The 72,089-nt window shown below is 33.1% G+C and overlaps 1 protein-coding gene across 1 annotated transcript; it reads left to right on the plus strand.

The window, feature by feature from the left end:
* Positions 1-51,563: 51,563 nt before the first annotated feature.
* On the plus strand, positions 51,564-52,250 carry LOC128041705 (uncharacterized). The gene is made up of 2 exons (XM_052632002.1): positions 51,564-51,778; positions 51,827-52,250. The coding sequence occupies exons 1-2, from the start codon at positions 51,564-51,566 to the stop codon at positions 52,248-52,250; spliced, it is 639 nt and encodes a 212-aa protein (XP_052487962.1).
* The last annotated feature ends 19,839 nt before the right edge of the window (positions 52,251-72,089 follow it).

The raw sequence follows: 72,089 nt of genomic DNA on the forward strand, positions 1-72,089 counted from the left end.
TATTTTATGTTTGAAATAGCAAATAAACTTTCGTAATCTCGATTGAGTCTCAGAAAAGTTTATATAGCATGTGATAATTGTGATTATGGAATGTTTGAATGTTTAAATGATTTTTTTATTTTTTTTACAATAGTTACTCTAGCAATGAATGTGACATCCTATAACTTGGACTCGACAATCAAGTCGGGCGAAGGGTGTTACAATCTCGAGTACTAGGGAAGAAGTAAAAAAGCTACTAGTTACAAGTTTGATCCGAGAAGCTACCTATCCAGATTGAGTCCCCAACGTAGTCATGGTGCCCAAGTCTAGAAACAGATGGCGAACATGTGTAAACTTCACCAAACAAAACAAAACATGCCCCAAAGATAACTTTACACTCGTATCTATAGATTGATTGGTAGACAGTTCACAGGACACTAGTATATGAGCTTTATAAATGTCTTTTCGACCTATAATCAGATATTCATGATAAATGAAGACTAAAATAAGACAACCTTCATCACTAAAGACAAATTATTTTGTTACAAGATGATGCCTTTTAGTCTGAAGAACACAAGAGCTACATACCAATGATTGGTGAACAAGCAATTTTAGAACCAGATAGGGAGATGTATGGAAATGTATGTTGATAATATGTTGGCCAAAAGTGCTACCATGGAGCAATATATAAATGACCTTCGGGAGGTATTCACAGTATCGCGCAGTTATAATGTGAAGCTCAATTGAGTAAGTGCACTTTTGGAGCCAACGCTAAGAAGTTCTTGGGTTTTATGATATCCAACAGAGTAATTAAGGCTAACCTAGAGAAAATCAAGGCAATTTTGGAAATGAGTCCTCCCAGAAGCCCAAGGAAATTCAACAGCAAATGGGCAGCTAATGGCACTGAATAGATTTGACTTAAAGATGGTTGACCGGTGCCTTCAGTTTATCAAAGCTTTAAAGGGTTTCTTCCAGTGGACAGAAAAATGTCATCAATATTTTGAGGAGTTAAAACAATAGTTGAGCACCTCTCTACTATTAGAAACTCATTTACTTAGAGATTTATTGTATATCTACCTCGTCACTTCTGATGAAACAGTTGTAGCATTATTGGTCAAAGAAGTTGAAAGACAACAACATTCAATCTACTATGTCAGAAGGGTTCTACAAGATGGAGAACTGAATTACTTATAGGTTGAGAAAATTTCTTTTCTTTGATCGTGGCTACAGGAAAGATCTATCATTATTTCTAAGCTCACTTTATTATGATGTTGTCAGATCAATCGCTTAAAGATATCTTGGGAAAAGTAAACATCTTCAAACGAATGAGCAAATGGAGTGTTGATTTGAGTGAATTTGGGTTGGAATATTCATCATGGAAAGCAGTCAAAGCTCAAGCCCTAGTAGAATTTGTAGTTGAATACTCATTTTCCCAACCATCCAAAGCTTCTTAAGAAAACAATCTCATCAGCAGTCTAACAGAAACATTAGAAAAAGGTCCTTCAACAACCCTCTGGTCGACTATAAAAGTGTTATCGTTTATAGTATAAATAGCTCACCAAAAATATATAAAATTAAATCAACGGTTTCTGCAAGCGTACAGGTCAAATTGTAATATAATATGTGTTACAACGGAACACCGATAAGTATTTTGAGGATCGTACCCAAAGGATTGTAGATTAGAGAAATTAATATTAAATTAATTACAGAAAATAATTAATAATCTAGTAGAGTCACACATTAGTAGTGTGAATCCAAATTAATATTTTAATTAAACTAATTAAATTAACTATCCTAAATTAATCTAATGGACTTTCCTATTTCTAGTGTCGACAATGTAAGCCTCTAGCCAATGATCGATTAAATCTCTAATTATCTAATTACATAATTAATTATCATAAATTGAGTTATTTATCATCCTTAGCTAAGACTGCCCTCCCGGTTCATCTTCACTAAAGATTACCACCAAGGTCACCTTTCCGGTCTCTTCCTAGGCACACAGATACCCTTCCGGTCTCACCACTCAACACAAGTTATACATGAAAGGATACTCTTCCAGTCTCATCTGTCTTGATATTCTATTAGGGGCGTCACTACCTAATATACTAAGTACTATTGAATAAAAAACCAGTTTAAGATAAATAATCTCTTAACAAATTAATTAGGTTATTAATTAAAATATGAAGATATGAAATAAGCGTAATAAGTTATTTAATTATCATATAAATGTTAATTAATAAAGTTAATGAAAATATAAATAAAGGAATGAGAGATGGGAGAAAGCTCATGAATATATTGAAGTGCGGTGCCGAAGCAATCTTCGCTCACGATTATCTTCACATCAGAATAGAAATGTTCTGACTACACGAACATGAAAAGAAAAGAAAATTAAAAATTGAATAGTAAAACTATCTGTCTAGAATTGCTTACAATTCCGATGACCTTAAAGTCTCCTTTATAGACAATGAGCTACTTGGTAACCACTTAATTCCTAGATACACTTACATACTAATAAATGCAATATTCAGATAAATGTTAGGTTTCAAATAAAGAAATTTCCCCAAAAATACCGTCCAAGGAAACTAGCTTCATTTTGGCTTGCCATCGTCGCGTCGTTGTGACGTGGGAAGACTCATCGTCACAATGTCACCATTGTGAATTCACTTTTTTATTTATGACGTCGTCATGATGATGACGAAAGGAAGCTCCCCGTCACAATGTCAAGTGTATTTTCGGCCTTGGCAGCTTGGTTGTGCTATCGGGCTATCTTGTCTCGTAGCTCGATCATCATCCCTTGTATTCTTGGACTTGAACTGGCATCCTACACACTTAAATAACCCATTAGTCACTCATTAGGCCCGAGTCGGCCTTAAGAGTCATCAAAATGGAAAAAAAATACATAAAAATGCTTATTTTATTAATATTTTATTTCTAACCTCCTAATACTAAAAATGTAATACTGAATTATAAAATGCCTAGAAAACAAGCTCGTTAAGTGTGGAAATGACCTAAAATAACTACTACATTTGACATCAGGTCAAATAACTCCACACTTAAGTCTTTATTTATCTTAAAGCAAACAAAAGAAAATAAATCAAATTTATAGCTAAACAATGTACTTGAGCTGGCTTGATACACGACATTAGTTTGGAGCATCGACATTAGGAAAATTTTCTTAAATATATAACTTTAGCTATAAATTTAAACAATTTATAATTATTTACACCTAAATGCATTAGTTCAATAAATTATAAAGTAAATAAGTTAAAGAAAATTAATTATATAGCCCCATAAAAATGTATATACTGAATGTAGTATTTATTTTTGCAAAATATAGTCATTTCGAATATCTTTTTCCTACTTAGATTTTTTTTTGTGTCCATGCTTTGAACATTAATGCATAATATTTCCCGTATAACCCTTATCATTTTTTTTATTTGTGCAAAACGATTGAGATTTTTCTCAAAAAAAAATTTTCAAGGGTTATACTAGTCATACTGCACTGTTTCAATAACCTTGAATGTTACTAAGTATTTTATTTTTAATTCAAACACCCTATACTTCTACATATATAATTACCCATCCGTATCTATCTTTATCACTTGGTATATTTAATCTCTTTTCCTATTTACATTTTAATAAATTGAACTAATTAGTCTACATATAAACAACCTAAATTATTTAATTTCAAGCTAAATTTACAATTTAAACAAATAACTTAGGTATATGCTCATAACCAATTAGGTATATGCTCATAACCAATCACTTGTATTTCTACAAGTTCGAGCACAAACAAAACACAAAATAAAATTTAAAAATGACTAAAAACAAAACAAGAAAATAGGAAAATTTTTATTAGGCACATTGTCCCTAATGTGCTATAAAAAAAAAAGAAAGAGGTTACCCGATTAGCGTTAAAGGTATATCACAAATGGTGGGACTAACTCTTCCTTGCGGTTTTGGCTCGAATTTGTAGTGCCTCATAACTTGTGGAGTTCCTACACAGAAAAATAAAGCATGCAAAAATACAATAATATTTTTTTAAAAATAAAATAACAAGAACGAGAAAATAAAAGGAAACTCCCTCATAAATCGATGAAGATGTCATCATCAAACTCGTCCATGCCATCATCGTGCTTTTCGAAACGACCTGCCACATCCTCTCTCGATGTGGATGGATCTGCTGGCGTGGGTCGAAAGGTGTCAAAGGGTGGAATGGGTGGAGTGACGCCTGTCGGGGAGACCCAGTACGGGGACCATCTAAAGTCGGGTTTGCTTACTTTCGTGTCACGTTGGGCCATCCATTATGTCTGGTGCTCAACTTGGGCAGCTATATGATGGAACCACTCCTTAATTGTCAAATCTTTTGGAACATTCTAAGATTGGCGTATCCGTGGTGGCACAGGTTGGGGTACCTCTATCGGTTCTGAGAGCCCATGGTCTCTCGAGTACTCATGGTGTGCGGCCACCTGCTCGTTTCGCCTCTCCACTTGACTAGCTTGGCTGTTGCAGAACTGCTCATAGATAAGGTTGTTTAGTACCCCTTTTGATGGACAAGTTGGTTCTTTGAGATCAATCGCCACATAGGCCCTCTAACACATCTTCATGATCAGGTGTGGGTATAGGAGTCCTCATAGGTGCCCTAAGGCACATTGTTGCATGTTCGCAAAGATCTGATCTCCCACGTTAATCTGCTAACCCTGTAAAATAGCGTATAGGAAAATAGCATGATCACAGGTAACTTCCGTGACGTGCTAAGTTGGCAGTAATTTTGCTCTTATAAAGTACATCCACATCTTGACCTTCGAGGTCATAATTAATTGTTAGAATCACAATGGCTCTCGGGTCACCTGCTTTTGTACCTAATGGCCTCGACCCTTAGTTAAGAAATTAATAATTTCATCATAGTCCACCTCGTCCTCATATAAGTTTTTGTAAAAATCTGAGGCATAGCAAGGTGTCCTATTTATGGCCTCGACTGCAATTGGAGACACGTCTACGTACATGCCTCTCTTAAAGACTTAGTTTTCTTGCGCTTCAAGAAAATTAGCGTAAAATTCCTAAACACTCAATATTACAGTCGATTTAAGTAATTGTAGGCAGAATGTATTCCACCATAACCGATCGATCCTTGTGATTATTGGATCATGAAATTATTGAGTGGTGAAATCAAAGCCATGTTTCAGGATCATCAGTTTATCGAGATTGGCCATTGGGCTATGACATTATCAGAGACAAATCGTCTCATTGATTCATCAGGAACATCGCGTTCCTTGATTCACCGTGATGTCGCTCGATTCCACGGAGCCATTTCGACCAGTAACCAATCAAAAAATTTTGAAATTCTAAAGTTATTTTAATCTATAGTTCTAAATTCAATAAAATATAAATATTAGAGAAGGGGTGTCACTAAGCTTTTGCCACTGTTTAAACATCTATTCACTATGTCTTGTCACCGGCTGCCGTATGTCTTCACCGGAGACTTGATTTTCACCTTTAGAAAGGAGATTTCAAGAGAGATACTACTTAAAATTGAGAAGTTAACCACTAAATCTAAAACTTATAGTGGATTGAAGCTTTGAAAGGGAGGAGAGCGGTGGAGAAGGGGAATCGAAACACTAGAGGAGCTGGTGGTTTTTGGCACATTGTGACAAGGACCATTTATAATCGTCGCCTCGTCACGATGATATGTTCTGGCTTATCAAGACGAGGACTCTTTGGTTCAACTTCCTATGTCAATATGTCATGGCTTCTTACTATGTCACTTTTCTCTTTTCACTGCGAGGGGCCTCACATCTCGACAACGCGATATTTCTCATCACAATGTCTCCATATGTTTGTTTGTTCGTTGTAAAGGCTTGTTCCAACGTCACAAAGCCTCATTCGAATGTGGCTTACTTATCGAGATAACATGATGTTCTCGTCAAGACGAGGTAATCTCATCATGATGATGTGAAAATGCTCATCACAACGTTAATATTGCTTTGGCCTCCCCTTTACATGATACTTTGACTCCTCGACTCGTATGATTTCCCCCGGTTCTGAGCTAAGCAACCATTGTAAAACTAAATAAAAATACACTAATTAAACGTGAAATTAAATAATTAAAATAATTAACTAGAATTTAAACTTAAAATAATTTTAAACAAAAAGTCCTTCTTTGGGATCGAGATGATCCATATCACCCATTAAAAGAACTTCCAGTTGGTCCTCGAAACTTTGATCTGTCGTTTGTTCTTCCGTTGAGCGATATAAACCAGTATGCTCAATTGATTCCAATGATATCGTCTTATCTTCAACCGATGCGACACCCACAACACGAGCTATTTGGTGCCAAATTCGAGCCAACCCCAAACTTTTTTTCCATGTATTATTAGCTTGAGCTTCCTTCCCTCCATGTCGCGAGATGCTTTGGTTGCCCGAGCTTTGTCTTCCCCATTGAACAAGATTGAGATAAACTCATCGATTTCTTCGGCTGACACCTCATCGGTTATGGCTAGAAAGTGTATCGACTCGTCTATACTTTCATTTAGAATCGGTTGAAGCTCCTCTACCTCTAATTTTACCGCTACATTTACTAGTATGTCTACGTCTATGTTAATTGGATCAGGGACATATTCAGTTGAATTCAATTCATCCCTATTTCTGAATCCAAACTCTTGTTGACTTTCAAGATTTAATTTTGAATGGTTGTCAGTAATTAATTTCTCCTTATAATCGAATTGAATACATCATGTACGACCTCTTCCACTGGAGTACTTGCTTGGGATTTTTTGCCGAAAAAATTCCTCAAATTGATTCAACTGTTGTTAGATTCTCTTTGATTTGGCTTGGAATTCTTGCTCACGACTTTCTTATTTCAACATATAGTAATATGAATCATAAGGAGTTTCATCTAAATATTCAGATGTCCCTAATTGTCGCTTATATATCTCTTCTAACGAAGTAATTGTTTCATATTTTTTGGTAAAGCTCTAACATAAGTGATCTTTGGTTCTCCTTAATCTCCCATTGTTCATATACTCCCTCCTCGTATACGTCATTATCAACCCATAGGTTTTTCGAATCTCCATCCCTTTCGTAGGTATATTTGCTCGACACTTGGGAGTTTGTTCGAACACTTAAGCTGCTCGTCCTTGTAATCCCAACTCCATTGGTTTGTCGAAGCTCTGTACAACCAACTCAATTTGGATTGTTCATATACCGACCTATAAAAATCAATTTTTATAATTAAATCTGATAATCGACAAGGTATCTAAAAATATTTAATTAACCACAACAAGCTAAAAATAAAAATATTTAATTATATTAAAAAATTAAAACACTATCTAGCTTGTTCGTCTTTCGATTAATATTATTTTACAGTAATCAATCAAATAAAAATTTCACCATCGCAATCCCTGGCAACGACGCCAACAACTTGACCACCTATAAATATGTTATCGTTTATAGTATAAATGCACACAAAAAATATATAAAATTAAATCGGCAGTGTCCACAAGCGTACAGATCAAATTGTAATATAATATTATGTTACAACAGAACACTGGTTGGTAAGTATTCTGAGGATCGTACCCAAGGGATTACAGATTAGAGAAATTGATATTAAATTAATTACAGAAAATAATTACTAATCTAATCAAGCCACAAGTTAGCAGTGTGAATCCAATTTAATATTTTAATTAAACTAATTAAATTAACTATCCCAAATTAAACTAATGAACTTTCCTATTCCTAGTGTCAACAACGCGAGCCTCTAGCCTATGATTGATTAAATCACTAATTATCTAATTAAATAATTAATTATCCTAAATTGAGTTATTTATCACCCTTAACTAAGACTACCCTTTCGATTCATCTTCACTAAGGATTACCACCAAAGTCACACTTTCGATCTCTTCCTAGGCATACGGATACCCTTCTGGTCTCACCACTCGACACAAGTTATATAGGATAGGATACCTTTCCGGTCTCACCTGTCTCAATATTCTATCAGGGGCGTCACTAACTAATATACTGAGTACTCTTGAATAAACAACCAGTTTCAGATAAATAATCACTTTACAAATTAGTTAGGTTATTAATTGAAACATGCAAGATATGAAATAAGTATAATAAGGTATTCAATTATTCATACAAATGCTAATTAATAAAGTTAATGAAAATATAAATAAAGCTCATGAACATATTGAATTGCGGTGTTGGAGCAATCTTCGCTCGCAATTGTCTTCACATCAGAATAGAAATGTTCCGACTACACGAACATGAAAAGAAAAGAAAACTAAAATCTAAATAGTAAAACTATATATCTAGAATTGCTTACAATTTTGGTGACCCTAAGGTTGCTTTTATAGACAACGGGCTACATGGTGACCACTCATTTCCTAGATACACTTAGATACCAATAAATGCAAATTGTGATAATGCTAGGGTACAAATAAAGAAATTTCCCCAAAAGTACCATTCAAGGAAATCAGCTTCATTTTGGCCTACCATCACCACGTTGTCATGAGGTGGAAAGACTCCTCGTCATAGTGTCGCCATTGTGAATTCACTCCTTTATTTATCACGTCGTCGTGACAATAATAAGATGAAGCTCCTCATCACGATGTCAAGTGTATTTTTAACCTTGGCAGCTTCGTTGTGCTATCGGGCTCTCTTGCCTTGCAGCCCGATCATCATCCCTTATATTCTTGGTCTTGAATTGGCATCCTACACACTTAAATAACCTATTAATCACTCACGAGGCCCGAGTCAACCTTACGAGTCATCAAAATTGTAGAAAATGTGTAAAAACGCTTATTTTATTAATATTTTATTTTTAACCTACTAAAATTGAAAATGCAATACTTAATTATAAAATGTTAAGAAAACAAGCTCGTTAAGTACAAAAATAACCTAAAATAATTACTACATTTGACATCAGGTCACCATTTACCTGCCACAAGAAAGACCTTGGGTGCTTCATGTTGACAGTTCTATAGAAAATGGAGGAACCAGGGCTGGAGTTTTATTGTTTGGCCCCGAAGAAGAAGAATGGAAATATATTTTCTGTTTTGCTTTCCACACCTCCAACAGTATCGCTGACCGCCGCCAGACTTGCGAACGTCTAGACTGAAAATACTACAACAAAATAGATAATTAACTAAACAACTGTGCCTACAAGTATTGGGTAAAATTGTAATATAGAAGAATGTTATAATAAAATATTCTGTAAAGTATTCTGAGGATCATACACAAGGGAGGTTGAATGAAATTGAAATTAATTCTCTACACTAATAAGTCTAAATAGCATCGATCTAAAATTGTATAATAAAAAATCAAATTAACATCAATTAATCTAATTAACCTAAAAATCAATTAAACTAAAAATCAACCAATTAAACAATAAAAAATAATCCAATAAAATAGGCAGGAGCTTAACTCACTTCAATGATCCTAATTAACTTCAAAACTCGGGTTTTATCGAATTACCTATTAATTAACTAGTTATTACCTCTTGGCCTCTAACTAATTAACTAATTGACTAATAAATGCTTACTTCTCGGCCTCACTTTCTTGACCAGGATAAATTATGAAGTACTCGATAAAATTATCTCTCAATCTCGTTTATCCTAAATTAATTCCTAGAGGCATCACTTCCTATGGTTTAATCACACATAATTTAATCCAACTAACCCAGATTTCAACCCTCTTTCATTCATTAATTATTCAAACATCCGTTCATTAAACTACCTAAGGAAATTAGTTAATCATGAATCCAAATACAATAATCCTTGAACTCATATTTAACATGTAAAACAACAAATTAAATAAAAGTAAAGAGTAGAGAAACAAATAGGTAGCTGAGACGTGGCGATGCAAATTGGGTTGTGCAAAGAGTAAAGAGTAGAGAAATAGATAAATTAGTTCTTTAGGGTTGTGCATCAAAATTTGGAGGAGAAGTGGTGATGCAAATTAGGTAGCTGAGACGAGTAAATGCAACAAGTGAGGTATATATCAAACACTTTGGAAGTGTTTTTAGTTCTAACTTGTTGGCTTGGCAATGACATAGAGGCCTTTCTAGAGTTTTTGAACGGGTAAGCCAAGGAGATTACAAACCTGAGTTAGTGAGAATACTCAAGGTTAACCCAATGTTCAACATGGGCGCGCCGAAGCCTATTTGTGCGAATCAAGAGGATTCAGACCAAGACAAGTCACAATGTGGACCAATGAGAGCAACGGGTATTTACGAGCAAGATATACCAAAAAAGAGCGAAACAGTTCGAGTTAGGAGACGATGAAAGTCGAGGCAATGGTTCCAAGAAGAGGGACTACCTAATAGAAAGGCTAGTTAAGGATCGACTGAGGCATGGAGAGAGTTCTGAGATGATTCCAACCAGTGTCATTCCGAAGACGCAACGATGGTGTTACGAGAATGAGTGGGGGAAAACATCACAAGTCGTGAATCGAAACCCGTGACCATTCCACACAAAACACCTCATAAAGGTCAACTTATTAAATGAGGCTCATTTGACCTACATGAACTGACGCGATTCGTGGAACTCGTGGAGAAGCTCATCTACTTGAAGCCTTAGTGGCCTAGTGAAACACTCTAGTAAAACTAGAGTTACCAAGGTAAATAGTGTAAATCCTAAAGGGATAATATTGTATAGAGTTTAAATCCCTTAGGATTCTCAATTGTAGATAGGCTTTAATATAAATCGTCGATATAACTCAATCTCTATTGTTGGTTCTAGGGGAGCTCAACTATAAATAGTGGTGTCCCCTTTAATTTGTAATCACTCCATTTGATTCCGTTCATAGTCTTAAATATATTTAAGAGCATTTATTCAAACACTTTGTGTGCTATTTTCCTTTGGCTTTTTTGTTCTTCGTTACTCTTTCATTTCGAGTGTGTTTTCCCAAAACGGTAACTCTATCAGATCACCTAGAAATACAAACCCTTGAATCTCTAGCGGACATCTCCTATACACTTTACTAATTTTCACTAACTAACCCAACAGTCTAATCACAAAAATCCCACTAGAAGTACTCTCAACAGATATCCCCAAATTATCATAAACTATACTAGCTATATATGAATGTGTGGAACCAACATCAATCAATGTAAAATAGGTTTGAAAGTAAACAGTAAATGTACCGACTATTACGTTGGCTGCATCTCTGTCCTCGCGGTGCCTCGTTGCATACACTAACGTAGGTTGTCTCATCTTAGTTTGATTAGCACTTCTGCTCGATGCCCTCTGTCCACAACCCAAATCATTACCACCCCTAGCCTGACCACGACCGTTAGGTGGCTATCATACTACTATTTACGGCTTAACTAAACCCTAAACTAAAGCTTGCATCTAATTAACCCTAAATGGTTAGTCCTTAATATGGTGTTCCAAAGACTCACACCGCATACATGTTCTTATCCTTCTCTAGCACTCATCTAAATGGCGTCTACCAAAATCCATACAAATGTGAATCCCCACAGTACTAATCGGTATCTCAACCTACTGAGGCCTATCAAATCTGGCACATTTTTTGGGCCATTAAGTCGAACTAGAAGGACTCGAATCCCTCTTATTCTTATTCTAACCTCTATCGTATTTCCTTATCTCCCGCTCAACGCTTTTGATTTCCTCAGTAATCTTAGTCTTCTCTACTAACGTTTCGAAGACTCTCTCCTATTGTGGAGCTACTAACACCTTCAGATCATATCGTAATCCATCCTCAAAACGAACACTCTTATTGTAGTTAACAGCCACAAAACTCTGAGCGTGCCTACTCAGCCTTAGAAACTCAGCGTCATACTCGACCATAGATCTATCACCCTATTTTAGCCCAATGAACTCCAACCTACGGGCTTCAAGAAACTTCGTCCCCATGTACTTTTTTTGGAACGTGCTCTGAATGAAAGCCCAAGTCACACGCTAAGGCTGAGTACCCTGCTCAACTCACTACCATCATTGATATGCTTTATCGTGAAGCAAAGATATCGCACCCTTCAGTTTTTTGCTCCGAGGTGCAATCCAGTACTTAGCCACTTTCGGGGTAATCCCAACGGCACCCCTAAATAGTTTCGCCCTATTAGACCAAAATCATTCAATTACCAACCCACAGCTTCCAGATCCAGTTTATGTCCTAGCGACCCTCTGTAATACCCTAAATATATCTTGGAACAATGTGTCATCCCTTCCATTCTGAGTCTAGGTCCCAGTCTCTGCAGTAGGTACCGGTAGGTGCCTCTACTGACTCACTTATCTCTATATTGGGCATGCTGCCTATAGAAGATGGCTAAGCTTGAGCCCCTCTATAGCGTCTGCCATGCCCTCGGGTACTACGTCCACGAGTTCCTCACATGCTCATTATGATTAATTATCTACAATTTAAACTAGATTATTTTATATCTATTATAGATCCTTTGATAGAAGAATGTTTATGTCTTAGAATTTAGACAAAAAATTCTAAAATTAATGATTTAGCTGAAGATCTAGCAATCAGTTGGACTTTTATTAATGAATATACTATACAATGAGTAGCAATCAAAGAAATTAATAACAAAATTATTGAATTCTTTTAACCTAATAAAATTACTACTGAAATACAATCAAAATTGTTACATTTAAGATATCTATCAATTCCAAGAAACTGGATGATAGAAAATTAATAGTCCAAGTACATCTAAACCAGTTAGTATAATAGAATATGTGTCGTTTGGAGATAAATTATATTTTAAAAGTACGGCAATAACAAATATTAATAATAATATGGTTTTACTCTCTAATAGTCAAATAGATGAAAAGTGGAAACTCCAAATACTTGACACCAATAGGAATGAAAATAGTTCATATTCGTATTTTTCCAATAGAGCCAAGTAGAAGTTCTATATCTTCTAGAAACACTAGAATGGAAGACATACAAAATTCAATAATACTCCAACAAATGAAATTTGGAGCAAGAGATGTAATTACATTTTCAAATTTCCAATCCAGAAATATTATACATATATTGAAATTACATTTGAATTAGAGAATATAAAACATATTATTTACATGTTTTACTAGATATTAGAGCCACCAAAAATAGTTGTAGCAAAATGCTATTTCTTTAGAGAAATGGAAATCTATAAAGCATCCAATAAGAGCCATAGGAATAAATGGTAATGAAACCATTATTCAATATAAAGCTAGAAATGTATCGATTTATATAAATAATGTAAGGTTTGTAATACCTAAATTATTGTGCTTTCGAAATGCATGGAGACATATTATTAAGTAATAATCTTATATATCAACACTTGTCATTTTCTATTGATAAAATTTTAATTATGTTATATGTAGAAAAAACTTTTATAGAAATATCATTAGTAGGAAACTATAAATTTATATGTGACAAAAATTTACACCACCAAGAAAGGAACAAAACAACTAGAAACAAGTCATTGGTTATTTAATATATTAGATAATAATTTTAGTGAAGAACCATTAAAATTATGGCAAAATAATCCTAAATATTGTAGTATTAAATTGGAAAATCCCAATAAAATTATTAGAGTAAAACTTATTATCTATACTAAACAAGATATAGAAGAATTTGATCTACAAATTAAGGAGTTGTTAGATAAAGGATCGATAGAAAAACTAATAGTCCACATTCTAGTCCAAATTTTGTGATTAGAAATCGTGTAGAAATAAAAAGAGGTAAAACTTGGATGATCATTAATTATAAAAGATTAAATCAAAATATTTTTTATGGTTATTTCATTCCAAGAAAAGATGTTTTAATTAAACATGCTAAACAAGCAAAATACTTTAGTAAGTTTGACTATAAATCAAGATTCTAGCAAATCATTCTAATAGAATAATCTAAAGACGACTTTTAGTGCATCCAATGAACATTACCAATGAAAAGTGATGCAATTTTGATTATGTAATGCACCACAAATATTCCAAAGATGGATGAATTCTATTTTAATAAATATAACAAATTTTGTGTAGTTTATATAGATGATATTTTATATTTTCAGATACTCTAGAGTTACATAGAAAACGTTTACATATTATTTCTCAAGAAGTCATAAAACATGGAATCATATTAAGCCCTAAGAAAATAGAGTTAGAAAAAAGAAATAAAATTCTTAGGATTAAAATTATCTGCAGATGGTCTTAAACTATAAGATCATATTACAAAAAAATAAAACAATTTCTGAAAAGATTGAAGATAAAAAGCAACTTCAACAATTTCTAGGAATTATAAATTATGGAAGAAATTTATTTCCAAACCTATTAGAAAAAATTAGGTACATTATATGACAAAAAGGATAAACTGCTTACACGATCTAAAAAAGATGAAACTATAAAAGTTTAAAATCAAATAATTCATATTACAAAATTTTATTTACGTAAATAAAGAGATAAATTAATTTTAGAAACAGATGTCTCACAAAATTATTGGGGATGTATTTTAAAAGCAAGAACAATATATAATGAAGAATTAACATGTGGATATAGTTTAGGAAAATTTAAACTAAATGAAATTAATAATGCCATATTTGAAAAATAATTATAAGTTATAAAAAAGTAATAAAACAATTTCTTGTATATTTAGCACATGAAAAATTTATCATAAAACTAATAATCGGTAATTAAACATTTCCATACTAATAAAAGTTTTGAAACTATACCAAGAAGAATTAGATGGTATAATGAATTATGCACTTTTATTTTTGAGGTTTTATATGTCAAAGGCATTGACAATATTATTGCTGATTATCTTAGCAGGTCTTATGGATAGAGGTAAACAACCTCTAGAAAAAGTTGGTGAATGGACTATAGTTAATAAAAAGCCCAACAAAGGGAACACCTTCAAATCAATATATCCTAATCAAAGATTTGTGTCAATATCTTCTCAAGTACCATTTTATCCTAATCAAGGTATCCAATGGCAAGACAACCAGTTGGAATTTCAACTCAATTATCATTTACACCATAATCAGTAGTTCAACTACCTTTGTCCCAAGATCCAAATTCAATATACGAAGCTAGTTATTGTAACGCCCTAAATTATTAAACTTTGTTTTTATGAATTCTGTCATAAATGAGTATTTGCTTCAGTGGTTAAGTGTTGTGGGTGTGTGTGGGAGGTCTTGGGTTCAAGTCCTACTTTTGGAAATTTTGCTATCTTTTTTGTTCCTAAGCTTATCCCTGGTGGTTGGCCTTATGTTATATTTTTGATCAACTTATATCAGAATAAGCTTGCTGGTTCAAGTGGTACGGTGTTAGCTTGTCGTAGGGTCTTGTGTTTGAACCTCGTGTGAGCGAAGGATGTTAATTTTTGCTTTTGAGTGTGTACTGGTTGTGTAGTAGAAGTTGGATGGAATTGATACTCTGTGGTAGTGGATGAGTGTTAGTGCATCAATTTTGGGGGATTTGTTAGTTGATGGGGAGTAGGAGTTGGGATATTATTTTATTTTTATTTTTATTTCCCCAAAAATCTCTTCCCTTTTTGACGTTCTTCTCTCTTCATTTCTCTGCCTTTTCTTTTTCTACTTTCATCAATTTTGGTCACAAATTCTTGTTCTTCACTGCGTTTTGAATATTCAATTTCTTTGTGCGGCTTCGTAGGTAAGGGTTCGCTGTGGTTTTGGAAGGAATCTTTGTTGATGTCTTAGTATTCGGTTTAATGTATAAGTTGAATTTGTGTATCATTTTGCTAGGTGATATTTAAGAAATCCAAGGCTCTCCGGTTGTATAGTAAAGTTTACGGGCTACCGTGGACGTGGTAAGCATTTGAAACATTTATGAGTGCAAGCTTTCAGTTGAAATTGTTTATGGTTGCATTCTAGTCGAGTGGTTACTCGATTGAAATTAAGGAATTAAGATTGATTTTGGGCGTTTTATTGATAAAGTTTAGGTTCCGGTTATCTCGTAGGAGCATTCACATCAAATTCGAGCCAGGTGTGTAATGAGAAATTCGAAAAATGACGATCGATGAAAGCCACAAATAGGGCCTGTCAATGCCACACGGCCGTGTGCCTGGCCGTGTGGTAGGCTGTGTGGGACACACGGCCATGCGATGGGTCATGTGTGAGGCCTTGTGTGACACACGACCTAGGTCATTTTAGGCTGTGGGGACCACACAGGCGTGTGGGCTGTGTCCAGGCTGTGTGGGCCACACGGGCAAGGCCATTTTGGGCGTGTAGGCCATACGGGCATGTGAGCCCAAATTTTAGAATTTTTCTTTATGGTCGCCCATGTCGTCTCGATCGACTGTGGGCCTTCCGTAGGGTCGATGTGTGTGGTATAAGCCTTAAAGCATGAAATCTGCTACTCTGCTAGATTGGAATAAAAGTAAATAAAATTAATATAAGTATTATGAAATATGATATGTATGATATGTTTTGTTATGTATAAGCATGTGTAAAATTTGTTAAAAGAGCATGCATGTTATGTTAATTCTGATATCTGCTAGTCTGTTTTATTTGATAATTTGTCTGTATCTAGCTATGCGGCGGGATTTGTATTATGAGGAGGAAGTGTTTTGTGTGAGGCGATATCTCGCCATTGTACTGGCAACATTGTTGTGATTATTCTGAAAAGTGTTGTATAGACACTATACGGTATGTAGGGTTGGGTGGGTATTTTATACCCCACGTGGTGTGATGGGATGGCTAAAGTTGGTGTGTAGAGGATGGGGGTAAGATTCTGCATATTTTTATCTGTATAAATTTGATTTTGTAAAAGGTTTACATCAATATCTATTCTGCATGAGATTGAATTTGAATTTCTTTTTATATACGCATTAAACACTAAGTTTCAAAACTCATTCTCTGTTTGTTTGTTCTGTTCAGGTAACCTTTAAATTTAGGCGAGTCGGTGCGACGGAAGCTCAGTGGTGACAACATTTCTATAAAAATTACATTATTTTAAAATAAGTTTAAACTTTTCTATTTTTAAGAGTTTTGTAATTTTGGGACTCTACGGACTTTTTGGAACTATTTTTTGTTTTGGATTTTGTTTTTGTTTTCTAAGTGTAACAACTGATAAAACGGTTTTTTGAAAACGACAACTTTTCTGAAATAACGATTTTCAAGAAACAATTTGATTTGCCAAAATATGACATTTTAAAGAAACTCTGCTGCAAACATTCGGTTTAATAGAAAGGCATAAACGATTTTAAATCAAAAAAGTATATCAATCAGTTTTCCAAAAAAATTGAACATACTAAGTAACAAAGGTTACAATGATTTGCGAATAATGAAGAAGTTATTTTTAAAATTTTCTTTGTACCACTTCCAGATTCGGCCATTAAGTATAGGTCGAGTTTGGGGTGTTACAGTTATGTTGAAATTATTCAAGGTGTAAAAAAATTGTGTGATAGAAAATTTGTTGAAACCACAACAAATACAAGAAATAAGATATTTTTATAATCCAGGTTTACCCTTAGAATTATATGATTTTATTAATGAAATATGGAAAACCCATATTACTAAGCAAAGTGCAAACTTTAAAAGAGTTCTTACTAAGCTTTCGCAATTCTTAGTTGAAAAAACAACTAAAAAAACAAGCTTATGATTTTTGTTAAAATATATTTTATATCGTGATTGGGAAGAAAAGAAATTAGGTTTTTAGATATTAAGGAGATAAACAATTTTTTGATATATCCCAAGATTTTATTAACAAGGAGCATTTAATCCTATTATAAATAAAATATTTAGATTATGTTTATATAATAAGGTTAGAATTATCCTACCTATAGAAATATTTTCTAAAATTGGTAGAGCTATTTGCAACTTGACAAGTGAGTTTCAAGAAGCCTTTTCGAATATTTTTACAGTCTAATTTTTTTTCAAATTATTTAGATGAAAAATTTCCTACTATAAAATTTAGGCTTGATCATGAACCATTTGATATAAGTTATATTGAATGAGGTTTTGTTAAAGAAATAACAGTTCAAAATTTTACTTTTCATTTATTAAAAGATATTTCAGATTTATTAAATCTATGTTATTACGTATGGTATCCGAAAATGACTTCTTTTACTATTTTCATCTTGAAATTTGTAGTCTTATTGGTATAGCTGAATGCAAAAAAAATTATCAGCCATATCAAAGTTGGATTATTTAAAAAATGATTACAAGAAGAAACCTATCTTCAACTTTAGAAGAGAAAGAGCACTTGACAAAATATCTTGACAAGTGCTATAATAATCCTGTTTATTATTAAATCCAAGCAGGAATAGATCTAATCGCCAAAGCCCAGAATCTACTTCAACAAAAAACATATAGATTTTAGACTGATGGTCGAAGAATAATGGCATATGATATGTAACACCTCGAACCCGTGTCCGTCGTTGGATTAGGGTTACGAGGCATTACCGATCAAAACACAACTCAGAACAGTCTTTCATTATAAATTATGCACAAATTAGACTAACTCAATCACGGAATTTTTTTTTTAAAAGAAACTCAAATAGTAATTAGCAGCCCAATCATATAAATCACAATAGCATCTGTAGATTACTTAATCAATTAAAACTAATCATGCTTTACAAGCCCATAGTTCGAACCTATTCACTATTATATTCATACCATTCGAATATTCACTATATATATTCAAGCTTATATCATTACATCATATTCACTAAGCTTATGTCAAATCATCCATTGTATATATTTATTTAAGTAGCAAACTTCTAGCCATGCCATTATAAAATAAAAATAAAAACTATGCACATATGCATACTAAGTAAGAACAATCCATATCTTTAACTAATTATCAAGCATATCATTTTATAACATATATACATGTGCATAACATTCTAAAACAAAGCCAATTCTAAATTCAAATACCAAATCATGGCTAACCCAATTCATTAATAGTTTATAAAAATAGTAATTTATATCTTATGCATATCGGTAATTTAAGACAAAACATAGGTAACCTACCCTATTTTGGACAATTTTCATTTGTACGAAAATTAAACAGCATATAAGCATTAATTCGGACAGCATTAATATGCTCAAAAACGGATAGCAATTATCCAACATTCAGACAGCATTTAATCAACAATTGGATAGCATTAAATCAACATTTGGACAACATTTAATCAACAATTGGACAGCATTCAATCAATATTTGGACAGCATTTAATCAACATCTGGACAACATTAAATCAACATTTGGACAGCATTTAATCAACAATTGGACATCATTCAATCAATATTTGGACAGCATTTAATCAACAATTGGACAGCAATCAATATTTGGACAACATTTAATCAACAATTGGACAGCATTAAATCAACATTTGGACAACATTTTAATCAACAATTGGACAGCATTCAATCAATATTTGGACAGCATTTAATCAACAATTTTTACTTCAATTAAGCCAAATTATATAATCAATCATCACATAAATATGCTACAAATCATACCTCCAAAATGAGCTATTTCATGGCCGATTATACATTATCGTAGCATCATTAACAAAACACAACCAAAATAAATCATTCATCCTTACAACAAGCTTACCAACATGAACTAATCATACCATATATATATCTTTGCATCATACCAAATTCAGATACTAAGTATACCACACAAATATTCCATGTTCCAAATTTTCTTAAACATTAGCATATTAGCATTAAACCAAGCCATTTTCGCATGGCTAAATATCTACAATTTTCAAGACCAACCAAAACAAATGCTAGCCTATACATGTCATATGTTCAAAATTTCGAGCTTTTAAAATACCGAGATAGAGGTTGATAGTGTGACAGACTTCCTTGAAGATCCCTGAGCTCGTTACTAGCTTCCAAAAATCTATAAAAGAAATGAATGAGCAGACACGCAATAAGCTTAAATAGCTTAGTAAGTTTTAATTATATAATTTTCAAAGAACTCATAAAAATTACATCAGTAGGCCGAAATTAACTAATCATGTACACATACATATATAATCATATTTTTACGATTAATTCAACTTTCATATTATACATATTACTTACCTTTACTTCTAATTTCATGTAACTTAAACGTACCTAAATTACTTAATTCAAACTCACATTTAGGTTTACCATATGATTTCCCATTATACCTTGCGGATTCAAAGAAAGGATACTCGATCAGCTTAAAAAGCTCGTACAATGCCAACGTCCCAAACGTGGTCTTTCATGTAATCAAACAACGATGCCACTGTCCCAGACAGGGTCTTACACGTAATCATATACGATGCCAATGTCCTAGACATGGTCTTACACGTAAATCTCAAATCAAGGCCAACGTCCCAGACGTGGTCTTACACGACATCACATTTTAGCATTTCTGTAGTTCGTATGACTTTCGGATGTCGTAAATCAACCAATTAAAACTCATAATTAATCATCATTTGTCAAATACAATTCAGTATAATAGGGTACACATACACATTTAGATTTGACTATACATAAAATAAATATAGTAAATTTAACTTCAATAATTTACTTACGAACTTACCTCGAATGAAGACAAGCGGATGGAATTGACTACTCGACCACTTTCAACTTCCTCCGTTCTAATTCTGTTTTCTTTTGTTTTTGATCTAAATAAATTCAAATTTAGCTATTTAATAACACATTTCATTCAAATTTATTCCAAAAACACATAAATGGGAAATTTGCATTTGAGCCCCTAACATTTCACATTTTTTTCAATTTAGTCCCTATTTCAAAACAACTCAAAATATTCAAAATTTCAACCCACTCTAGTTAGGCTGAATCTACCCAAGGTCCCTAGCCACCCATTTCTATCATTTATTTCACAAGTTGACCCCTCAATTTACAAAATTCACAATTAAATCCTTAGTACACATTTTTACTAAAAATCACTTAATTAAACATAAAAATATAACATCAAAAATTTATTTTTCATCATCAAACAACAATTTCATCACATTATCAACAATGGCACTTCTCAAAACCATCATCAATTCCAAAAGTTAAAGCATGGGCTAGGTAATATATAAAGCAACGATCTCAAAAACGTAAAAATTATCAAAACCGAACAAGAAACATACCTAATTTTAAGCTCCAAAGTGCTGAATACCTAAAAGCTCAAAAGCTTATTATCTTTCTCAACATTCAGCCAAAAATAAAGAACATGCATGGCCATTTTCATGTTTTATTTTATTTAATAAATATTAATACAACAATTACCAATTTAGCCTTAGTCATATAACATTAAAATCCCACTAACTAATGTCCTTACTTGTCCATGCATTAATTCAATGGTCCAATTGCATCATAAGGACCTCATACTTAAAAAGCCATGTCAATTCAGTACTTTAACAAGTGGCACATAACTTTTGCATTTCTACAATTAAATCCTTTTTCACAAATCAGCACACAAACGATAAAATTAATTCATGAAATTTTCACACATATAAATTAACATGCTGTAGACACCAAAAATAATATTAAAAAATTTTTCTGACTCAGATTTGTGGTCCCGAAACCACTGTTTCGATTAAACTAAAATTGGGCTGTTACATGATACTGGAAATAACTAGGATGATATGAATGAAGAATCCATTAAACTATTAAAAAAGATAGCTAAAATGGAGATTGATGATTTTCCATCCCATATAATTGAAGACATCCAAAATACATGAGAAAGTTTGAACTTACCAGAATTATCAATTGGTTCATTAAATTTAGATGAATCCAAAAAAGCTGACATAAAGACAGAGGAAGCTACGTGGAAAAAAAACACTGCCAATAAACGGAAAAAAAAAGAAGCAATGTAGAAGCAACCATAACCAAAAAACAAAAAAAAAGGAAGTAATGTGGAAGCAACCACAACTGGACAAAAGATGTCATCCTTATCAAGAAACTATGCGAAATTGTAATAGAAATCAAAAGCTATGAATCTCTCCTATAAAAAGGAAGGGTAGGAACCTAGAAAAGGTATTCAAGCTTCATTCAAGTTACTTCTCAAGTTTTTTTTTTAAAGTTCTTTCTTTCTCTCTTTTGTAAATATTTCATTTACTATTAGTTTCCTTATGTAGCTTTTCAACTATCCCTCCTCTTGTCATCTTGTAATTGGTATTAGAGCTATGGTGTAACGGTTTCTGGAGAAATAATATCGTAGTATTCATTGTAAGTTCTATCCTTTATTCTCATTCTTGTTTATTTCATTGTTATTTATCTTAAAACCCATATATATGTTATTCTCGTCTTAATGTTGCATGTTTTTGTCCCGGTTGAGACGGTTTTTATAATAAGATAATTTTAATAGATAAAAGACAATTTTAGGTACCTATGATAAATTTCATGGAAGAAACGTATTGTCTATATATGGATAAAAGTTGCAATCATATTATGCCTATTGACTCTAAAAACGAAAATAATATTTCATCAATTGGTAAAGGTTTTAATAGTTTAATAGATATTACATCTATATATTTTCATAAGCTATATAATAAATTTAATAAAATAGAACAATAAATAAATAAATTAGGATAAGTTATTGAATTAGATTTGAATAACGAGTCTAAAACTATCTTATCTGAAGTTAATAATAACTTAGAACAAGTTCTTATTAATAAAAATATAGAACAAGAAATAGAGTTAGGACCTTTGTATTATGGTAATATCAATATAATATTAGCTTTGTCAAAATAAGAAGACACTTCACTAAAGAATCATGTACAAAAGATGAAAAACATAAAAAATATGAAAACAAAAAGAAAGTTTACATATAAAAAAATATGTCTTTCAATCTTATAAATAACTTATAGAACATTGGAAAAATAAATTTACTCGGACATCCGATAAAATGAAAAAGTAGAATATTTAAAACTTATAGAACGACTCTATGAAAAACATAAAGAGTTATTTGTGTTATGAAATTATCATTATATGCTAAACTATGATTCTACATATAGTAGTAGTTCTAATAATTCTATAAACCTAAAAGATATAAAAGTTACAAGTTATAAATCTAATGGAGAAAATTCTTCAACAGATGAAGATGAAAATATAGATATACCCAAACCAATGAAAACTGATCAAACATATCAAGATCTTAATGGAAAAAGAAAATTAGATTATGATATTTAAGATCCTTTAATAGAAATTGCTTTAATAGAAATTGTGAATAAGTTGAAAATACAACTAGAATGTTTGGTAATTAAACTGAAAATATAGCTACTAATGAAATAAAATCTGAAAATTTAGGAGGGTCGTCTACCCAACCTGTCCCACATAGGATAGACGATCTAAATAAAAAATATATTGCTCAAGGAGGAATATATTTAGATCTTACAAATATTCCTATAGCAGACTATGAAAAAACCATAAATGATTAGGCACAGTCTATGACTATAATTATAAACAACAACAATTGGTCAAAAGAAAATTTTTCAAATTATTTTGTTGGAACATTTCAAGGAGGATGTTTTACAATTTTTAAGAAAATGGAAAGAATCAAAAAAAGGAACTGAACAAAAGGGAAGTTAATTAATCGATTCAAACTCCCAAAGATGTATTAAAACAAATTTTAATGTTATATAGTTTAGGAAATTTTAAATATTCTACTTTTCATTTTTATCAAATGTCTGAGTAAATTTATCTTTCTAATGTTCTATAAGTTCTTTATAAAAATATTTTATTTATTGTATTTGTTGTGGTTTCAACAAACTTTTGTTGAACAAACTTTTCTACCCATTGAATAATTTTAGCATAACTAGTTTGGTATACTAAATTTGTATCTTGAGGCCATTGTAGTTGACTTACCGATTGTGGAGTAATTGATAATTGAGTTGAAATTCCAACTGATTGTCTTACCATTGATTAGGATAAAATGGTACTTAAGAAGGTATTGACACAAATACTTGATTAGGATATTTTGATTTGAAGGTGTACTTTTTGTTGGGCTTTTTATTAACGGAGCTCATTTACCAACTTTTTTTTTTTGAGGTCTTTTACCTCTATTCATAAGGCATGTTAAGATATTTGGCAATTATATTTTTAATATATTTGGCATATAAAACTTCAAAATTAGAAGTGCGTGCAAGTAAAATGCTTGGCTCCTTATAAAATAGAGTAATGATACTTTTAACCCTCTGATAATTAATAATTTAATTTAATTTGCAATTAAAAGTGCTTGCCCTTATAAAATAGAGTAATGGTACTTTTAATCCTCTAATAATTAATAATTTGATTTTATTTCAATCTAACTCTTAGTTAAATGAAATACTTTTGTTTTTACTACTTTTAAGAATTAATAATTTAATATAAATTATTTTGACACAAAAATTTTAATTTTAATTCTTTAAAGTTTATAATTTTAACTCGATTACTTTAAAACGAAATTCTAGCTTAACTCTTACAAGTTGATAATTCATGTATTTGAGTAGCGTTTATGTATTTTACTTTTTATAATCAGGTTTAACATATTTTATCTCACTATATATAAAATAATTTATTAAATTGATGTCATGAATCAACTTGATATCAACTCAATTGTAAAATTATTAAAATATTTTTACATTAAAGAGTAAATAATAGTATTATAAGAGTATTGTTGTCTTTTAATACTTTTATATAATATTTAAAATAAAACAATTTAAAAACATAATTAGATAATTGAACACAAAACCAATAAATTCAAATAGAAATATTTTACCAAATATATATTTTAATATAACAAATTTTCGTAAATGTAATAGAATATAGTATCTTTTAAAAGTTTAAAACATCAATATTTTGTATTGAAAATATTTTAAGATATTTGTATATTCGTATCATGTTGGTATTAACTATGCATGTGATGTCACAAATACTTATGAGAGCAAATAGTCAAGCTTAAAACGGTGTTAAAACACATGCTTGACATCTTGATTCAAACCTTGTGTTTTTTTTCACTTTTTAATATTATTATAATAATAATAAACTAAACAAATACAAATAATTGCCGATAATCTGAAAATCTAACTAAAAATATGATGTTAACCAAAATTTCATTACAACAAAAATATTTTGCTATTACATCACGAGATTAGTTAACCAAAGTTTATTATTTCTATTAATAAATTGATGTGAAATTATATGATGAAGTAGAATTTGACGTCTTATTCCAATCCCAGATTGCACTATCCCCACGCAATTGGACTCTTAACTCTGTTTCTGCCCCATTGTGCATGGCATGCTTCCTGTGGCCGTTTCACGGGTGATCAGTTAACAAATAAATAATTTCTTTTAGAAGAAAAAAAAGTAAACCATCCCACTGAATACTCAAGTATTAAATTATATATATATTTTTTAAAAAAATTAACCATTGTTGTTGGATGTGACTTTTTTTAATTGATATAATAATAAATTAACTTTAATTTTTACATTTTTTTCTTAATCTAGATTTCTATTTAACTTTTTTAAAAAAACTGTAAATATTTTAAAAATTACTTAAAAATCAGAAAGTACATTGTTTGTGTTTATAAAAATACATTAAAAATTATATAAAATCCTTTTTTTATTCAACTTTGTTGGATTTTTTTTTTTTAAGATTTCTTACAGGTTGGTGCCAGATCATTTCCTATGTTTTTTTGGGTACATTCCTCGTTGACTAGGACTTTTTGGACAAAAGTTCTTCCATCTTTGTATTATCCGTGAATATGCAATAGGCTAATTTTTCAATATATGCTGAAAAGAAATTATTTAAGTATATATACTTTTAAATTTATCGATTTATATTAATACCATTTCTTTTATGTACTTCATTTTACAAGAAAGTCAAAAGGAAGCTTAGAAATACTTTAAAATAACACAAACAAGTTACATAAGATATAAGATTAGATATCCAACAATGTTACCTTCAAATTTTAAATTTGAATTTTCTTTCAGAGCTTAATGCACTATATCATTGTACTAAATATTTTTAATTGAATTAAAAACTTCTAAGTATTTGTAACAAGGTGTTATGAAATATTAAATATTAAAAATATATCAAAGTTTATACGAAAATTATAAAACAACATCTATACTATTATTTAAAAGTTTAATTAGGATAGTGTCCTCCATCAACTAAATTTTAACTTAATTGTAAAATTACTAAATTCTTTTTACAAATAAACAAATATTATTTATTTTAAGGATATTTTTCTTTTATATTTTTGAACCTAAAATTTTTAATCTATACTATCTTAATTTTATCATTCAATCAAAATCAATTTTAAATTTTTATATAAATTTTTTATAAATTTATTACATGGTTTTTCATACAAACAATGGGTAAAATAAGGCCAATAGGTCTTTTTTTTAATTAATTATGCCTTTAGGCCGGTTTTAAATTTAATCAGGGAAATAGGTCATTTTTAGGAGAGAGAAACAAAAAGCACGTCCAGGAAATAGATCATTTTTTAGGAGAGAGAAACAAAAAGCACGTCCAGCTTTTTGTTTCTCTCTGTAGGGTTAGGACTTTTATTTTTTTAGGGTTAGGGTTTAGGGATTTTTTGGGTTTAGAGTATTTTGAAAGTGTTTATGGTTTTCGACTAGAACGATGAAAGTTCTTAAGTAGTTTTAAAGGGTCGGGGATGTGATAACGTGCCTCAACACACATACATTTCATGTGTCATGGCGGGATAGGACTATCACCTTAGAGAAAGTCATCCTAGGGAAATCAAGTTTTCGGGGCGACAGTGCTTGATACGGTCAAGGGTTAAAGTCCAGGTGGAGGTCCCAGTCAACGGCCATGATGCAGTCACGGGTTCAAGTTTAACCAGGGCCTCGGTGACGGTCGTTACATGGTCAGGAGTTCAAGCTTTTTGGATATCTGTAAACAATGTCCTATATATACCATACATAATATTGATGACATAATCATATGAAAAAACTCTGTGAACTTCCAGTGTAATCAACGTAATTTTTTTTCTATTTCCAAGCAGTCGATATCTTGAACCTTTCATTCTTGTCCGAAAGATGACATCGAGGTGGACATAATAGGACTCTCAAGAGGAAAGCTGATGTTCCTACACAGTAGAGGTCAAACTCGGGTTGGCGCGACAGCGATTCTAGTTATTAATGGATTGTGTAATAACTAAAACTGTCGTTGCCCCAAAAGGAGCATCACCTTTACTGCACCGCAATAACCACTCCTCGCCTGATAGTCCTCTTGCCTCTATGACGGTGCCGGCCTCCGAATAAGAAGGAAGGTTAAAGGTACCGATTGCTTGGAAATGAAAAACAAAATTACATTGATTATAGCGGGAAGCACTAGATTTTTTCTGTAGAATATGCCATCAAACTTTTTTTGGTATTCATAGGCATCATTTTCTAGTATTTGAAAATATTGAGCTCATGGTCGCATAACGACTGTCAACTGGCTCCCTCGTTATACCCTGATCCTTTACCACATAACAGTCGTCGATTGAAACCTCTATGTCGACTTCCACCCTTGACTGTAGAAAGCAAAATCACCCCATAACCGACTTCCCTAGGAGAGGCTTCGAAGGCAATGATTTCATCTCGACATGATATATGAAATGTGTGCAGCTCGGAGCAATATTGCATTACCAACAATCAAGAATACCTCAAACGTAAACAAAATATTTTTAGTGACCGAAATTTTTAAGACCGAGAAATGGTTTATAGTGGAGAAATGGAGAGGATTGGAAAGAAATTATATGACTGAGGGATGATAAAGCTTGGTGTGTGTGAGCCATTTTATAGCCGTAGGGAATGGTCTATTTGTAAAGAAAAACCTTGAAAGTGCGGTGGAACATGTTCTAAATGTGTTTAAAGCGTCCGAATTATTTGAAGCTTCAGGCTTTTCTCCCTAGGTAATAGGAAATTTGTTAGAGAAAGCTCGTTCAGTTAGGGGCTTTCTCTAACAAATTTCTATCTTCTAAGGGTGAAAGTACCTTTCCAAATATCTGTTGAGCACGTTATGCAACGCAAAATCTCGATGAAATTATATAACTTCTGAATGCATGATGAAAGTTATTCACACCATACAATATGCAACGAATGTGTGCATTCGTAAACGAAATTCATAGCACGTATTCTCTTTCTCTCTACATAATTCTCTTATAAAAAGGGTTCAATTTTCATAACATAGACATGCATCAAGTTAATATCAAATAGAATAACCTTGCATTACGGGTGAGAGTTGTGTGTACTCTTTCAGACAACTCTCTACAATTTTTTGTGTTTATTCATTCAAATCGTGACCGATATTGAAATGAGTAGAAATACATTCTGCGATGACGTGATGAAAGAGATTTGGCAAACTGCAGTGAGAGCAAACACCATGTATGTAGTGTGCCACTCGCGTCGAAACTTAAATTTTAGAGTCACGGAGCACGTTAGGCCCGACCAGAAAATGTCAAATGCATCTTATCGTATGATCCTAATGGAAGGGACCTACGATTGTAGGAGATTCCAAGCACTTCGGTTCTTTTGTGCACATGCAATTACCACATGTGGGAACATATAGATTGAGTACAAGCCTTACATTAATGATGTCTATCGACTACAACGCATTCACAATGTGTGGAATTTTGAATTCCCATCTGTCCCAGATAAGATTATGTGGCTACATGTGTCCAGTGCGCCATTTGAGTTGGTGCCAAACAAAGACCTATGCCACGTCCTGCAAGGTCGCCTGAATTCTAACCGGTTAAAGAAAAATCTGGATATTTGAGAGAGACACGATCAATAGAAATTATGCAGGTATTGTAGAAACCCAGGGCATATGAAGCCAACATGTTCTCTGTACAGGGATACGTTGGGGCTTCAACGGTGATAACATTACTTTCTACCAAATTTCATATACATTAGCATGCTTCGCATATTTCCACTACTTCAATTTGTTTTTTATTATTAACATACGCATAACTCATGATAGATAGTAATAAAGACAAATGTATTGTTTGAACGAATAACGTCATATTTTTTTTATTTATGACATGTCCATATTTACATCACAATATTTTTAAGAAAAATTACACTCAATCATGTCGTCGGGGAGAATCTGTGTCGCAAGGCGAAGGATTATCATCTCGTGGAAGATTTCTGCGTACAATCGGTCGTACAACCAGAGGTGCAATCAGAGGTGCATTCGAAGGTGTAAGCTTCTAGACTTCCTCTTCCTCATCATCATTGCCTGAATATGTAGCTAGCACGACCCCCTAGGTAATTGTTTCTTTGAGATTGACAAAGTTATCATCTTCTTTCATGGTCAATTGTTGTGTCGTCTTCATTTGCTATCGTGTATCCGCCACTCCCACATCCAGTAGTTGCAATAATGAGCCACCCCTGTAAAATAGTTATGTGCACAATGTTTGGGCCACTATAGACATGTAACCATAAAGTGCCCTAAATTTTGGGTATGTCAGAAAGGTAGCAGGTATAGACTGCTGTGCAGGCATCTACATCGGTATCATCATCAGTGACGATACATACGTTGGTGTTTGTCCCAACACGGGGTTGGACATCGACATCTGCATGGGTGTGTAGTATATGAGGGACGTCGGTGCCACGAAATATTTACCTGTAGGAATAGAAGAATCGGCTACGTGCGGCGATTGTCTGTAGTGTGGTGGAGTGAACTAACCCGGATATTGCATAACCATAGGCAATGCATCTTTTGCCAGAGCGAATGACAAACTTGTCATGCGATCGCATCCCCTCTACGCTGCTGTGGCTATCGATGTTGCATTTTCACTGAATTTGTGAACTCTTCTCCTCTGGTGGTAACAAATACAGCTTGCCAATAGCTGTAAACAATGCTAAGTAATCATCAGCTACCAACGTGTCCGTTGAAAAGAATGGTTCACAAACGAGTAAGAATTGTATCTTACGATCCCACGCATCGATATACTCCCCGTGCCACACCGTCCAGTTATTATTGTCCTTCCCCTGCATGTCCACCTTGTACAGCTCCTTAAAGTCTCCCGGTGGTGGTGGAATTTGTTACCTCCACTTGGGCTGCCGCAACACCTAATCGGATTCGTGCATTTCCACCGTTGTGTACACTACCAATGACACCTTGGCGTCCAACATCTGTTAATTGTCCAACACTTTCGGTAGGATGCAAGATATGACATCAGTGTCGACGTACGACATCCAATCAAATTGAAAAGAAAATTTTTAAATATCGTTATGCATGAATTTTTTTATGAATCAAACCGTAATTAATTTAGGTTTGAAAAAATAAGTAACTAACCTCAGCTTCCGAATGTTGCCTAACAATAGCCTAATATCTTCTAACATCTCGGGTAGTCCCACGTAACTGGCCCATAGTTCCACTTGTACAAGTCATATGTTAGTCGAAACGTATAATAAAAAAATTACTATACAAACTACGTATTTGTTAATAAATGGTGTTTACCTCGTCACCAACGGGAACATGTATAGGTCGCTCACCTTGGGATGTAAAAATAGTAATTGCCACCAGACCCACAACTGCAGCACGAGCAGGCAACCACCGATTAATGTCGTACTTGGTATGTGGCCCAACACATCTCTCGGTATAACGTGGACAAAACGGCAGATCCTCAACTTAGTTTTTCGCACTCGTTGAAGTCCATTAGATGTAGTAGCCACTTTACGTGCACCAAATTTTGAGATTTGTCCGACATTAAAATGCCCCCAATTAACCTTATGATGTATGCTCGGGCATATTGTTTTATGACCTCCTCGAAATTATCCTTCAACTAGCTCATCGAAATTATCCTTCAACTAGTTCATCGATATCCGACCACCTTCGAACTTGTCTGGGACCTTCCCCAACAGTGATTCGCAGAGGCACACTTTACCCAGAACAATCGTTAATCCTGTGATAATTGACCCATTCATCAGCAGACCAATTTGTAGCGCTACGTCATCAAGTGTGATTGTACACTCGTCGTATAGAAGGTGAAAAGTGTGTGTTCCGGCCTCCATCTTTCCACCAACACGCTGATTAGTGCCAAATCGAGTTTGCAACCCTTGGACATACGAGACACATGTAAGAATCCAGTCGCTTGCAAGTGGCAACAAATTTCAAGGATCGTAGGCTTTCCCATATTATGAATGAAGCCCTGTAGAACACGATCATCCGCCTATTTACACAATAAAAACAATTTCAAATTAAAAAAATTAAATTTAACATTATTGAAATTAACAAAGTTTAAATTTTCGTCTTACTATTACTACTTGGGCGGTGAAAATATGCTTGTCGTCAAAGCGGATTAGAGAGACAGTCATTCGTGAAAAATTGATTTTGATCAAATATAACACGAGATAATTAATAAAAATATTATTTTTAAATGAAAATATCAAACACAATCAAAATGAGAGAGTTGAGAGGCTTGAGAGGGTTTGAGAAAGTTGAGAGAGTTTAAGAGAGCTGAGAGAATGATGTGAATGAAAAAATTAAAATTTGGGAGGATATTTATAGGGTAAAAAAAAATTACCTTTGGAAGTTTAATTCTTTTTTATTATTGGCACAACAATGTTCAAAAAGCTATTGCATTTTTACCGTTGAGGGAAAGTGCGCCTAGTTGGACGAGCTTTCTAGGAAGCACGTCTAGGTAGGCACACTTTCCTGACACATGTGCAGAAACCTCGCCTAGTTGGACGCACTTTCTATTTAAATTGACCTATTTCTCTAATTAATTTTAAAATCGGCCTAAAGGCCTAATTAATTAAAAAACAGCCTATAGGCCTTATTTTGCCTAAACAATGAATCTATCATAATTTAATTTTATTAAAGTAAGATGTGAAATCCTACAAGTTTTCATTTTAATTTAACTTGGTACAAATTTGATAGGTGGAAGTAATAAATTTAGAAGTAAATGCAATAGAAGTTGACCACCAAGGCAAAAGTCGAGAACTTTTTGTGTTAGCAGCTCAATTTTTCTAGGATTAACAACATTTTATATATAATTTTTCACACATTAATGAGACTAATTTATGAATAAATGCCAAAAAAATATTATGTGAATGGACCAATTTTAGGAAAAATTACGAGAATAGGCAATATTTTGGATAATGCTTCTAGCTGGAAGTGTTTTTCCCTATATTTTCAGTGCCAGTTTTTAAAATTAGGGTTCTTTGTTTTTAAGGTTAGGGTTTTTGGTATTTAAAGTATGGTTTAGGGTTTTCTTTTTTTGAGGTTTCTAATTATTTATTTTGTAATAATTTTTCAAGATGTTAAATAATAATTTATTTCCAAATTTAAGAACATCGTATTTACACCAATCATATATTCGAATTGGAAAATTGAATTGGATTCACTATCAAAACTCGGCCTACTCGGCAGGGATGAAATATTAGTTATTAATTTTTTTGCCTTCTTAATATTAGTTTGATTTGATTTTTTAGTAAATTATTTATTCTCTTATATATTATTTTCGAATAGTTATGTTCAGAAAATATATCCCAAGAATTCTAAGATATATGATGGGTTTTTTATAATATGGCTAGGGTTGAAATTTTAGAGGGAAATCACTCCAAGTAGGACACACTATCATCAGAAGCATTGAAAGTGCGTCCACCTGGAAGCGTTTTAAGTTGACATGGTACTGATAATGCTTTTAGCTGGACGCTCTTTCAGTATGTTTGCTGACAGTACGTCCTACTTGGAGCATTTTGTCTCTACAATTTTCAACTCTCCACTAGGCCTAGGGAATTTTCTGAACCAACTACGAGTCACCTATGGTCTATAAAACCAACTTAATTCAACACCAAGTGGCATAATCCATTTATGAGCAAAGAAAAATGGTATGGAGATCAGAAGAGGAAAAGTTCGCACATAAGGCATAAGTTGTAGCAACCTATTTGCGTAAAGTAAGCATTGATTTTTGTTGTTCATATTTAATTACAGCGCTATCTCTCTGCATGATATTTTTCGTTTCAAACATGTGGAACAAGTTATCTGGATCTAAAAATGACTGGATGAATTAATTTTATTCTTTACTATGACGATGAAATGCGTGACACCGAGAATGGTGTCATTTTTTATATTCGAGAACACAGTGCAGTTGGCTTTTAACCAGAACATAGAATTTTCATAACTTCAGAAAAGAATTAGGCAGAAAATTATCGGATCCAACAAGATGAGAGTATCGTCCCTTAAATATCGATTTTGTGCTGCGGTCGACCTCGTGAAATATGACACTTTCGAAATCAGAGGTGCGAGGGGGTTAGAGGCAATGGTGCAGACGCATATTGGCAGCGGATCACCGTATCTCGAGTTATATGCGAAGTTTACAAGGATAGATGAAGGCCCTCGGAGGTCAACATATGTTCTTGTTCGATAGGCTAGAATTAAAGAATAAGCTAAGAGTCCAACGACACAGTTGTGTGGGGGGTTCACCGCTCTGTTAGAAAGTTATCATTATAATATCCTAAAATCATCAATGGAAAGACACTCATCTGTTTTTGCATTAGATTTCAATCGCGGTACCCAAAATATTGAACAAACAAGGTTTGGTGGTAAGACCCTTGCACAACACTTAGTGGTTTTGATTTGAACTTTGGTCAGCTGTTGTTTAACGCTGGGAACATTTACAGGGGAATGACATCAACTTCTAGCAGTTGACAATCAATAGGTGATTTTGGATGTTTCAACAACTATACAAGAAAGGATGATGGACTCCTTATGATGCCAACCAGCGAAGGGAAGTCTAACACTGCAGATGTTGGTGGAGCTGAGAATGAAGAAATGACTAAATCCGATGCCAATCCAATCCGAGAGCTCAGTGCTGATGGTTTAGAAATTGTATTATTTTCTGAACCAGAGCCAGTTTTGACTGAACCAAAAGATAAAGGTTCAAATGCTAAAGGCCCTGGCGATAATACCGAAGAAGATCCACAGTTCACGGTGTACTCACCTCCAGCCCACATGCATAATGTAGACCTATCATCAGAGGATGGGTTGGAGTTTGCAAAACTACTACACAGAAGGTCGGGCCACGCGAGTTAGATGATGGGTTGGAGTTTGCAAAACTACTACATAGAAGGTCAGGCCACGCGAGTTCTTCGTTGGATTCGAGTGATTTAGAAGTGGGGAAAAAGTTCTTAACTAAAGATGGTTTTGTCGCCGTAGTGAAACAATATAACATCAAGAATGGGGTAAACTTCCACGTGGTTAAATCCCAAACTGACAAGTTTGAGGCAAAGTGTGCAATACGAGACAGTAAATGTGCTTGAAAAATCATGGCATCTGTTATGAAGAAGACAATGTTATGGATGATAAAGAAATATACCACTCCACATATGTGTGTTGTCGTGGGTAATGCATTAATACTAGTTTAGTGTATGACAGAGTTGAATTACTAATCTTAACGTACTCATGTTGTTGCAGGTATTTCATGGGATCATCCGAAATTGGATTCAGAAATGATCGCGTATATAATACTACCTATGGTCAAAGTAAGTCCTAGAATTGAAGTGCTGGTTCTAATTGTAAATATTCATAGCCAATACAAAGGCATGGATCGAAAAGTGAAAGGCATTATAGACGATGCATAGTAAGTGGGATGTGTCATACAACGAGATATGGCAATGGTGTCAGGTCTTGGAGAAGTGCGTCTCTTGTTGTGTAATCAATCTGGAAACAGGGCCTACATACTACAATGATTAGTTGTTCTATGAATGCTAAGTGTTCAAACGTTTGTTCTGGAATTTCAAGCAATGTCGAGAGGCATTCCAGTATTGCAAGCCACTTGTACAAATCTTCGGTACTTTTATGTACGAGAGATGTATCTATCGATTATTTTTGGTTCTGGCATAGTACGACAATTGAAAAATTCTGTTGATTGCCTTTGCAATCACTTCTGAAGAGTCAACAGACGATTGGGATTTCTTCCTATCTTGGTTGAGGAGGCTGCCCCCAACCCGATATTTGTGTCATCTCCGATCGGAGATCTAGAGTACTGGTTGCAATTAAACGATAGGGAAGGCTTTGGGACCGCACACACCATAAGTATTGTCTAAGGCATGTTACGTTGAGTTACCACGGCTGATACGGCTCTGCTGCTCAGCGAGCACAAGTGATCAACATGGGTATGTAACTACCACTATTAATTATTCTTTGATATTTAATCGGTGATCAAATGTTGGGCATTATGGATAAACTATTATTCACTTCTCTCAATAGGATATGAGCTCGTCAAAGACCACTTCTGTGAAATGTTAGAAACTTATGGGCCATTAACGATGATGAGGTGGACTATCTCTACAACATACCCTTCAAACAGTGGACAAAATTCTACGACAATGGTCTACGGTATGGGCACATGACGACAAACCTGGCGGAATGCATCAATTCAGTTTTGAAGGGAACGAGTCAGTTTTCGGTAACCTCGATTGTCAATGTCGAAACCATTTTTTAAAAATAAAAAATTTAGTTATCGACTTATTAAAAATGAAAATGGGAGTCGCCACCGATCTTTTATTGTGGTGTGATCGGATCACCTTGAAAATAATTTTAGGTCTGCGAATTTTGAGAAAACAGGTTCGGGAGTCGGTTACGCACGAGGAAAGGTTAGCACCCTCGTGACGCCCAAAATTGGTACCGAATTGATTGTTTAATGTCTTAATGTCGAAATTTTGAAAAGATTTTAGAATACAATCCTTTAAAAAGAAAATTCGAATAAAATGAATTGGATGATAAGACTCACTTATTTCGAGGAGATAAATTGCCACACTCAGTAAGTTAGAATGCAACAGTTCAATCTTCGAAATTAGGTTTGTCCTTTTTTAATTTTTAAAAATTCACGCATTTTGAGAAGGATATCTGATTATTTGGGTCAAATGAGAAAATCAAAACCCAGTAAGTTAGGGCTCGATTTCCCAAAATTCGTAAATATCGAATATTGCCTTTATTTTAAAATCCTTAGTTCAAGGTAACAAAATGTCATATTCAGTGAGTTAGGATCCAACATTTTGAAATCCCGAAAAACTTTTATTTAGAATCTGTACGATTTTATTTAAAAAGGGATACTCGGATATCTAAATTTAACGAAAAGAATTGAAGTCCAGTAAGTTAGGGTGCCATTCTCTCGAAAATCGTGAATACCAAGTATTTTAAATATTTACGGGATAAAATGATTTTAATGCTTTAGTGAGACATATTCTTTAAAATAAATGTAATGTGATTGAAAAATAACATACGACACCAAAAAGGACAATTTGTAAATAGCATACACTAATGAATAACAAATAATCAATAGACAAATACAAACAAGCATACCAACAATAATTTCAATCATGCATTATACAAATACCAATATAAATATTCAAAATTAAATGGATTAATATTCAAATTTAAAAGATATACTAAAAACTCAATAGCAAGAGGAGAAATTACAATCAATAAATTATGCATACAAAAGTTTTAAAATAAATAATATATATATATGGGTATTAATGATATATTATAAATAAAATCATAAAAATGTGTACAAACTATGCTAGGCTCATAAAAAATATATATAAAATAATACATTATGAAATTAAATAATAATATATGGAAAACTTAAAATAATACTACATAATAAAATAATGTATATAAAAAAGCTTAGGTAAATTGATAAAAAAATAATACTAATAATAATAATAGTAATAATAATAATATTAAACTGAATAGGAAAAACGCAAATACAAAAGGGACTAATCTGCAGTCGAAACAAAATTAACGGGCCACAAATGAAGTTTAAAAGAAACGGAGGATTAAACTACGATTCGCGAATTACGAGGGGGCCAGATTGGAAATTATTCCATCCCCCAAAACGCGGCGCAGTGACAAGGACTCAAATGAGACAACATTAAAATGCAGGGCAAAAATTAAGAAAAAGCAAAAAGCCAATTTGAAATAGTCTGCAAAATTGAGAGGACTATTTGCGCAATATACCTAAAAACTACAAAACGCGCGGATCCGTCCCCGGGTCGGGTCACCGCACAGGTCTGAGCTTCTAAATGGCGTCGTTTTTAAAGCTACTAAAGCATGCTCTTAAATGGTGCCGTCTTCTTCACAATATATAAGCTAAATTAAAACCTAAACTAACAACCTCCTATCATATTTCTAAAAAAAACTAAAGAACCCTAATGGTCCTCAACGCCGCTTAGTAACCAAGCCATTCAAAGGCCTTTAAAGCTTCGCCCAACTCCGATTGCGGCAGAATGGAAGAAGATCTGGCCACCAGGTAAGCTCTTTAACCGTTTCCCTTTTTTTTATGCACGATTAATAATATAAAAACAGAAAAGAAAAAAAAGAAACGAAAAGAGAGAAAGAAGTAAAAAAGAACACCTTCTTTCAGAATTTTTTTTATTTCTGTTTATTCATTCTGCTTCAGTGTTTTTACATTAGTTTCTCTGTATCCCCCTTTTACAGTGTATTCGGCCTTTGCCGAAAGAAAAAAAAAGAAAAATATACCCCCGATTACAGTGATGAAGCCCCCTTTTACAAATTTCTGTTTGGCTTTTATATAGCCTAAATAATCGAAAAAAAAGAAGAAAAGAAAAGAAAAAATCAAAATCTATTATGTTATTCTCCTTTTTGATGCGTCCTTTTTTGTTTCTTTGCTCTTTGTTGTTTGTTTGTGTGCAGGTACGGCAGTACGGAGGCGCCGTGACATGGAGTGGCTCGAAGGCGTGGCTCGTGGGGCATGTGAGTGCAACGGTGGCAAAGGCTTAGGGTTTTGGTCTCTAGGGTTTGTAGAAATTGTTTGGTCATTGGGCCATATTGTAATTGGGCCACTATTTTAGGGATATAGATTGGGTATGGGTTAAATTATTTTGGGCTGTAATTGGACTGATGTTATTGTTTTTTTTTGGACTTTAAATTTTTATTTTGATTTGATTTTTTTATTACGGGCCGGGCAAAACAGTCAAAGATACATACTTTTGTTTGGCTGAACTTTTTCCAAAGTGAGTGGCAAATTATGTTGGTCAAATGCAAGGCAGGCATGTTTGAAGCGGTGACGTATAGAAAGAAATTAGGAAGGCAATAACACGAGCAAACTGTATGCATCCAGTGTGTTACTCGCGCGAAGACCTATGGTTTCGAGTAACGAAGTTTGATAGACTTGACCAATGGATTACCGGGGGAGTGTACCGTGTACACCTCAGAAACTGGAGCTGTGATTGTGGGAAATTTGACGCACTTCGATTTCTATGCGCTCATGTAATTGCAACATGTGGCAGTGTACATTCGGATCCCATGAGCTTTGTAGAAGAAGCCTACAAACTGATAAACATGTATAACGTATGGAGAAATGTATTCCCACCGGTCCCAGATAAATGCAGCTGACCGTTTATATTGAGCGCTCCATTCAAGTTGTTACCTGATAGATCATTGCGTCGTAAACCAAAAGGTTGACCGGCATCCACTTGGATACACGAAAACATGAATATCTGGGAGAAGTCAAAACAACCGAGGTTATACAAGTGGTGTAAGAACCCGGGGCATACAATGCCGTCATGTCCACACTGAAAGTATAATACAAGTACAACACCTCATTAATAGATCTATTAAATTGTTCACTTGTTGTACTTTGCAAAATCATGTTTTTTTTTCATACAATACAAATCAATAAATTATAACAAATGCCAACTTTAATGAAAAACAATTTTTATTTTAAACAATAAAGATGTTTTTCATCGATGTAATAAACACATTTGATATTTATTGAAATGTTAACATGATAAGTACAATAATAAAGTAAATGAACTATTATCCCATGTTAGAATGTGTGACACATTGGGGTCACCGATGGTTGCAAGTCGGGTTCCTTCTTGGTTGAACCTTCGTCACAGGTTGTGGTACAGGTCTCTCTCATTCTTTACCTTTATCTGTAATTGATTGCGATCGATTCCTTCTCGGTTGCCATCGTGCATCCTCCGATCTAGGAGTAGGTGTTTGGAAAGATCCACTTTGATATGACAATGATCTCGGGGGTGTTTGCGTCATTATTAATGTAGGGGTAAAACTATATTGTGTTCCGTGCACCAGTGGCATAACGATTGGACTCTCAGTTAATGACAGAAACATGGATGGCTTATACGTCATCGTCGAAAATGTCGATAGCATCTGTGTGTAATATATTGAGGACAGAGGTCAAAAAAACAAAACCTAACATCAAAGTAGAAGCAGAAAAATGTGGTAGACTATAATGTTCTTATGTGAAAGTGATAGGGTTCGCACACGCACTAGAATAGCACGACACATATTGACCACGGAGTGGTATGGGTATCGGTGTCGGCTCTTGCGTAGGTGCAAACGACGGACTCATTCGCTAGACCTTAGATGTGTTGGCAACCATCGTGGCCTCATCGTATGCAGTTGCCCACTCTTATCTTTCTTCGCTTAGCAAGTATGGCTTGCCAAAAAGCCTAAACTAAGGCATGAACTCAAATCACAGGCTAACTCTAGAGCAATAATGGCCTCGCGATGAGGTAAAAGCTCGTATCGATAGTTCCACATGCTGATATATTCGGCGTGGAATCTAATCCAATTATCATTCAACCTCCCTCGCAAGTTGATAGGATGCAAATCATCGAGGTCCTAAGGTCCCACTGAAATCAATTACCTGAACCTAAATTGTCGCAACACCCTATTTGACTCATGCATCTCCATGGTAGCGTACACTACCAATGACACCTTCACGTTCCAGATGTTGGGATTCGCCAATAATTTGGACGAGATGCATTCTGGAGGTGTTGGATCCTTATATGACATCAATTCAAACTATATTAAAATGATAAAAATTAGTTATATATATACAATTAAATATCTAATCAAATATGTTAATACTATATAATTCAAATTAAAAAAAATACTTACCTGCGCTTCAGATTATTGGTCTAACAGAAGCCGTATATCTTGTAGCTCCCTCGGTAGTCTTGCGTAACTCTGCCCATGATTCCACTTATTAAAATAATTTGTTAATAGAATAATTTAATCTTTAAATTATTTTATTACGATAAATAGATTATCTAATAAATTTTACCTTGTTACGAGTGGGAAAATGTAAGGGTAATTTGCTGCAGGACAAAAAAATGGCAGCTGATATCGCTCCCATGACTGTAGTAGTAGCATGCAACCACCAATTTTAATGTTTTGTGGTTGCGTCGCCCGACACATCTCCTAGTACAACTTCGCCAACACGGTGGACCCCAAACTAAGTTCCTTGGCTTTTCTAAAGATGACGAGTTTCACCAACCACCTTAAATGGATGAGATTTCATGACTTATTCGGCATTGGGATACCCCTAATTATCGTAAGGATCTAAGCCCGATCGTGTTGTTCTCTTTCGACTTTAGTTGAATCCTCATCAAGCTCACCAAAATTTCTTCTTAACCAAGCCATTTCTATTTGGCTTCCAAAAAATTGTCTGCGGAACTAGCCCCAAAAGTTCTTCGCATACCGCTTTCTAATCGGCGTGAACAATCCCAGTCACTACAAACCCATCCACTGGTAACCTGAGTTGTAACTACACGTCCTCCAAAGTGATAGTACACTCGCTGCATGGAAGATGGAAAGTGTACATCTCGGGTCTCCACCTTTCCGCCAACGCGCTTACGAGTGTCGGGTCCAACTTACACCCCCTACCTATAAGGGCCATGTGCAAAAATCAGCTTCTTTCAAGCATAGTTCGATCAAGGGTGATGAAGGAGCGGGTAAATTATGAATGTTGGATTGCAAAATTCGATCTTCCGCCTATTAAAGGAAAAAAATACAAAATATTAAATTCAACTATACAACATTAAAATATAGTAAGAAATATTCTTACCATTTGCAATTGATCGATGGAAATGTGGTTCTTATCATGACGGATAGAGAATTTGCCAGTGATAATTTTGAAGAAACCTGTATAATTTGTATTAGAAAAAATAATTTACGAAAATGTTAAGATAATTTAATTTAAAACAATTTAGTGAATTTAAGTGGGTATTGAGAGAAATATGAGAGAGTTGAGATTGAATTGGAAAAAAAATAAAATAGGGGAGGGTTTAAAGGGAAATAAATTTGACCGTTGGGGGGCCCAACGGCTAATTAAATAGTCGTTGGAAAAGTAACCATTAATTTTGACCGTTGAGGGGAAAGCGCTTCCAACTGGAATTATTTTCATGTGACTTGGTAGAAAGCACTTCTAGTTGGAAGTGTTTTCCTACAAATAACCTAAAAACACTTTTTAAAAAAAAGAAATATTCCCGTAATTTTTTTCTAAAATCGACCCATTCACATAATTTTTTTAGCATTTATTTGTATATTAGTCCATTAATGATGTAGTTTTATGATTTTTCCAAAATGGTAATGCACTTTTACGTATTTTATACCTTTTTTTCTATTTTATGTATTTTTTTGAAGGTTAATATTCTTATCTATTTTTGGCATTCTTTTATAACTTTTGAAACTTTATGTAATTTTGTATATGTTTTGAGTTTTCTAGACTTTTTATCTTTTAAAATTTTAAATAAAAATAAAATAAATTTTATTTTAAATATTAATAATTAAATTTATTATTATAGTAATTAATAAATCACCATATCATTCTTCTATTAATATTTAAGGCTACAATGGTCAAAATATTTAAAAATTCTAACGTGATGATTAAATTAAGAAATTTTTTAGGTGAATAAATATAAACACATTAATACCCGAGTGTGCAATGAAATAATTTAATAAGAAATTCTTGGGAAAAGAAATGTTCCAGAATTTGAGATTATTAGATGAAAAATTAAAGGTAATTTCAAAAATTAATATATTAGGAAAAATAATATGATATTCTTACAAAAGTTATAAAAATTAATAGATATATAATTATATTCACCAAAAAGAATAGATATAAAATTATGATACCAATAATTTTCAATCACGCATTTATTATATATCAATACAATCACAATTTTCAAAGTAAAATCGCAACTCTGTCATTTTTGTCTGAAAAGCATTAATTAATTTCTCTAACAGTCGGTGCAATCAGACTTTTTTAGTTAGCGAAGCGCTGCAGTAGCGCCTAAGCCTAATGCGCTATATCCTGAGCCAAGGATGCTCCGTCTTATCCATAGATTCATATAACCACTCACACAGTCGTGACTCAGCTATGCCAATCCTGCACCGCAAAGTAATTCAATAAAAGTATAAGAGTAAACTATTAAAATAATTATTTGCGTTTATCTCGAATTATATTTTAATTATTTATTTTTAAAATATTATATTTTAGTTATTTATATTATTATCTTATTATAAAATGATTACTCTACTGTTAAGTTTCGTTATTTTCTTAACTGTAATCCTATATAGCAGTCTAATTAAAGTTTAAGGTTAACTTGAATTTCCAAATAAGATGATAATAAATTTTAATTAAATAAATTTAATTAATTAAAATTTTTAAACCCTAAATTTAGATTGAAAAATGTTCATGTCCTCTGTTTTTAGTTTTCTTTTTGTCTCTTCTTTTTTAGTATTCTTTTTATTTGACTGAAAAATTATTATCATTTTTATTGAATTAAAATAGTGAAATCAAATTAAATGCTTCATCAATTAATTGAATGTTTTTATTCAACATGAAAAATAAAGATTAAATTTTTATTGTTTAATGAAAACCCTAAAATAAAAATCTTGATATTTTCTTCGCAAAAAAGAAACCCTTAAAAAGAACCCTAAAAAATCTAATCTTTAATAAGTATCTATGTGGTCTGAATACTGCAAAGTTTAGAAGGATGTGTAGCACTTTGTTTCTTATCGTGAAAGTGGGGAAAAGGAAATGTTAATATTGGTAGAAAGTGTCATTAATGAGTAATCCAATCCTTTGGTTTTTTTATCATGAAAGTGTTGATTGCTAAGCAATCGGTAAATGGTTCTTATAGTGGAGTACAAATGTAGTTGTCTGACATTTTCTCGATATACATGTATTCAAGTCATAGTTTTTGCCATAGTTATGCTTATAACTACGCAAGTCCTCTAATTTTGTTGCTCTTTACTTCATTTTCATCTATTTATATTGCTATGTTTTATTAGTAAATTATTATCCATGTTACAAGCAATGTTCAATCACTTGAAAAAAAAAAAAAAAGATATGTTTGGTTATCTCATACTTTATCTTTTGAGTTATTCAGTTTCTTATTGTTTGTTTTGCAGATGGCTTTACTTCACGTTTTTGAAGCGGCTATATCTTGGAGGTTGTCTGTCACAACCCAATATATTTTCTTATGGATTTAATTTAGGTAATATTGAACTTAGGGCCTTTAATTTTTAATTATTTACGAATGATTTTAAAAATTTGTCTTCTAGTAATATTCGATTAATTAAATTAGTAAAATGTCAGTAGAATACATAAAGACTAACTAAATAAGTAAAGCTACATGAAAATAAGTCATGAAGTTTAATTATATTATATTCATATAACATTGTTATGGGAGAATTTTGTAAGTCCTTTTGGACTTCTTTTGAATCGCTGAATGAATAAAATGGCATGCATGGTTCGACAATCTATAGTGTAACCAAATTTATGTTCAAAGACTTTATTATTTAGATGTTGTTTAAGTAACGTAAGGTTCAAATTAACCTAGTAAGGACCAATTGTTCTCGGAGGAAATAAATGGTGAAAATTTTGGTTAAATGCCCTAAGTTGTACCATTTTATATGCTGCTCGTATATCCCTTATACTTGAAACTTTTCAGCTTGATTGTGTGTAATTATGTTAACATTATTGACCATGAAGCTACTGTCAATGCTGTTTGCTACATTATTTCTACATTTATGTTGTCTTAATGCAATTTATAGTTGATGTCAAAATGTCTCTTCATGTGCATATTTATGTTGTCCAAATATAATTTACAACTGCTGCCATAATATCCAAATGTAATTTGATGAAGAAAATAGGAAATATAAAGAAGCAAAATCAATCATATGCCGCTGTTTTGCTTTTCTTTGATTATTGTTATTAATAAAAATAATTTGATGCCTGAGATATAAAATATAAACTTGTTGCTCAAAAGTTAGGCAAAGCCTTTTCACTTCCTCCTTGTAAAATGCCTTATCAAGCATTTGTTTCTCTCCGTTGATGTGATCTCGGTCACATCATGTGTTTCAGCTAGAAGGACTCGAGTTTGGCCCAAGTGCGAGGGGTCCAAAGTTAAAATGAAATTAATCATTCGAGTGCTGAACTTGATATTTGCATGTTTGTTGTCTTAACAAGTCATGAGTCAAGTTATTATTTCGTTTTGTCTATAACTTAATCTTATCCATGTGCACTGCAGCAAAATAGGCTTTTAGTGGCCTTTTTTTAGGCTTATCGCCTCAAAAAACGCCGCTAAATTTTACGGCGTTTAGTGGTGCTTTTATATAAAACGCCGCTAAAGAACATGACCTTTAGTGGCGCTTTACCCACAAAAGCCGCTAAAAAGCATGACCTTTAGCAGCGCTATTATCACAAATGCCGCTAAAGAACATGACCTTTAGCGATGCTTTTATCACAGACGCTGCTAAAGAACATGACCTTTACCGGCGCTTTTATCACAAATGTCGCTATAGAGAATGACTTTTAGCGGCTTTTTTTTCACAAACGCCACTAAAAATACTATTCTTTAGCGGCGTTTATGAAAAAAGCCACTAACTTTGGTAGATTTGTAACATTCAATTTTCATCCATATACAACCCTTCCTGTAGCATGAAATCCAACCAAAAACAACAAATCTAAATGATACTTCAAATTCAACGAAAGATATATGATATAAATTGATAACTGAAGGATAATTCAAAATATTCTTACAATCATGTTAAAAGTTACAATGTTAAAAATATTCTTACACTAAGAAAACAAATGTCTAAGATGGCAGATTGTGCGACTGTTGAAACATCTTCATCATATTCTGAAGCTGTAGCTGGAGTGCGTCATACTTTCTGCTCTGCTCTGCTTCCCTCGCTGTTGCCTCCGCTTTAAGTTGTAGTTGGAGTTCTTTATATTTTCTTTGAACCTCAGCTTCTCTAGATGCTGCCTCCGCTTTAAGTTGAGCAATTGGCTGAACTGTGCTTGCTTGCATCTGAGCCATCTGGTCTCTTAACCTCTGAACTTCAGCTTGAGCCTGACTCCCCGAAGGCATGTATTGCTGTGAGCTGGATCCAAAATATTAGGTTGGGTTAACAAAAGATCCTTGAAATCGAACTCGACCATACCTTTCAAGACCCAAAACTTCAGTAATAATTCGGTTATCAATGTTGTCAACATTAACAGAACTATCACTTGAAGCAATCGCTTCATACTCCCCCTTTTTATCATTTAGTTTCTTCTAATAAATCAATCAAAGAGTTAGAAACAAAATATATAATAAAAACATATGCAACATAACTTAAAATTATTTGCATTATAAACGATGAATTAAACCATTATAATTAAACACTATAAATATTTAAAATAATTCAAAATTTATTAAGTAAACATTCCATAATTTCCGCAATTTCAAAAGTCATAGGAGATCCATCTTTCTTCCTATGTGTAATGTCAAAAAGCTGAAGGCATCCAAATTTTTGGCCAGACGACAGTTCCTACAATATAGTAGTAAAAATATTATTTAATAGAAAGTAATAAATATTTGACACAATTAATAAATTCAAAATACCTCGGCCTTAGCTACACAAGCAAAACTTTTTGACCCAGCTGTGTGAATGAATTTCTGTTTTTGCTTGCTGCTTGTTCCAACTTGTTCACGATCCTACATTATAAAATTATTATTACGTATATAGTAAATAATATAAACCGAAATAATTATAAGAGTTTAGAAGTTCGTAATACCTCTCCTTTCTTTGAATTCCAAAATCTAACCGTATCTTCCCATTGGTACCTTAGCATTCCCGGCGGGACATTTCGCAATTTCTCTCCGAGGCTTATATTTTTCTTAAAATATTCTTTCTTTATAGTACTTTTATGGTCTCTCCATTTTTTTCCCAATGCCTTCTTGACATAATTATCCGAGACCTCTAAAGCAAACATTTCCTACAAAAAACACAAGTTTAGAAAGTAAATATAAATGAAACTTAAACCAAAGTATTATAAATTACATTCATGTTTTGTTACCTTAATATTATTGAGAGCTTCATTTTTCTTACTTGTAAATGCCCGATTTTGCCCGGGTCTAAAATGGCCGAATTACAAACAGGCCTATATGGCCCAATTAATAAGACAAAATAGTCGGCCCAAAATACATGGCCCAATAATGGCCCAATTACACATGCGGCCCAAAACAGATTCAGGAAACCCTAGGGTGTCTAGGGTAAGCATTCACGCCACCTCGCACGAGCCGAAATCTTCACCTGCACAGCAAATAGAATATGGCAAGAGAATCAAAGATTCGCAAATCAAATAAAAACAAATTTGTTTCTTCTTTATATTGTTTCATTAGAGCTATAAAAAAGCCATGAAGATACTGTAAAAAGGGGGGAAAATCAATAAAAAAGGTTATTATTTTCACAGCAAAACCGAGAGTTCAATACGGAGAGCAAAATCGATCAAAAAAGGTTGATACTTACAATTTTTATTTATTTATTCTACTGTTATATTTATTATTTTTTACAAACGAATAAAACGAAGTAAAAGAGGAAAGAAAAAACCTTTAGTGGTGCCCAGATCGCCGTGGACGACCGAGGTAGTCGTCTCCGAGGATAGACGGCTGGAAACCGAAAGGTTTCTCGAGATTTGGGGCTTTTTTGGCAGTATTTTGAAGGATTTGAACCCATATTTGGGCTTAGGGGGGTCTAGAAGGCCAAGTAGGGGATTTTTCCCTTTTTCGGTCACCGCAGACAGCAGTGCCGTCGTCGAAGATCGGTGGTCGGCGTGGTGGCCGACGACCGGCCGATGCCTGGGCCCCTGGCCGGACGAACTGGGCGGGGGGAGCTTTTTTTTTTAAAGGATTTGTTTTTTTTAAAATAGCTTAATATGAATTTTTTTTGGAAAGTTAGGGGCTTATATAGGGTACCAAAACGGTGCCGTTTTGGAGAGGCCTCACGTCCAAAACGGTGTCGTTTTAGGGAGGCCGACCCGACCCGGCCTAGGATCCGCTTGTTTTTATGCGGAGGTGTAAATTGCGCACTTAACCCATCTGCCTTTTAATGTTTTTACAATTTGGTTTATTTTATTTTTAAAATTTGCCTCGTTACTTTATTTTTGTTTTCAATTTGGTCCGATTTGAATGGCACCGTTTAGAAGAGAAGGAAAAATTACCTTTCCAGCCCCTCTGCATTATTGGCGTGTTCAATATGGTCCTTTAGATCTCACTTATTTGTGGATTTGCCCCTGATTTTTTATCTATAGTTTAATTTAGTCTTTTTTTATTTTTATTTTTTTAAATTAATTAATTTCAATAATGTAATTATTATTATTTATATATATGTAATTATTATTTTTATAATTTATATATATGTATATATTTATTTTTATATATGTACATGTAAATATATTTATATATTTTTCTAATGAATATTTTTATATTTATATATATGTGTATATCTATGTTTTTTTTATTTTCAAAATACTTAAATACATACTTATATTTTTAACACATATTTTATAATTTATATATGTTTTTCTTTATTTTCATAAATGCATTATGTCTTTTGTTTATATAAATTTTATAATCCAAAATTTTATATGTAAATCATATGTTTTTTTATTCTTCATAATTTCAATGTATATGTTATGTACCTTTTATTCTTTATATTTTTGTTTATTTCCTTCATTTGTTTATTGATTTATGTTTTCATTTATATTTTAAAAGATTGTTTTTTATTTTGCTCATTTATTTGATACTTTGCATGTCATTGTTTGTTTTTTCCTTATTTATGTTTATATTATTTCTATACCATGGTTGTATATATTCTTGTTATTTTTAAACCGGCATTTATACATGCATCCAATGAAACATTATATCGTTTTTTACTCAAATTTTAAAATAGAAAATTTGAAAATAAAGACAATACTCAAATTTAGACTCTTCGAAAAGATTGAGCCCTAACGTATTGAGTTCCAATTTTCTTCGTTGAATTTAATTATCGAGAATATTTTTTTAAAAAACAAACAAAATAAAAAGCTTGTCATTAGGAATTCAATATGTTGTGTCCTAATGCATGGGATGTGACGTGTTGATTTCTCGAGATAAAGATTTTTTTTCTAAAAATTAATAAAGGAAATATTCAATGTTTGAGATTTTGAGAAATTGTGCCCTAATGTATTGGGCTGCGATTTCTTCATAAATTTTAAACAATTGGATATTCTTTTAAATTTTATAACACAAGTCTTTTGGGACAAACTCGTTTTTTGAAGAAATAAAATATCGTGCCCTAACGCATGGGGCGTGACATTTTTCTCTTTTCGAAATGAGAAAGTCTTAACGAATAACTTAATTTAACTAAGGATCGTATATATCAACTCTCGACATTAAGACACTAATTAATCAACTTGGTACCAATTTTTGAGCGTTACGAGAATGCTAATCCTTCCTTGTACGTAACTGACTCCCGAACCCGTTTTTCTAAAACTCATAGACCAAAGTCATTTTTTTAGGTGATGCAATCACACCTTAATAAAAGATTGGTGGCGACTCCAATTTTCATCGACAACTAATTTTTGTTTTTTTTTCAAAATAAGAATGGTTTCGACAGCTTGGAGACTCCGCTGGGGACTTATTTTGAGACTCGAGCCACAAAGTTGATTAATTTCTGTCTTATGGTCAAAAAAATGAAATTTGTTTTAAAGATGCTTTTGCATTCATTATTTCTTACTTAATTGATCTAAGTATTGTTTGCATTATACATTACATGAGTTAAATGATTTTACCCTTCTAAGTGGGAGTGAGAAACTATTCCTTTGTGAGGTTTTCACCTCTGTATAAGATAGTGGATCGCTTTCGGAATACATATGTACCTATGCCTTCGTGAGATTTTCATCTCCGTATAGTCATAGGGAAAATGTATTCCCTTGAACCGAACTTGATCTATATGAGCCTATAATGGGTGAAGATCGAGGAATCTGCTGGTTCAGGTACCTTTGCCTTAGAAGCCGAACTTCATATAATGAACCTTAGGAATCCACCTTATGTAGAGCTACAATGAACCCTAATAGATATCTGAATAGGTGTTTTACTATTTCTTGATTATATTCAATGTTTATATATGATACTGACTTTTTTTGTGTTTTATTTTGATTGCATGACATGACATTTCATTTCATTATAAAAGGCCTCGGTTCATATTCAATTGATAGATAGAAAGCTTATGATGGAAAAAGGGTTTCTTGATAAAGTGGAGGATAATGCGGCTATTCGAACTTGGTTTGAAACAACGCAGTGAGAGAAAGGAGATAGTTTGGCTGATGAATATGTATCGGAATTATGAGACTTTACGCACATCAGTGTAACTCAAAACAATTTGCAAGAATTGAAGGAAATCTGGGATCAGTGGAATGACGAGGTTAGACAGCTATTTTATAATAATTATGGGGATTTGCCTTATTTGCTTGATGTGAAGGTAGACAAACACTTGTTTTGAGCCCTCGCCCAGTTTTGGAATCCTGCTTATAGTTGCTTCACATTTGGGAAGGTCGATTTAGTGCCTACGATAGAAGAATATGTGGCTTTACTTCGATGTTCAAAGTTTCAAATAGATAAAGTCTACTCGAGAGCTGTAAATGTGCCAACCTTTTCGAAGAAGCTGATGAATATAACGGGTATGAGTGAGCAGTGGGTTGCTGCTCGGATTAAGCAAAAGGGGGATAGCAAGTGCATTCATTGGAAGAGTTTGAAAGATTTAATTCTAACACACCCAGATGTGAGGAAGAGGTTAGACGTCTTTGCTTTGAGTATATATGGCTTAGTTGTCTTCCCCAAAGCTTTGAGACATGTTGATGAAGTAGTCACCGATTTATTTGATCGGCTTGATAAGAGGGTTACACCGATTTTGGCAATTTTGGCAGAAACCTTCAGGTCATTGAGTGCATGCCGAAAAGCGGGAGAGGGTAGATTCATTGGATGTGCACTGCTCCTACTCGCGTGGTTTCACAGTCACTTTTGGAAGGTTGACAGGGTTTCGTATCGGGTTTTCTCCGAAAATTATTCGCCATTAAAGGAGATTGTAGCCACACCAAGGAGAGACGACATTTCGGAGGAGAAGTGGATGGCAATTCTTCAGAATCTTCAAGAAGAGGACATCGAGTGGAGAGTCCCTTGGTTGCTTCCAGATGAGATCCTGTATAGATGTGGTAATTTTGATTGGGTTTCTCTGCTTGGAATTTAGGGAGCTGTTGGATATGTCCCATTGCTGGTGGTAAGACAATATAGGTCAAAACAATTTATACCTGCGACCCAAGGAATAGCTGATTGTGAACTCTCATACAGGGATGATGGTTATAGAAAAAAGATTCAAGAGATATCCAGTGCATGGAAACACACTCGCCAGATGAAGAGGTTAGCCGTGGGACCGATGACAACTCCTAAGTATAATGAATGGTGGGTTAGAAGGATCAATGATAATACACCCAAGTCAAATCAGGAAAATAGCCAGTCAATAGAGGAATATTTGCGGGTCGTCCCTTCTGAGATAGAAATCATAAGACAAGATTTTGAAAGAAGAAATGCAGATTTAGAAAAGAAAATAGAACAAATGGAGGAAGAGAATATGAACTTAAGATTAGACATAAATGTTCAAAAGCTCGAAACTGAGAAATTGAGAAAGGGAAAAAATAAGGCTGAGGAGGAGTTGGATAGTCTGAAGATAGATTATAAAAAGTTGCGTCTGTCAATGAGAACTGCCGGGCTGGGAAAAGCTTCAGAACAGTGGCGTGAAGAAATTCAAGAAGAAAAGGACAAAGCTGATAGATGGGAACGAAAATTCCAAGAGATGCAGATTCGAAACTAGGCTTTAGAAAAGACTTTGTCAGATAGCCAAAGAGAAAAAGGTGAATTAAAGGATAGGGTGACCGAGTTGGAAAGATCTCTTCGTCAGTATCGAAATCGATATTCCGCAATAGAGTTAAAAGCAAGCTTGAGCAAGATTGAGGAAATGAAGAAAGAATAGAAGAGTCAGAAATGGCATTGCAAAATTATGAGATCCAGATGGAGTATTTGGAAGCAAATGAAAGTCGTAATAATGAACAGCTTCACTACTTTTAGAATCAAGTTAGGAGCAGAGATCATATTATGGAGGAAGCTGTGGTCCAGATTCAAGAAGTAACTGATCACATACAGACTTTGGCAGTACAGGCTGACATGCTGAGTGTGAAGTATGAATTAGAATCAGATCGGGGGCAAGAGTTAGCTTTGTCACTTAGGAAGATTAGAATTCTGAGTAGTAGGGCAAAGCTTTATTTGTAATTCATTTTATGTAAAGAAATTTGTTTTCTAGTAAAGTTTTCTTAAATGGAATTGAATCAAAATTGACACCTTTTTGTATTCATTTCATGCATTGCATTTGCTTCATATGCATTAAAAAAATATTAAAAGATTTTAATTGATATAAATCATTCCTCAGTTAATCTGAAAAACCAACCAATCTACTAAACATCGTTACGGTACTCAAGCGAAAACCAAAGACATGGATCAAAGATTGGAAAAGCTCGAATAGTACCAAAAGGAGATGCAAGACCAACTTCAGCTACAAGTGCAGGAGCGGTTAGACAAAATGCAACAGGATATCTCGGAGAAGATACTGGAATCTCAAAAGGAAATGATGGCGAAGTTGACCCAACTGTTGACTGGGGGAAATGATAAGGGAAAGGGCCCCATAGCTAATATCGAAGAAGGAAATGATGATGAATTTCTCTATCCTCCAGGCTTTACTCCTCTATATGTGTGAACCCAAGCTGAGGTATACCCGCACAAATCTACTGTCACAATCAGGCCTCAGCAGTTCCAGGCTGGTGCTTCAAACTTCCAAGCTGGATCGGACTCTAACTCCGGAAACCACCCTACTAACTCTGTCATTCCTAACTTCGATGAAGTGGCTGAAAAAGAAAGAATAAATGAAGAGTTACCAAAACAATTAGAAGAAAGGTGCAAATGGCTCGAAGAGAAGTTTAAGGCGATGGAGATCACTGAAAACTATCGTGGGATTGACGCTAAAGAACTGAGTTTAGTCCCAGACTTGGTACTCCCTAATAAGTTTAAGATGCCAGAATTCGAAAAATACAATGGGACAAGTTGCCCAGAAGCTCACATAACCATGTTCTGTAGGCGAATGGCTGGATATGTTAACAATGACCAACTACTAATACATTGTTTCCAGGATAGCCTCACAGGGGCAGCTTCCAAGTGGTACAAATAATTGAGCCGTACCAAGATTAATTCGTGGAGAGATTTAGCAAAGGTATTCATAAAGCAGTACAGTCATGTAACCAACATGATACCTGATAGAATCACTTTACAAAACATGGAAAAGAAGCCCGGTGAAAGTTTTAGGCAATACGCACAGAGGTGGAGGGAGGTTGCCGTCCAAGTTCAACCATCTCTTCTAGAAAGAGAGATGAAAATGTTTTTCGTTAACACATTGAAGGCCCCATTTATCACACATATGTTAAGAAGTGCCACAAAAAGCTTTTCTGACATAGTTATGAATGGTGAAATGATAGAAAATGCTATCAGAAGTGGAAAGATTGATGCTAGAGGAAATAACAGAAGACAAGCCTCAAAGGAAAAAGAAAATGAGGTGAACAGTGTGAATACGTACAGTAAATTGATTACGGTGAATCAGCCAAGAAAAGGGGCTGCTAATAAGCAGGGTTCATCAAGACAAGAATCAAGTGTAGAGCAAGGTACTGAGAAATACTAGTTCACACCAATTCCAATGTCGTATAAGGAGCTATATCAAAGCTTATTCGAGGCGCATGTTGTCTCCCCTTTTCATGTGAAGCCTCCACAGCCTCCGTACCCCAAATGGTATGACGCAAGTGCAATGCGATTATCATGCGGGAAGTACGGGGCACTCAATAGAGAATTGCACTACATTTAAAAAGCTAGTTGAAAGACTAATCAACATGGGTGTTGTCAAGTTTGATGACTCATTTAGTGCAGAAAATCCACTACCCAATCATGATTGATAATGGATTGAGTGCAATGTATGAAGAAGTGGTGGGAAACGATCACATCAATGTCGTATATGGAGACACACTTGAAAAGGGACCTTGTTAGATAAACTTGAGAGTGTTCTAAATAATCGGATTGTAAAAGAAATCTCTGTAGCATCTAGAGCTTACTTAGAGTAATGTTCAGAACACATTTGTTGCCTTTAGCCTAGAAGAAATAAGAATTCCTTTATGAAATAGGCTCATGTCTGAACGTCGTTATTCTAATAAAATACATCTTTGCTTTCATTTTTGAGCCAATATTCTTTCATTCTTTTCGAATAATTATTCTTTCATTCTTTTGGATTTTCGTCCATATTATGCCTTTATTCATTCATAATCATAATTGTACAAATAGTTATTCATAAATTTATGCATTCTTTTGTATATTCTTTGACATTTATTATGGGTACCCAGATATCAATAACATGAGTGACGCTGCTACAGACTCAGAATTTCCTTTTGAGCGAGGCATGTGTTTAGAGAGATTTCATGACTTTGAAAATGACATAGATTGTAGCTTATCTCTTGACTTGTTGAGGATGTTAGAGCAAGAAGAGAAACAAATTTACCTCCTGAAGAGTCAATGGAGATTGTGACCTTGAGGGAACATGCATGGCAGAAGAAACAAAGTAAGACGTCACTGAGTTACTTCAAGAATTCAAAGATGTCCTCACATGGTCATACCAGAATAAGCCTGGGTTAAGCACTGTCATTTCAATCTGAATGAAAACACGATATCAGAAATTTACAGTATGTTCAGGATTAATATCATGAATGGTGCAGTTAAAAGCTCTACTGGGGCAATGTCTATCTTTTTAGTTTATCACGGTCGAAATTCTTTTTCTCCGGGTATTGGCTGAGTAAGTTGGATGAAGTAGAACGGATCCAATTGTGACGTGATCAGTTGAACTTGATAAAAGGAAAAAGGCTAAAGCTATTCATCATGGTCAGATGTACCAGAAATGAATGATGCGAGCCTATAACAAAAGGTATATCCCAGAGAATTCCACGAGGGTGACCTAATGTTGAAGATCCTCCCTCTACAAAAAATATTTTGGAGGGAAACATATGTTAAATTGGGAAGAACCTTAAGTTGTAGAGAAGGTCTTTTCCAAAGGAGCTTTGATTTTGAGCAAGATGGATGATAAAAATCTGCAAAGTCCTGTAAACTCAGATTCAGTCAAGAAATACTTCGCTTAAAGAAGGAGATAACCAAACTAAAAAACCCGCAAAGGGCACTTTAAGTCGCAAAAGAAGAAGAAGAAGAAGAAGAAGAAGAAGAAGAAGAAGAAGAAGAAGAAGAAGAAGAAGAAGAAGAAGAAGAACATATGTGAAAAAAATAAAAATGGAAAAAGTAAAATGGAGAGGTTAAGGTGAAAACCCGCAAAGGGCGCCTTGAGACCAAAGGGGATTTGAGTTGAAAACCCGAAAAGGGTGGCTCAAATATTGATCAGATTGGGGGCATGCGGTGATCTTGCTATACCTGAATCAACAGAAAGGGTAGGCGACATCTTGGGACATCGACGAAGTACTGTAGATCTCCTAAACACATGTTAACCTCAGAATGGTCTTTCAAAGAGTTTGTACAAAGAAGTTCAAGCTGCGATATCTGGGTCACATATTCTTCATACTATTTATATTGAATTTGTTGTTCTTGGAATACTTCATTCTTTTCCAAGATATGTGTTCTCAATTAATTTCTTTGTTATCTTTCTTTACTATCTTTGATAATTTCGGAGCCACGCTCTAAATCAATTCTATTCTTACCCATTGTTGTGACATCTTGCAAGCATGTTGCATTGGAATAATGATTAATAGACTAATAAAACTTTCACAGGGGAAGTTTTGCATATTACTCTAGAAGTTTCTAAATAATACAGTAACCTGAAACAAGATTATTGTTTAGAACACACCAAGTTTAAAGGTTGAAATGTCTAAGAAGGAAAAGTCTAAATTAAGACTGTTCTTTCGGATTTTGTTGTCCGAATATTGATTGAACGAGATGACAAGATATCTTGTTGGTGACAAAACTTCAATGAACAAACAAGCAATGATTACCAAGGCGAGCAATTTGATCAAACTTTGAAATTCACAGTGGGGGCAATTTGATCAAGTGTTTCTTTGGAAATACCAGCCGAGTAAGAAGTTGTTGCAACACGTCAGTGATAAAGCCTTAATAAACTTTGAGCAATAACAACCTAAGCGATAAAGAAAGATCATTCTTGAAAAATGACATTCTGCATTCATACAAACATCATTCATACGCATCTAGTTAGGAGCATTTGATCCATTCAGATCATGACATCCTAATCACTAGGCATAATTAGGTTCATGAATTGAATTATACAAGTCATGTTCCCCAGAGAACAAACCGGTGAAAACTCCAGCCTTATCTCCTTGAGTAGCAGTGGAGTAGGTTGAAAATAGTAGATCTTGCCTTCATGTACTGGCAGTGAAGGAGATCGAAGACATTAGTCTTATCGCCTTGACGTTGTAATGGAAAAGATTGAAGCCACAACAGCGAATCTTATTTCCCTGGCGTTGTAACGGAGTAGATTGAAGCCACGACGGTGAATCTTATCTCCTTGGCGTTAAGGCCTGGATTAGCTGAAGTGGAGCGGATTGAAGCTATGGGCAGTGAATACTATCTCTTTGGCATTACAGTGGAGCAGATTGAAGTAGCAACGACGAATCTTACTCCCCTGGCGATGTAGTGGAACAGATTGAAGCTACGACGGTGAATCTTGTTTCCCCAACATTACAATTAAAAAGATTGAGGCCGCAACGACGAATCTTACTTCCCTGGCGTTGTAGTGGAATAGATTGAAGCTACGACGGCGAATCTTGTTTCCCCAGCATTGCAATTAAAAAGATTGAAGCCGCAACGTCGAATCTTACTCCCCTGGCGGTGTAGTGGAACAAATTGAAGCTACGACGACGAATCTTGTTTCCCCAACATTGCAATTAAAAAGATTGAAGCCGCAATGGTGAATCTTACTTCCTTGGTGGTATAGTGGAACAAATTGAAGCTACGACGGCGAATCTTGTTTCCCCAACATTGCAATTAAAAAGATTGAAGCCACAATGTCGAATCTTACTTCCTTGGTGGTATAGTGGAACAGATTGATGCTACGACGGCGAATCTTGTTTCCCCGACATTCCAGTTAAACAGATTGAAGATGGCGGATCTTATCTCCCTGAAGTTGCAGTAGAGTAGATTAAAGTGATAGATCTTATCTCTCTGAAGTTGCAGAGAGCAGATCGCATCTAGTCTTATCTCCCTTAAGTTGCAGGGGAGCAGACTGAGTAAGCAAGTATTATCCTCCTGAAGTTGCAGTGGGGCAGACTGAAGATGGCAAATCTTATCTCACTGAAGCTGCAGTGGACCAAATTAAAGCCAATAATCCTATCTCCCTGAAGTTACAGTGGAGCGGATTAAAACAGATCTTATCTCTCTAAAGTTGCAAAGAGCAGATCGCATCTAGTCTTATCTCTCTAAAGTTGTAGTAGAGTGGATTAGAATGATGGATCTTATCTCTCTGAAATTACAGTAGAGCAGATCGCATCAAATTTAAGTTGCAGCGGATCAAGTTGAAGCTATAAGTCTTATCTCCTTGAAATGGCAGTGGAGCAAATTAAAGTTAGAAAATTTTGAGAAACTACAACGTACAAATCCAATTTCCATGACATTGTAGTGGAGTAGATTGAAGCACTAGTTCCTATACCTCTGAAGATGCAGTAGGAAGGAATGAGGATACTTGAAGAAGAAGAGTACCAAGGCCCAGCACAACCGGACAAAATTGGGCATTTTTAAGGTCTTTGCTCTATTCTTGTTATACAATAACGAGCAAAGAGGGGCAGCTGTAAATGCTTGACTTTTCCCGGGTCTAAAAGGCCCGAATTACAAACAGGCCTATATGGCCTAATTAATAAGACAAAATAGTCAGCCCAAAATACATGGCCCAATAATGGCCCAATTACACATGCATCCCAAAAAAGATTCAGGAAACCCTAGGGTGTTTAGGGTAAGCATCCGCGCCGCCTCACACGAGCCTAAATCTTCACTTGCACAGCAAACAGAATATGGGAAGAGAATCAAAGATTCGCAAATCAAATAAAAACAGATTTGTTTCTTCTTTATATTGTTTCATTAGGGCTATAAAAAAGCCATGAAGATACTGTAAAAAAGGGGGGGAAATCAATAAAAAAGGTTATTATTTTCACAGCAAAACCGAGAGTTCAATATGGAGAGAAAAATCGATTAAAAAAGGTTGATACTTACAATTTTTATTTATTTCTTCTACTGTTATATTTATTATTTTTTACAAACGAATAAAACGAAGTAAAAGAGGAAAGAAACAACCTTTAGTGGTGCCAAGATCGCCGTGGACGGTCGAGGTAGTCGTCTCCGAGGATAGAGGGCCGGAAACCGAAAGGTTTCTCGAGATTTGGGTCTTTTTTGGCAGTATTTTGAAGGATTTGAACCCAGATTTGGGCTTAGGGGGTCTAAAAGGCCAAGTAGAGGATTTTCCCTTTTTCGACATCCGCAGACGGCAGTGCCGTCACCGGAGATCGGCGGCCGGCGCGGTGGCCGATGACCGAAAGATGCCCGGGCCCCTAGCCGGACGATCTGGGGGGGAGCTTTTTTTTAAAGGATTTGTTTTTTTTAAATAGCTTAATATGAATTTTTTTTGGAAAGTTAGGGGCTTACATAGGGTAGCAAAACGGTGCCGTTTTGGAGATGCCCCATACATCTAAAACTTCATCGTTTTAGGGAGGCCGACTCGAAACCGACCCGAACCGGCCTAGGATCCGCGTGTTTTTATGCGGAGGGGTAAATTGCGCACTTAGCCCATCTGCCTTTTAATGTTTTTACAATTTGGTTTATTTTATTTTTAAAATTCGCCTCGTTACTTTATTTTTGTTTTCAATTTGGTCCGATTTGAACAGTGCCGTTTAGAGGAGAACGGAAAATTTCCTTTCCAGCCCCTCTGCATTATTGGCGTGTTCAATATGGTCCTTTAGATCTCACTTATTTACGGATTTGCCCCAGATTTTTTATCTACAGTTCAATTTAGTCTTTTTTATTTTTATTTTTTTAAAATTAATTAATTTCAATAATGAAATTATTATTATTTTTATATATATGTAATTATTATTTTTATAATTTATATATATGTATATATTTATTTTTTATATATGTACATGTAAATATATTTATATATTTTTCTAATGAATATTTTTATATTTATATATATGTATATATCTATGTTTTTTATTTTCGAAAATGCTTAAATACATACTTATATTTTTAACACATATTTTATAATATATATATTTATATATGTTTTTCTTTATTTTCATAAATGCATTATGTCTTTTGTTTATATAAATTTTATAATCCAAAATTTTATATGTAAATCATATGTTTTTTATTCTTCATAATTTCAATGTATATATTATGTACCTTTTATTCTTTATATTTTTATTTATTTCCTTCATTTGTTTATTGATTTATGTTTTCATTTATATTTTAAAAGATTGTTTTTTTATTTTGCTCATTTATTTGTTACTTTGCATGTCATTGTTTGTTTTTTCCTTATTTATGTTTATATTATTTCTATACCATGGTTGTATATATTCTTGTTATTTTTAAACCGGCATTTATACATGCATCCAATGAAACATTATATCGTTTTTTACTCGAATTTTTAAAATAGAAAATTTCAAAAATAAAGGCAATACTTAAATTTAGACTCTTCGAAAAGATTGAGCCCTAACATATTGGGTTCCAATTTTCTTCGTTGAATTTAATTATCGAGAATGTTTTTTTAAAAAACAAACAAAATAAAAAGCTTGTCGTTAGGAATTCAATATGTTGTGTCCTAATGCATTGGATGTGACGTGTTGATTTCTTGAGATAAAGATTTTTTTTTCTAAAAATTAATAAAGGAAATATTCAATATTTGGGATTTTGAGAAATTGTGCCCTAATGTATTGGGCTGCGATTTCTTTATAAATTTTAAACAATTGGATATTCTTTTAAATTTTATAACACAAGTCTTTTGGGACAAACTTGTTTTTTGAAGAAATAAAATATCGTGCCCTAACGCATGGGGCGTGACATTTTTCTCTTTTCGAAATGAGAAAGTTTTAACGAATAACTTAATTTGACTAAGGATCGTATATATCAACTCTCGACATTAAGACACTAATTAATCAACTTGGTACCAATTTTTGGGCGTTACAAGAGTGCTAATCCTTCCTCGTACGTAACTGACTCCCAAACCCATTTTTCTAAAACTCGTAGACCAAAGTTGTTTGTTTAGGTGATCCAATCACACCTTAATAAAAGATTGGTGGCGACTCCAATTTTCATCGACAACTAATTTTTGTTTTTTTTTCAAAATAAGAATGGTTTCGACATTACTCTTAGGCATTTGATGCCATGACTCGTAGTTGATAGGCAACATATTGGCATTTCGTGCTATAATGGCCAAATGTTCTACTAAAAGTCGAGCTTCTGATCCAACAGGCTGACCAAGATTGTTTCTAGATACTTTGACACGCTCGACATGATTTAACTCGTATAAATTTTTAAATAGCGTACGTCCTCGACCTCAGCGCGTCCCACCACTTTCAATTGAAAAATGGTATATTATAATATAATAATTTGAAAAAGAAATCAATAATAAAAGTCAACAAGCATGTAAATTAAATTTAACATTACTTTGAATTTCTGCAGGTTCGTCAGGTGTATTCGGAACATTCGAAGATCCAATAGCAGTCTGTTGTTCACTATTTGTTTCATCCGAATTTGGAGTATTTTGAACAATACTTAGATATCGCGATCTTCTTCTAGGCATTTTATCTACAATACATATAAAATAGTTGAAATTTTAGTAACTAATTACAACAATAATAGTACATATAAAATAGTTGAAATATTTAACAAGACCAAGATTTAATTATGATAATATTTATGTATTACGTAAGTTATGTAAGTTATGTGAGTTATGTAAGTTATGTAAGTTATGTGAGTTATGTGAGTTATGTAAGTTATGATATGATATATATAAGTTATGTAAGTTATGTGAGTTATGTGAGTTATGTGAGTTATGTAAGTTATGATATGATATATATAAGTTATGTAAGTTATGTGAGTTATGTGAGTTATGTGAATTATGTAAGTTATGATATGATAAATATAAGTTATTAAGTTATGTATGTTATGTGAGTTATGTAAGTTATGATATGAATATATAAGTTATTAAGTTAAGATCCAAAGTTTTTTTTAATTCTTTAAAGTTATGTAAATTATGTAAGTTATGTAAGTTTTGATATGATATATATATTTATGTAAGTTAGGTAAATTATGCAAGTAATGTAAGTTATGTAAGTTATGATATATATTTTATAAGTTTTAAAATATTTAAAAATATTAAATATTAAAATCAAACATTATTAATATAAAAAAGAATAGTAATTTGAGTTTTATATTAAAATAAATTTAAATAATGATTAAAATTATTATATTGATAAAAAATATTTATAAGTTTTAAAAACATTTAAAAATATTAAATATTAAAATCAAACATTATTAATATAAAAATTAATTAGTATTAAATATATACTTTTAGTCAAAAGATAATATTTAATTATATAATAAATTAATATTTTTAGTCAAAATATTAAAAATCATGTTAGTATTTAAATAATAAAATTACAAGTTCAAATAGTGCTGGTCATATTGCATGTCTATGTCAAGGTAAACAAGACAGGATAACCTCGACGGCATAATTTTGAAACATCTAAATAAATAAATAAAATAGTTGTTCTATATCTATTAGTGTTTAAGTGTAGGAAATTGGAAGATTGAAGCAAAAAATGGTTAACGTGATGGGGCATTAACAGAAGGGCAATAAAAATAAAATAAAGAGACCCTCAACCCTATATTGTTTTAAGTAGCATATTTAAATACATAAGGTACATCAAATAGAAGTCATAATAATCCACGAAATTATTAGAGAAGATGGAATAAGTGTTATAATAAAGTAAACCATTTCTATACGTTGCTTTTTTTTGGCAGATAAAGAAAATTAAAACAAAGAAAGAAATGAAGCAGAACTGTCTTACCTGAGACAATGTGGATTGATGGTAGAAAATTGGATGGTAAATCTAAAGTAAGTAAAATGATCCAATATTAGGAATAAAAATCAGCAATTAAATTTATAACTTTACGCATAATACAATACTAATAGCAAAATAAAACTTCAAACAGATTTAACTACTATCATTTGGTCGAGACTAAAGTTTTAAATTTTGGAAATTATTGGAGCTAAAATTGACCAATTCAAATAATACATAAACTAAAATTGATCAAATTAAGTACAGGAGTACTGGCAAAATATTTATAAAATTACAAATATGTTATAAAATCTTATCAAATTAAAATTATTGTTTAAAAAATATGATTATAAATTTAACAACAATATTTTAGTAGACATATTAACAAGGGAGCGTAAAATTTTACCTAAACAATATCTTTGATGTTGCAGGAACTTCAGCTGGATAAATTCATCACATAGACTGTGCTCTTCTCAGAGATCAACAAGGCATTTGAGTTGATGCAGGCGGGTGAGGGACTGAGATGTGTTATTCGCATGGATGAATAAGGAATGGCTGGCTTGGATTGTTTTGCAAAGAGTGATCAAGGAAATAAATAATGTATGCCATACATGGTTTTGCTGTTTTAATGGTAAATTTTGTCCTATATTCACGTCTCTCATTCTTCTTTCTTATTGCCCTGGGTTCAACTTGTTGACCCTTACAGGCTTCTTTATTATATGTTTCATATGTCTGGATAAATATCATATTCGACAAATGCCAATGTTACTCACTTTCATAAAAAAAATAATCATAAAAAAAAATGTTGCACTGAAATAGAGAAAAAAAGAAGGTTACAACATATATGCTACTTTTTGGCATAATTTCCAAGGGCACTTCATCTACTAGCAATATATTTCTCAAAATCTTATTGAATGCGGATATCATTGGCGGTCAAGATAGGAAGGGACTTTACTTGAGAATTGATATGATAACTTAGAAAGTTTTAACATCGGAAGGTTTAATGCAAATAATGCTTCTAAAATTGAAAATTTTCAATGAAAAAATCAACCCAACCCATCCCTGAATTCGATTTCTTTTAAAAAAATAAACAAAATATGATAACATTTACTTTTCTTGTTCCCTTAATAGATAACATTTACTCGATTTAAAAGTAAATTATTGTCATCAAGGAACATGCAATTTTAGGGCTAACAATAATAACAAACAAACGGAAAAAACTTACACGCCAATGCGGCAGAGGAGTGTGAAGGCGATGCGGCAGAGGAGGGTCGATAGCGATGCAATAGAGGAGACAATCGACGACGATGCAACAGAAGGTCGGTGAAAATCAGAGGGATTTCGAGATTTTGATTTAGGGTTTTTGATTTGGGGGAAAAATCAAGGGATTTGGGAATGCCAAATTTTTTAAGGGGAAAAATAAGGGATTCAGGGTTTAGAGATATAAATTAAGGGATTTTGGGGTTATGGTTTAGGGGAAAGAGAAGGGATAGAATACAGGGAGCAAAACGGTGCCGTTTTGTTTAAAATAAAATGATTTTTTACGGCATTTTAAAAAAAAAATGCCGCTATTGCTTACCTTTTGCGGTGTTTTTCTCATAAAAGCCGCAATGCCTTTGATACTAATAAATATTCAAAGTTAAGATTAAATCCAATTTTCTTCTTTGTTTATATATTTGAAAGGTTTAATTATTTCTTAAATTCCTTTAAATTAAGTTTGTTTTTTTTCAAACAATATATTTAATTTGTAAAATTTTATTATTGTGTTCGAAAATAATTTTAAAAATGAAACCAAACTTCTTAAGAAGAATTTGTATCCACGAGTTTAATTTTTTGTGCAGCTGATAGAATTTATCCAAATTGATAATTTTGATAAAATTTAACTTCTCAAATTCTTTTTTGATATTATGTCTACAACTACTCATAATTCCTCCCCAACTCATAAGCATGAGGATAATGCATTTCAACACACTCAAACACATGTTCTCTTATCTTGATAACAATGCTCACACTAATTGAGCTAAGACTCAATCTGCTTAACTTCCCAAATTCAAAATTACCAAGAGGTGGATTTTTGTATATGGAAATAAACCCTAAACCCTAAAACTCTAAAATTCTAAACCTTAAATACTAAAACCTTAAAACTCTAAATTCTAAAACCCAAAATAAATTTTTTTTTATCATTTTATCAAAAACTCTAACCCTTAAACGCTAATAGCCTAACCACTAAAACCATGAACAGTACTAAGACCCTACTATAAAATAATAAACCTCAAACTACAAACTCTAAACCTAAACCCTAAACTCAAAACTCTAATATCAAAATAATAAACATTATATCATAAACCCTAAACCATAGGCATTAAACTATAAATATTAAACCCTAAACCCTAAAATAAAATGATTTTCTCAACAACAAACGACGTCGTTTTCTCAACTTTTTTGCAGCGTTTTGTGAAAAGCGCCGCTAATGCTGATCTATAGCAGCATTTTTCAAATAGCACCGCTAATGCTCGATCTATTACGGGGTTTTGCGAAAAGCACCGCTAATGCTTGATCTACTGCGACATTTGTTAAAAAGCGCCGCTAACTAAAGCTCAACAACAAAGGACGTCGTTTTGCTCAACTTTATTGCGGCGTTTTCCAAAAAGCGCCGCTAATGCTCGATCTATAGCGGCGTTTTTCAAAAAGCGCTGCTAATGCTCAATCTATAGCAGCGTTTTTTAAAAAGCGTCGCTAATGCTTGACCTTTTGCGGCGTTTTTTAAAAAGCGCCGCTAATGCCACTAAAGCTCAACAACATGTTTTGCTCAACTTTTATGCTGTGTTTTTCGAAAAGCGCCGCTAATGCTCGATCTATAATGGCATTTTTCTAGGAGCGCCGCTAATGCTTAATCTATGCGACACTTTTCAAAAAGCGTCGCTAATGCTCGATCTATAGCTGCGTTTTTCAAAAAGCGCCGCTAATGCTTGAGCTTTTGCGGCGTTTTTGTCATAAACGCCGCTATAACTCTAACCTTTTGCGGCGTTTTCATACTTGCGTCACTAGTGTACAACTTTTGCGGCATTTTTTGTTCAAGTGCCGCTATAAACGCCGCTAAAAACCTGTTTTGCTGTGGTGGTGCTTAAATATTTGTGTGTTACGTATGTTTATATTTAAGTCGTGTGTCTAAGTTTTATCTTTAGGTTCGGTTTTAGTTATCATGAATTATTCGTATGTGTCATCTTGCTTATTTTGTAAGTCTAGTTTTAAACCTATGGTTGCCATGCTCTTAAAGTGTTATATGTTTGATTTCTTTGTGTCATGAGTGTTATGTTGAAATGTGCTTGATTGAATTTATCTAATCTCTATTTATATTTTTTTTAGGACCATTCGGCTGGCCCCATAAAGTCTATCATGAATCTCCATTCAAGACCGAATTCATGCATAGTTTTCATTCATGGAACCTTCTAATTCATGCCATTATGATGATTCATATGACCGTTCACATGTAGAGGCCACATGCATTGATTCATGCACTTGAACTTTTGGCCAAATATAATTATTTTTATAGTTTACCTAAAATATAATTATTATAGTAGTGATTATAATAATTAATATCTTTTTAGAATTTGAAATGATGCATTTATTAATTACAATTTATATTTTCAATCGAAACATACAATTATATAATTACATATTATTAATCAAATACTTCTAAAAATTAAAATTTTGTAATTATAAAAATATAATTACTTAATAATAATTAAGCATTTATCCAATTAATCTATATTGTTTAAATATATCCTAAAATTTTATGTCTCGTTTGATAATATAAATTTTAATTAATAAATGCATGATTTTAAATTCTAAAAAGATATTAATTATTATAAAAATTGTTGGTGATGTAAAATGACATGTCCCACTTTAGTTGATGAAAGATTTATAAGAGAGTTTAAATATAGCGTTGCCTCTTATTCTCGTAGGCATAGCCGCTTGCCGGTCTGTCTTGACACATGTCTATGACATGTACTATGCTTGTTTCTTTTTGAATAATTTTTTTGCTGTTTTTCTTTTAAAAAAAATATTTTTTGTTTTTTCTTTTAACAATTTTTTAGTTTTTAAGCTATTAAAATTTTGAAAAAGTCAGAATGTCCTATAAATTAGTCAGATATTTTTTCTCATTTCATATAACAATACACAACAACAACCTATCTTTTCTCCCATAGCTCACTTGTTTCTTTTCAATATATTTTCTGATCAGTTTTTTTCAGCTCTATTTTTCGATTATTTTTCTATTTCTTTGAGAAAAGCAACACCAATTTTGTTCCATATTCTTTATTCGAATGTACGACTATTGAAGTATTGTGTTAACATTGGGGGGGGGCGACATCCATTATACAATTACACTGATCAGGGTGAATTTGCTTCTAAGGCAGTGGTTCTTTCACAATACAATTATTATTTCCTTTATTTACACACAATTTATTTATTCAATTAGTGCTAACGATTTTGTTTAGCCGTAGTATATTTCCTACAAAAGTTACTAATACTTGAGAAAACTTTTTTTAATCAAATAACAAAACCTAATATCAAACCATCGTATAGTCAACCCTCTCTATAATAGTTTAATTTGTTTATCAAGATTTTGCCTAATAGAGATGATTATTATACACAAATAACAACATTTGAATGTTACAAAGATATAATTGTTGTAAACTTATTTTTTTCGTTTTATAGAAAATAAAACTATATTTAAATTAAAACTTTCAATTATATTTATGATTTGTTAATAAATTATATCAATCTATTTAAACACCAACATAAAATTTTTAAAAATATTTAAAGAAGGGTAAACTACCAAAATAGTCACTTTTGTTTGAAATGTTATGTTATAGTCACTTATGTTATCGTATTGTAACATTTTAGTCACTGAGCCATTAATTGTTGTTAATGGTGTAATGGTAAGCTGAGATAGCACGTTAAATCATCATTTCAAACGAAAATTTTAGCTTAAATTCTACAATTGGTCTCTATATTTTTTATTTTCTTTTACGTTCTTTTAGCTTTCCTTTTTTTTTCTTTATTTTCCATTCTCTTTTACTTCTCCCTTTGTTTTCCTCCCTTCTTCATTTCTTTTATCGTATTTTTTCTACGTTTTCCATTTGTTAAAACTAGTCCACAAGCTCGCCTCACTCGAAAAAAATAAATTGTTCAAAAAAATAAAAGTATAGGGACTAGTTTTATCAAATGGAAAACATAGAAAAACTACATTAAAAGAAATGAAGAAGGTAGGAAAACAGAGGGAGAAGCAGAAGAGAATGGAAAGAAAGAAAAAAAATGGAAAGTTAAAAGAACATAAAAGAAAAAAATTAAATTGCTCAAAACGAAAAAATATGGGGATCGATTGTATAAATTAACCTAAATTTTTTATTTGAAATGATGATTCAATGTGCCACGTTAGTTTACCGTTACACCGTTAACGGCAATTAATGACTCAGTGACTAAAATGTTACAATGTGATAACGTAAGTGACTAAAATGTAAGGTTTCAAACATAAGTGACTAAAATGTAACCTGAGGTAAACAAAAGTGACTATTTTAATAGTTTACTCTTAAAGAAAATTTGATACAATGTTTAATTCTACCTATAACCCCTTGCAACCCATAATTTGAAGGAAAAACATATTTAAGCACATTTGAACATATGTTCTACTAATTGTTATAAAAGCAATAATGCCAACTAGGTTAAGGCTCAATCTACATTTAAAAATGTTTTTAATGGTAACATGTTTGTTAGATTTTGTTCTCTTGGTGCCAATATAATGCTTATATTGACAAAGAATCCAATCCATGTATTGAGTAAGAGGGAACTCAACATCTTTCTCTTATACGCAATCGAAGAGTTTAATAGTTGAATTTTTAATTAATATATTTAATTGAGGGAACTCAACATCTTTCTCTTATACGCAATCGAAGAGTTTAATAGTTGAATTTTTAATTAATATATTTAATTCCATTTTAAAGATTATTTTATTTAATAAAATACAATTAATAGTTTTTTACGTGAAATTAAAATATTTTATTAAAATAATATCTTAACTAAGATAATTTTATTTAATAAAATAAAATTAATAGACTTGCTTATATGGAATAGTTATGACTTAAAATTTGAGACATTAGATTGTTATAAAGAACTAATTTAATAAAAGCGTACTTCATAATTAAGTATGGCTATTGTTGTTTACGTGAAAAGCCATTATAGAGGTTCAAAAGAAAACTTTAAAAATCAATTTTACTAAAAGCATTGTTATTATAACAAAATGTTGTTATAGAGAGTGGTTGTTATAGGAGTCTTGACTATATATAATATGATAGTCCAAAAAGTATTCAATAATATGATTACTAATAAAATTAACAAGAAAAATAATCATTCGATTAATTTTATCTAATTACTCTAACATTCTATATTTGTTGAGTTATTCTCTCCGCAACATTAAACATCTATATATTGTTATAATCAATTGATCATTGATCAAGTATAAATAACTAATAATAAATCATATGTAATTTTTAAATTTAGTATTAATAATTTATAATGAATACTATGTAATTTAGTTAATTATTTAGTAGGTCAAAATTTATAGGAAATTTTCTCTTATTAATAAAAAATTTAAATGATTTAAACGAGATTAGTAAAATAACATATAATTATATTGTAAAATATATATCCTAAAATCAAAATACTATTATTATTGTATAAAAATGACTTTTTAAACTTAAATTATGTGGGACATGTTTGGCAAGCTATAGGCTAATTGGATTTGAGTGTAATATATTTTAATTATCGGTGTAATTATTTCAATTCCCACTCTTCCCTTAAGAATTGAAGATTGTAATCCAAGTACTCTTATTACACCCAATTTAGTGAGAATCACTAATTTAAATGGTTACACAAATACGCCAAATCCAATTACTCGGTGGCTTTTCATATGACGTGTATCGTAATTTTCTATGCCATGTTCGGTAATATAAATTATTAAGTTTTATATGGTAGTACCTGAAATCCAAATTTGGTAAATCTGGTCAGGTTTAGGGCATTACACTCCACACAATTTAGGGCAGCCCACATGGTCTGATCACACGACAGTGTGTCCCTTATTTTTCAAATTTTATAATTTTGCCCCTATTTTTCAAATTTTATAGTTTACCTCTATTTTTTAGATTTTATATTTTTTCCCCTATTTTTCAGATTTTATAATTTTCTCCCTTGCTTCACAAATTTTACAGTTTTGACCTAGAATTTTATGTTTTGACTAGTATATTCCCTAATTGGTTCCCAAACTATTTTTAGTGTTTTATTTTATTCAATTAAGTCCCTAACAAAATAAATAATGTTAGAATCCATGATCCGATTGATTGAACTATTAATAGTTTGTATATGTATGATATATATTCAGTTTAGTCCCTGTACATGTCCGGAATTGTCCTTAAAGTGTTTATTTGCTTAATTTAGTCTTCGATATTGTGTTATTTTGGAAGTTATGATATAATGACTAAAGTGTTATGGGTATATCATTTATGAAATGTATAATTCATGCTACCGACATTGTGAAACAGATAATCTATTAGTATAAATATTGACACAACCCTATTGAAATACCTATTAAAGCACATTAATTGCTAGTGATGAATCGAATACATGTTAAGCATAAGTACTACTAGTGTTGATTTATTCTATTACAAATGTGTCATATTGCATTGCATGAGGTGGGATGATATGTACAAAGGAAGAGTGACTGTTTAATCTGCAAATAGTGTGGTTCGATTATGAATCAAGTGGTAGTTTGTGTAATCTGCAAATATATTTTGCACTCACAACAAGTGGTAGTAACTGCACATATGCAGTTCAATCATGAACCAAGTGGCAATTTGTTTAATATGCAAATATGTTGTGCACTCACAGTAGTAACTGCAAATATGTGGTTCGATCATGAATCAAGTGGCAATTTGTTTAATTTGAAAATATGTTGTGCACCCACAACAAGTGGCAGTAACTGCAACTTAATGGTGGTTTATCTACAACCCGGAGAAATAAGGTTGGATCAGTTCTGGGGAACTCATAGTGTGGTGTGTAGCAGAGGGGTAGGATCTTTTCTATTAAAGAGAAACTATATGACATTTATAAAGGATGTGCATAAAAACTGGAGTTTTTATGATGACATATTGATACTGGTGCATAAATTGTTGAGTGAACTGAAATATCGTTATTCTGAAATTGTTATTATGAATTCTGAGATACTATTGATGGTTAAACTGAAAAATGATACTCTGATTTGCTAGTTATCCACAATGATTCTATGCGTCATTATTTAATATGACTTATCGACTGTTTGCACTGGTTTTGGTTGTGATGGAACTCACACTGAGCTTCATAGCTCACTCCCTTTTTAATTTCTATCTTTTCAAATAACCCACCAGGTTAGGACTCGAACACAACATTCGGAGGGACTCGACTCAGATCTATTTTTATATATACATGTTTTAGAATTTTTATTTGATAATTCATTATTTAGAGATTGTATGGATTTATTTTTGAACTATGACATGTGACTTAGGTTTTGGTTTGAGTTAGCATACATGAAATTTAACTTAACTTAAAATATGATTTTTAATTTATTAAACATGAAATATAGTTTTAATAAAACAAGTTAAAAATCACTTTCCCACTGGTAGATTGTAATTAAGAATTGTGAGTAATAAATAAATGAAAAATTAACTAAGTTTTCAATAATTGTTTCCGCCACAAGAATAAGATTAAAAATAATTGGATTTTGTTAAATCACTAGTTTTTCTAAAAGTAGGCTAAATTTTCTTCTAAGATAAACGAATGTTTTAAAATAATTGATTTATACACTCTGATTGTACTGGGCCATCTAGGTAGCCGATGTAATCTCTCAATTTCGGGTCTAACGTCTAGTTTGAGTTGGAGATGTTACATTTTGTGGTATCAGAGCCAGGTTCAAAAAACTCGAACTGTGGAAATATTTGAATGAGTCTGCATGCATGCATGCACTAGAAAAGGGTATTTTGGGAAAAACCATGCTACAAACTTTTGAAAATTAGATTTTTTGTAGGAAATTAAATCCGAGACCCCGATGCTAGTCCTACTTTAATTACTTATACTTTTGGAAACTTTAGATAAACTGTGTTTATTAAATTAGAAAATACTCAGGAAATAGCTAATACTTGAATCCCGTTGTTTGAAACCTGTAGATATCCTTTAGATATTAGATTTTCGTGAGGTCTTTAGGAAGACCTAAGGTAGTTATGGTAGGGGTAGACCACGTAGGGTTGCACTCGTCGAGCTACTCACTATTCAGGGAGAAAACCCAATTTTTGAGGAGGAGTATGTGGAGACTTCTGCCACCAATAGTGTCAGAGGTTACAATAATGGAGATGACATAGTGTCACAGGCGATGTTGAGGGTTTTGCAAAGGGTTGCGGAAGCCCAATTTGGATCAGGAAGTTGTGGATTTGTTATGGAAAAACTCTAATCGAATGAGGTTGAAACATTCATAGGTGTTGCTGGAACAACTCCTACTGTGGCGGAATATTGGATGGAGTTGACGGAAAGGATTTTGAAGGACCTAGACTGTACCTCAGAGCAAAAGTTGAATAGCATTGTGTCCTTGTTAAGGGAAGAAGCTTATCGTTGGTAGCAATATGTTGTAAGGGCTATGAAGGGTGAACGAATAAATTGAGAATATTTCCAAGAGGCCTTTTAAATGAAATACGTGGGCACTAGATATGTGAAGGCTTGTAAACTCAAATTCATTGAATTAAAGTAAGGAGACAAGATAGTTTTAAAATATGAGGCTGAATTCTTGAGGCTCAACCGCTATGCCCTAGGAATAGTTGCCACAGAACAAGATAAGTGTGTAAGGTTCAAAAATAGGTTGCGATACGACTTCAAAATACAGGTTGCTCCACACCAAGAATGGGTGTTTGAGACCCTAGTGGAGAAAACCAAAATTGTGGAAGTGATCAAATAATTGGAACGGGAAAATCGGGGAAGAGTAAGGCCCCTGTTAAGAGAGATTCTGGTTTTACTGACCCAAATTCTCATCCTATAAAACAAACTACAAAGGGTAGACCGCAACAAGAGGTTGTTGTAACTAATTCGAGGGGTTAGACTCCTAGTTATGCGTATTGTGAAAAATACCACATAGGTAAGTGTTGGAAGAAATTGAGTGCTTGTTTCTATTGACTCAAATTCTCATCCTATAAAACAAACTAGAAAGGGTAGACCGCAACAAGAGGTTGTTGTAACTAATTCGAGGGGTTAGACTCCTAGTTATGCGTATTGTGAAAAATACCACATAGGTAAGTGTTGGAAGAAATTGAGTGCTTGTTTCTACTGACTCAAATTCTCATCCTATAAAACAAACTAGAAAGGGTAGACCGCAACAAGAGGTTGTTGTAACTAATTCAAGGGGTTAGACTTCTAGTTATGTGTATTGAGAAAAATACCACATAGGTAAGTGTTGGAAGAAATTGAGTGCTTGCTTAAAGTGTGGTTCAACAGAACATATGACTAAGGATTGCCCGCATAGGATAGAGTTGACGCAAGTACCACCCAAAACCAAAATTGGAGAACAAGACAATTACCTCTGAGGGGTCGAGGTCAAAATAAGACCACGAATAATGTTGCAACAAGTGTGAACAAAATTGAGGCTAGATAGCTCGCCCTTGTTTATGTTGTTAGAGGTTGAGAGAATAGAGATGCATCTGATAACATCACAAGTATTTTACCATAGCAAACATAGGAGCCACCTATCTATATGTATATGTAATGTGTCTATTAAAATGGGAATTTGGGGTAGTTGAAACCGTTAGTGAAGTTACCAAAAGACAATCCGTGATAGTGAATAG

This window comes from Gossypium raimondii, chromosome 6 (assembly GCF_025698545.1).
Source record: "Gossypium raimondii isolate GPD5lz chromosome 6, ASM2569854v1, whole genome shotgun sequence".
NCBI classification, from domain to species: domain Eukaryota; kingdom Viridiplantae; phylum Streptophyta; class Magnoliopsida; order Malvales; family Malvaceae; genus Gossypium; species Gossypium raimondii.

Coding starts and splice junctions, on each gene's coding strand:
- LOC128041705 (XM_052632002.1), top strand. CDS start 51,564: ATGCAAGACCAACTTCAGCTACAAGTGCAGGAGCGGTTAGACAAAATG. Junction 51,779..51,826: donor GGCTTTACTCCTCTATATGT/GTGAACCCAAGC, acceptor TGTCACAATCAG/GCCTCAGCAGTTCCAGGCTG.